The following is a 72,089-nucleotide window of genomic DNA, read 5'->3' on the forward strand; positions in this document are numbered from 1 at the left end:
ACATGTTGTAATAGTGATTTGTCATTTTGTCTATTGCAGATGTCACAATGTTGTTTACTCTATAAATGAGAGTGGACAATGTGTTCATACCATTAACAACAACGGCTAATGCTTTCTCTAATATTTGTCTGGACTATTTTCCTTAAACGAGAAGAAGCTTCCGTTTGTGAAAGCTTCTATATTTCATTGTATATTGCATACAAGAATCTTATGGAGCATGGTTTCTTAGGACGGAACAAGATGTCTTGCAAATCTATGGGGGTCATTCTGACTTTGACGGGCGGCGGAGGCCGCCCGCCAAAGTCCCGCCGGCAGAATACCGCTGCGCGGTCAAAAGACCGCCGCGGTAATTCTGAGTTTCCCGCTGGGCTGGCTGGCGACCGCCAGAAGGCCGCCCGCCAGCCCAGCGGGAAACCCCTTCCATGAGGATGCCGGCTCCGAATGGAGCCGGCGGAGTGGAAGGGGTGCTTGGCAGACACTGAAAATCTTGGTGGGGCCCTGTTAGGGGGCCCCTGCAGTGCCCATGCCATTGGCATGGGCACTGCAGGGCCCCCCAGGGGCCCCACGACACCCGTTACCGCCAGCCAGGTTCTGGCGGTCAAAACCGTCAGAACCAGGCTGGCGGTAAGGGGGTCGGAATCCCCATGGCGGCGCTGCTTGCAGCACCGCCATGGAGGATTCCCTTGGGCAGCGGGAAACCGGCGGGACACCGCCGGTTTCCCGTTTCTGTCAGAATGCCCATGGGAGCACCGCCAGCCTATTGGCGGTGCTCCCGCGGTCGTTGGCCCTGGCGGTCCATGACCGCCAGGGTCAGAATGACACCCTATGTCCTTGAATAGGAGAGAGAAGTGTTCCTTAACAGCTGTCAAAGTGGAGTGTTGCAACGATTGCTGACATCATTTTATCACACTGTGGCCCTCATTATTACATTGGCGGTCAGCAGACCACCTTCCCGGCAACGGCGGTAGTACCGTCACCAGGCTGGCGGTGAGGACCGCCAAATTATGACCATGGCGGTAATACCTCCCATAGACAGCCAATGTACCACCCGAACCGCCAGTGTGGTCCCTCTACTGATCACGGTGGTAGCCATCTTTAAGCAGGCGGAAGACAACAACCAACCCACCATATTATGACATAGCATTCTGCCAAGATTTCTGGGCCGGGACCACCGCTACCAAAAACCTGGCAGAAACACATCACATAAAAGGAGACACTCATCTCCAGGGACACAGAGGAGACCGCGGCTGCCATGGAACCCGAACTGGTTGTCCTGCCAATACTGTACCACGCAATGGTAGTCCAGGAACACCAACGCTGATGAAGACGACAACAGTGAGTACAGCTGCCTAGCACACAATGGAGGAAGGGGAGAGTGACACACCCAAATGCACAACACACACCAAACACACATACCACACACCCAGAATAATCTGCAGAGTGAATCAACATAACCCAGGAGCAAAAAAAGCTAGGAAACATACCTCTGGTCCAACCACTGTAATAATGTGTGAACAGCGACCTCAATTTAAAATTAATACATAGATACATATGTACAAATATACAGCAAGGGCCATACTCAATTAATGAGCACAGGGCAACGTCCAAGGCCCAACTTGACTCCTGACAGCCCAGTCACTCCACTGGGCAGGGGCATCATGATGATGTGAGGCAGGCACCTCAGGGGGTAGGGGGTAGAGGGTTGGAGGGGTTTCTTCTTGGGAGGGTGGTCCTTGGGTTTGGGTTTGGGAGAGGGCAGGTCTTTACTCTTCTGTTTAGGGGCAGAGGAGTGGGCTTGGGGTGGGCGGAGTGCCACTCTTGTGCCCCTTAGTGGCAGGTGTAGTTTTAGGGGAAGGAACAGGAGTTGACTGGAGCTGGTTGTACTGGGCTGGTGGGAAGGGATCTTTCTCTTATGGGCAGGATGGAGGGGGAGGGAAGAGGTCAAGGCGAGAAAGGAAAAGCTTCTTAGGTCCCATGGGGTGGGTTGTGGGAGGAGGTTTGGGAGTGGAGGTAGAGGGAGTGGTTGTAGGAGGAGTAGGTATGCTGGACTTGGGTGCAGGTGCATGAACAGTGTGCATGTGTGAGGTGGATGGCTGTTGAGTGTCTGAGTGTGAGCGTTTATGTGTTATTGGGGGGCAGACAGGGTGGGAGAGGACAAACAGGACGTGTCTATGTATTTTATTGTGGTGTCTGCAAGTGAGGTGGGTGTGCTGCATGAGGTTGTGTTGGTGGTGACTGTACATGTAGTGTGTGGGGTGCATGTCTGTGTGTCCGTTGTTGTGGTGACTGTTGGCAAGCCTGTACAGGTGGCAGGATCTGGGACTGACGATACAGTGCATGCAGGTGTGAGTGTTGATGTGACTGTGAGGGAGGAGGAGGAGGGGGAGACAGTGGTGGCAGTGGCTGTTGTAGTATGTGCATCTGCGTGTTCGCTGTGTGTGTGCTTGTGGAGTGAAGTGTGCTGCCTGTGTTTGTGCGAGTCCTGTCTGTTGTTTTGGGCGCATGCTTGTCAGATTCTGTGAGAGGGCTTTGGGACTGGGAACAGGTAATTGGAGGGGGGACAGAAGAACGAGGGACACTGGCTGCCGTCAGAGGGCGGGCCAGAGCCTGAAACGATCTCTGTAGGGCAGCCAAGCCACCATGAATGCCCTCCAGGTAGGCATTGCATTGCTGCATCTGGGATGCCAGCCCCTGGATGGCATTCGCTATGGTTGACTGCCCTACAGAGATGGATCTCAAGAGATCAATAACCTCCTCACTGAGGGTGTGCAGGGCTGACTGGGGCAGGGCCTGAGGTGTCTGGGGCGAAGGAGATGCCCACCCACGTGGGTGAGTGGGCACGGGCAACTGGGTGGGGGGTTACTGGGAGGGCACTGCTCCTACGGGGGTGGCAGAAGATTTTGTAGCTGGGGTGGTCTCAGAGAGGTCCGCCACCACCAGGGAGCTTCCATAGGAGGAGGATCTGAGTCTGTAGAGTAGATCCTGTCTCCCCTGTGGTGCTCCTACCATCTTCCAACCCACTAGTCCCCTTGGCGTCTGTGCTCTCTGCATCCTGGTCCCAGGGGCTGCAGCTCCCCCAATAGCCGGTGCCCCTTCTCCTTCGTCAGATAATGCTAATGCACACAAGGACAGAATGAGAAAAGGAGAGAGGGTGGAGAAGAAAGAAAGGGAACACAGGGTCAATCACAGCAACAACAGCACATATGGCATACACATCACAATCACTCACTGGAACCAACACTGTGCAGTATGGACCACAATGACAAACCATTACCTGGGTAAAACAGCAGTAAATAATCCAAACACTTCCATCTGCAGACCTATTGGGACTCCTGAAGCCTCGTCTACCATGATATGCTAGCTACTTACCAATACCAAATATACATACCACCCTACATAGCTAAGCAGGACCACACAGGAAAAGCTACACCAGCATATTGGGGCATCCACTGACTAGAACCTTGTACCCAAACCCCATGGCATGAAACAAATTAAGAATACCACACAGTCTGTGCTCACCCCTTTGTGGCTGCTGTGCTGCCCTCAAGCAAACATCCAACTCAGGATTGGCTACCACCAGTATGTGGGCCATTAGGGGTGGTCAGGCTCTAATGGGCACCCCTCCCTTGATGGGTGGCTGCCGCCAGCTGGGCCTCTGCGGTCTTCCGGGCCCAGCATCTCATGTCCTCCCACCGTTTCCTGCAGTGGGTGCTCTGCTGGCTATGGACCCCCCGGGTCGGCACGTCCTTGGCAATGGCACACCACAACACTTTCTTTTGATGGGCGCTGACCTGAAGAGGAGACACAGACAGAAGGGCACAATGAACTCAGCAATCCATTCTGTGAAACAAATGGGTTACATACTGCATATGACCCACATTAAGCACACACATGACCCATATCTCTGCATACACGTTGCATGTACCCAAACCCCCCCAACAGACACACTGCCAGCACACACATACATCTTCATGCAGCCATGTCTCTTCCGACTTACCCATGATGTTCTGAACTGTTGGTCTGGAGGCCCATAGAACTGGCCATATACGGGTAGGGGACCCCATCCACAAGCTTCTCCAACTCTTCGGATGTGAAGGCTGGGGCTCTTTCCCCTGTAGCACAGGCCATCGCAGGTTCCAGACACAGGTCACAGCAGCACACGCAGTGGACATGTTGAACAGTAGAGAGTCAGGAATCAAGTGAAGTGGGACAAAGAAAATGGCGGTCACATCCGCAGTGGTGAACACTGTCACTGCCGGGATTGATCATCATTGGTTCCTGTACTCCAGAGAGCTCTATGTTAGCCAATGAGGAGTTTCACAGTGGTGCAGACCGCCTTCCGCCATGATGCCAAACGCTGGCTGAGTTCAGTCACTTCCACCTGTCCCTGCATACAGGACAGGCGGTTGCCATTTCCTAATGCTAGTACTCATGTTGGACAAATTTATGTGCATCATTGGTATCCATTGTACACACGTAGACAATTCCAGTCTTCTACATACATACATGCTCTGTGTACTGTGATATTGTGTGTCCATACTTCCCATAGTCACACACATTTAATTTTTGGCTCACTTAGATACCAACCACTGTGGAGGAGGATCAGTAGGAGGAGAAGGCAAGCACCCCTATACAGACCCCTAGTGGACTTGGCTACACTGGAGAACCAGCACATTATACTCATCTATCGTCTGGACAGGGTCACAATTACTGAGCTGTGTCAACAATTAGAGCCAGATCTAATTCCTGCTATCCGTAGCACTACCACAATTCTCCCTGAAGTACATGTACTCTCGGTGCTCCATTTCCTGGTAAGTGGTTCATGTCAGGAATCCCCAAGGTGCCTCCTGCGTTATCTGTCAGCATCCCCAGGAATTAGGGTTAAATAATATCTTGTTCCTGGTTAAATCTTCATGTCTCTAAGTAAACATAATGTGCTGTGTTACAAAATTGGTTTTATCAATTCTTGTTTTACCAATGCTTGTTTGCTAATGTGAGCAGGTGTAGACATGTGCTTTTAATTGGGTGTGGTGTAGACGTGTGCTTCTAATTGGGTGTGGTGACTCATCCACATGTGGAGACTCAACTGCTTTCTTGATTGGCTATAAATAGCAGAGTGAAGCATGCCTCCCTGCTCTGCTTGGTTTTGCTTCCTGATCTCAGCATCTGATTTGGCAGTCCAGCCCCTGCTGTCATCATCATATTCAGGACTTTTGGGCAATTCTTTTATTCGTTCCTGTACCAGCTGACACCAGGCATTCCTCCAGCACCCCGGAAAAGACTGCAGCTCAGTGACTAGCATTCTCCAGGGTGTTTGTTCTTTGAGCGCCGTGCTTTTCTAGAACAGCTGGTGTATTTCAGACCTCATATTTTGGCAGAGTCCTTATCTTGAAGAGACAAATGCATTTCTGAACATTCTACATTATTATTGTAGATACTTGCCTAAATGTGCTTCAGGGAATCTGCTTGAGCTCAAAAAGTGACAGTGCAATTTTAAAAGAGCACTTACATCACTTTTCTTTCTCTAATAGCATGACTCTTGGATTTAAATTGTGTCATTCATGCCTGTGTTTCAGGTTTGAGGAATTTGCTTTTGAAGGGTTTTTCACACACACAGTGAAACCAAACCAAACTGTGCCACCCTAACTGTTTAAACCCAGAGTGGACATTTCTATTTCTTGAATTGTTTTTGTTCCTTTTAGTTTAACCCTATGCCTGCATGAAAGTTATATGTGATATTATTAATGTCCTTCTTTGTCTTTCTTGTGCATGATAAGTGCAACCACAGTTCTAATTGTAGAGTGCAACAGTGAATCTCTGTGAAGCCAGCCCTAGTGTTGCAGTACTTATTGTTTGGGTTTTTGGTAATGCAGTGTTAGTAATTGTGCGAACAGTTATTATTTAAAAAAAGTGCTGGAGCATCCTGGTGTTCTTCTACCGCTCACGTGCCCATATTAAAAAGAGAGATTCAGTTTCAAGGAAGTTGAGTGCACTAACTCTACTATCACTCTGTCAACAACAACCTGCCCCCCGAAGATACAGGGTGCCTGGCTGGACCGGCAAGACGTGGCAGTGTTTTGTCTCTTTCTCTTCCACTCCCCGTTTCCTTTTGGGACACCTGCCGGGGTTTCTGTGTCCACCAGGAAGTGCCGAGAGGTGTTCCAGGAGGTCCGGGAGCATACCATCGCCCCTGCAGACATTCTGCTTTTTAGGTGAGTGGCCCGTCTCAACAGTTCATTCCAGGTGACAGTGGACTTGGCTGCTGGAATGTCACAGCCAATGGTTTCGATAGTGCTTGGAAGGGTTTTGGCTGCCTTGCTCAAACACATGAGCAGCTACATCTCATTCCCAGCTACACATGAGCAGCTACATCTCATTTCGATAGTGCTTGGAAGGGTTGTGGCTGCCTTGCTCAAACACATTAGCAGCTACATCTCATTCCCCCAGAGTGAACTCTGGGAGAGTACTCCCGGTGCTCCACATGAACTCTGAGAGAGTACTCTTGTGCTCCACTTCCTGGCAAGTGGCTCATTCCAGGTGACAGTGGGCCTGGCTGCAGGAATGTCACAGACAATGTTTTCGATAGTGCTTGGAAGGGTTTTGGCTGCCTTGCTCAAACACATGAGCAGCTACATCTCATTCCCCCAGAGTGAACATTTGCCCACTGTGAAGGCTGGATTCTATGCCAGAGGACACATACCACCTCATGTGATGGGGGCCATTGACGGAACCCATATTGCCTTGGTCCCTCCCAGGGCAAATGAGCAGGTCTACAGGAATAGGAAGAGTTTCCACTCCATAAATGCCCAGATGGTGTACCCTGCTGATCAATACATCTCACACGTTGCTGCCAAGTTTTCTGGATCTGTGCATGATGCCTATATATTTAGGAATAACAGCATCCCAGAGGTGATGGCACGACTACAGCGGCACAGAGTGTGGCTCATAGGTGAACTTGAGTCTTCACACAATGTGTGTCAGTGTGATAACTGGAATTGCACTCCATGCCATTGTACATGGGTAATGTGTGTCCCTCACTACTTCCAGGTGACTCTGGCTACCCAAACCGGCTGTCCTGGCTGTTGACCCGTTAGGAATCCAAGAACATGGTCTGAAAATCAGTACAATGAGGGACATGGCCATACATGGAGGGTTGTAGAATGCATATTTGGTTTATTGAAAGCCAGGTTCAGGTGCCTTCAATCTACCAGGTAGGCCCCTATGCTACGCTCCTAAGAAGGTCTGCCACATTATGGTGGCCTGCTGCATGCAGTACAATTTAGTCCTCAGACACCATGTGCCCTACCTGCAGGAGGAGGGGGAGATGATGCACCTGTGGCAGCACTGGACACTGAAGACAGTGAGGAGGAGGAGGATGTGGACAGCAGGACACATTTCATACATCAGTACTTCCAATGACACTCAGGTAAGACTGTAGATCTGATCATATCTCAATTTAAGTTCAGCGCTGTGTGTCAGCTGTGTTTTGCCAATCACTGCCTCTACATTTTAATTGACTGTCACTTAGGCCTTGCCTTTTTGCAGATTTGGTGTGGTCACAACTGTGTACTAATGTGATGCCTACAGACTGCTTAAACACATTTGTTGGATGGATTCACACATTACAGGACATTTGCACAGGATAATACAGTTCACTACATTGCACATTTAGTTAGTTAGTTAGTTTTAAAGATTTATAAAGCGCATGGCGACCCGAAGGCATCCCAGCGCTAAAAGCAACAAAGCACGAATAGGAGGGGGAAAGAATTCTAATTACATAATAAAAAAGTTTTGAGCTTTTTCCTAAAGAGGTGCTCGGAGGGTTCATAGCGGAGCTCCAAAGGAAGGGTATTCCAAATGTGGGAGTCCTTACTGGAAAAGGAATTGTTGCCCCAGGCTCTCTTAGATCGAAAAATGTGTACATACCTAAGAGAGGAGGAACGTAAGGTCCTAGGAGGAGTATGCAAGGAAATGCGTTTCCTTAGAGAGATGGGACCTTTACCATGTAGGGCCCTATGGACAATGCAGAGAGATTTAAAATGGATCCGTTCTTTGATGGGGAGCCAGTGGAGGGTGGAGATAGCCAATTTGGCGGATGAATATTTTCATCATTTCACATTTCTGCCTGATAAAGCACTGTTATCCCAGTTGTGTTCAAGGGTGTTTATTGAAGTGACAATAATGAAGGGATAGTGCAATAGAGTGGGGTGATGGTTGAGGAAAACTTCAGTGTAATGGCCCAGTTGGTTTGTAGCACAGGTCCAGTGTCCATGGGGCCATAGGAAGAGGAGCAATGGCAGTCCAAAGTGAACAAGGTGACTCAGTGGCACACAAGGGGGACATTCTGGAGGGGCTAATTTCCTGGCAGTGGTCTTGGTTTTGGCAACAGTCTGTGGTGTCTGTATGGGTCACAGGAAACGTTTGCAGGGTGGTTTTTCTGTTGCAGAGGGAGGGGTGCTGGTGGCCTGTGGGTCTTGTGGCAGGTCCTTCTGTCCAATGGCTGCAGCAGATGTTGACAATTGGTAAGTGGACTGGCTAGTGGAAGTGGGCCTGCTGGTCTCCTCTGTTCTCCTGCATGGTGTTGGCCATGTCACCAAGCACCCCTACAATGGAGGCCATGTTGACGTTCAGGCCGTGCAACTGCTGCATGACCTCCTGGTGGTGTACCCCCTGCAGCCGCTTGGTTCTCCTGCATGATGGTGACCGCTTGGCCCATCCTGTCCTTGGGATTTTGGGTATGCCCCCAGGACATGTGTGAATGCCTCCTGGGCAGACAGATCCCTGGGCCTAACCTACTCCTGGTGCACAGCTGATTTCCCACTGTCCCTGACCTCCTGTGCCTGTGTCCCCTGAACGGTGTGCCTGCTCCCACTTACACCAGGACTGTCACCGTCTTGCGTGTGTGGTGTCGACTCGAGTCCCTGTACAGGTGGGCACACTATTGATCGAAGTGTCCTGGGGGCAGGTGTCTGGGAACGTTGAGTCGCTGCTGTGGTGTTGGGTCGGAGAGGGGCCCTGTGGTGGACTGACTGTGGGATGTGGAAGCCGACTAACATGTGGCCTCAGATGGGTCAGGGAGTTCATCCAGCTCAGGACCTCCAGGACTGCTGTCATCACTGAGGGCATCTTCTGGTGGAGAACTGGGTTGCCATGGCACCTTTTCGCCACTGACATTGGCTGGGGCACCTGTGGGGATGTAAGTGATTTGTTAGGGTCATTGTCTATCACATTGTTTGCATTTCTACCTTTCACTATGTGTTTCGTGTTGTCCTCCCACCTTTGGTAGTGTATGGTGATGGATTGTGGGATTGGTAGTTCTGCATGCTGTCCATGCATTGCTGGTGGTTGTGCATGCAATGCTGGGAGGGATGGGCTTGGAGTGGGTAGGGCATGCAGGGGTACAAATTTAAGTGTGGTCATTGAGATGGTATCCTCTGTGGGATGGAGTGGATTGTAGGGAGTCGGGGTGAGGGGGTTAGATGCCATGCTGGTGGAGCTAGGTTAGTAATGGTGACTTACCAGTGTCCAGCACTCCAGTGACTCCAGTGAGGCCCTCAGGATGGAGGATTGCAATACTTGCTCCTCCCACGCTGTGAACTGTGGCGGAGGAGGTTGGGGTCCACCGCCAGTCCTTATGATGGAGACCTTCTGCCTTGATGCAATGGATGTACCTTACCCCATAGGCCATTCAACCTTTTTCAGATGTCGTCCCTTGTGCATGGATATTGTCCCACAGAGGTCACCCGGTCCTCCGCCATAGCTTCACCTTCCTGGCAATGGAGATCGGCTGGACCTGTGCACCAAACAGCTGTGGTTCTCCTCCACCATCACCCACAACTTCTCATCTGTGAAACCGGGGTGCTTTTGTGGGGAAATGCCTATTGTGTGTTGTGTGTGTTATGCAGAGGGTATTCAGTGTTATGGTATGATGTGTGGTGTGTGATGGATGTATAGGTAGATGTGGTGTGTGTGAGCAGTTCTGTAAGGGATTGGCCTGGCAAGGTATAGCAGTCTTTTCGTGTTTGCAAATGACTGAGGGTTACGTGGGGGTGTGTTATATAGTGCTGTTGGCGGGTGTGTAGGGTGTTTGTATATGTGTTCGGTGTTGGTTTTTTGGTCTGGTAAATGTTGGCTACAAGAGGTGTTGGGTGCCCAATTCCACCGCTGCTGTGTGCACTGCCAATCGATGACTGCTGTTGAATGTCCGCTGTGGTGATTCGTGGGTCATAATTTGGAGGGCGGTGTATTGCTCACGTAGCTGTGAGGGTGGTGGGTCTGACGTTTTTTTACCTTCGTGGGTCTGGCAGCCTTGTTGTTGTGGCTGGTTTCTGTCGGTTTTGTGTTTGTGTGTCATTATCTGGTGGGTGGATTACTGACTCCGCAGTGGTCTGTTGATACCCGTCACCATGGCGGTCTTTGGAATAGACCGCCAATGTCATATTGACCATCTATATGTGGTGACTATACCTGTATGTTGTGTGGTGACATAACGAAGACCTGGTCTGCTTGCTTTAAAATCCTGTGCATGCATGACAACCATTTGTGTCCACTGGCCACAATAGCCACCCATTGGGACCAGAAAGAGTAGAATTAAATGTACCATTCTTAACCAAACCATTGGGCTGTTCTTCTGTTATCTTCACAACATTTTGCCAATTTTCAAATTTTGCTATTTAGGGAATACCGGGCACATTCATATCTTTGACATTTGCTCAACCCAGTCAAGTTGTTTGTTGAACAGATTTGTTCAGGAAGGTCATTTATAATGGTATGAACCATGCTTTGAATAAGGCATCTATATATGAAAAACTGTATGTGGTGTACTAGGCTTTTGTAGGTAAACTGTCCATCATAATGAAAACAGAAAGTTTTGCCATAGTTTGTAGAGTTTATGTTTATATCTTCACTCTTGAATACAGTGCAATATTCAACTTCAGAGAGCATAGAATCAACTATTTTTACATCCAAGTCATCAGACACAATGGGGTCATTCTGACCTCGGCGGTAAAAGGCGCTTAGCGACAGTCAGAAGACCACCATAACACCGCCGCGGGCGTGGGAAACCGCCACGGTCATTCTGACCCGCAACAGGCAAACCGCCAAAAACCCGCCATCCACAAAAGTCCGCCACACCAACGGCCAGCGAAAAACTGTCGATGACCAAACCTCCACCGTCACGCCAACAGAAATACACCCACTCCATTCCGACCCACGAATCCACGCGGCGGTCTTTCAACCGCGGTATTCCATTGGCGGTACACACCGCCGCAGTCAAAATACACACACAGCTCCAAAACACGGCCACATTGGACATTTTGAAATACACACACCTGATACACATACAAACACCACTCCCACACACCCAACACAATATAAAACACACACCCACATCCCCCACAAACCCCTACGACCACCATTTATTGACTAAGGCCAGAGAGAGACACCACCAGCTAGTACAGAGCATTCACAGGCACATTACACCATCACCCACACAACATCCACGCACAAAACACCACACACCACCACACTCACCACACTCATCACCACAAACACCACCCCACACCTCATCCACACCACCCCATGGCACCCCAAAGACACCCCAGGTTTTCAGACGCTGAACTCAGGGTCATGGTGGAGGAAATAGTTCGGGTAGAGCCCCAGCTCTTCGGGACACAGGTGCAGCACACCACCATTGCCAGGAAGATGGAGCTATGGCAAAGAATAGTGGACAGGGTCAACGCTGTGGGTCAGCATCCATGAAATCGGGACGGCATCAGGAAGCGGTGGAACGACCTACGGGGGAAGGTGCGTTCCATTGTATTCAGACACAACATCGCGGTGCAGAAGACTGGCGGCGGACCCCCACCTCAACCCCCAGAATTTACAACATGGGAGGAACAGGTCTTGGTGATCCTTCATCCTGAGGGCCTCGCAGGAGTAGACGGAGGAATGGACTCTGGTAAGTCTAATCTCAACTACTTCATCCCCCCACACCCACAGGCATGCCAAATTATACCCCCACCCTCCCCCCCACCCCCAGCACACATCCTCCTTGCTAATGTCTCACCATCACAAACCACCCATCCCAACACCAAGCCCTGCATGCGACCACAAACCATGGACACCCATCACCTAAGCATGCCCACTGCACATACCCATCCCCCCCCAAACCACCGTCACAACAGCCCCCACAAGGGAATGCCAGCACTGGGGTACACGGGCACCCACCCATTGCACGCCATGGCACACACAGAAGCAATAACCATACTCTTATACCCCTGCAGGACCCGAACGCCACGACACTGCCCAGGAGGGACCAGAAATGTCCATTCCACCCCCAGAAGAGGCACACAGTGATGACAGCAGCTCTGTCTCCCTGGACCCAGATGACCAGCCCGGCCCATCGGGGACCTCGGGACAGTCGGTTCCCCTCAGACAGCCACAGACCACAGCAGACCTACCCCCCTCTGGGAACACCAGCACAGCACCCACCCAGCGGGCCCATGCCTCTGTCTCCAGGACACGTCAATCAGTGGTGTGTCCACCACTACAGGACACCCAGGGTAACCCACCACCCCAACAACAACAGGGACCTGGGGGCAGTGGTAGTGGGCACACGGTCCAGAGGACAGAGGCCCAGGGAAACAGGGGAACTGGGAAGGCTACTGTGCGACAGGGGGGGGACAGGCCCAGGGAACCCACTCTCCACGAGGCCCTATCCTCCATCATGGGAGCATACCACCACTCCCAGGAGACGATGGCGACGGTCCTGGCCAGGTTCCAGGAGATCCAGGTACTGTAGGAGGAACAGTTTATGGGGTTCAGGGAAGAACTCAGAAACATCAGTTCCGCAATGGGCACCATCGTTGTGGCTCTCAATCAGATTGTCAGCACATTGCGGGACCATGTGGCACCACAAAGGGCCCCTGTCACTAGCATGGACCAAGAACAGGCTACCACCTCCGCCGGCGCTAGTGGACAGGAGGCCCCGACACAAGAACAACAGGCCACCAGAACCCCACCCCCTGCAGAAGGAAAACCACCCCGCAAGCGGTGCCTGAGATCTAGGAAGAAGACAGAGTAGGATGCCAAGACCCCCGCCAGGAAAGGATACCCCCTGATTGTCATCCCACTGTCCCACATTGTCACCCTGTCCAACCTTAAACTGCCCCTGCTCCACCTTCAACAGGCATATGGACAATGCACCTGTGAGACTGAAAATCTGGACTCTGCCATGGACATTTCTCCACCATCACCCATCACCGAATTGCAACCATTACCCAAAATTGAGCACTTTAATAAACACACTTATTGCACAAAAATAATCTGGAGTCTGCCTGTATTTTTGAACAAATGTATTACACAGAACCGTGCCAAAATGTCCAGTTACATTGTGATGACAGCATACCACTGTCACACAGCTGTAGTCCATGGGGAAACAAAGCAGAGGTCACGGAGTGGGGCCCACATCTCTGAAATTGGAAGGGAAAGTCACAACTCAGTTAACATACACTGGGGGGAAACTCAGACAGTAGAGAGGCAGGAGACTTTAAGTAAATGTAAAATGCCGGTGTTGATTCTTACCTGTATGTCATTGAAAATACTGCTGTATTACTGTGTACCTGTTGTCTGTGTCGTCCTCTTCGTCTTCCTCCTCTTCACTCTCCGCAGGCTCCACAGCTGCCACAACACCACCATCTGGACCATCCTCCTGCAGGAAAGGCACCTGGTGTCGCAAAGCCAGGTTGTGAAGCGTACAGCAGGCCACGATGATATGGCACACCTTCTTTGGTGAGTACATTAGGGATCCACCTGTCATATGGAGGCACCTAAACCTGGCCTTCAGGAGGCCGAAGGTCCGCTCAATCACCTTCCTAGTACGCCCATGGGCCTCATTGTACCGTTCCTCTTCCCTTGTCCTGGGATTTCTCACTGGGGTCAGTAGACATGACAGGTTGGGGTAACCAGACTCACCAATTAGCCACACACGGTGTCTCTGAAGTAGTTCCATCACGTAAGGGATGCTGCTATTTCGCATGATGTACGCGTCATGCACTGACCCAGGGAACTTGGCATTTACATGGGAGATGTACTGGTCAGCCAAACAGACCACCTGGACATTCATGGAATGATAACTTTTTCTGTTCCTGTACACCTGTTCACTCGTGCTGGGGGGGACCAAAGCATCATGTGTCCCATCAATTGCACCAATGATGTTGGGAATATGTCCAAGCGCATAGAAATCACCCTTCACTGTAGCCAAATCGCCCACCTCAGGGAAAACAATGTAGCTCTGCATGTATTTCAGCAGGGCAGACAACACTCTGGACAACACCTTGGAAAACATAGGCTGAGACATCCCTGATGAAATGGCCACTGTTGTTTGAAATGACCCACTTGCCAAAACATGGAGTACTGACAGAACCTGCACTAGAGGGGGGATCCCTGTGGGTTGGCGAATGGGTGACATCAGGTCTGGCTCCAGCTGGGCACACAGTTCCTGTATAGTGGCTCTGTCAAGCCTGTATGTCAGTATGACATGTCTTTCTTCCATTGTCGACAGGTCCACCAGCGGTCTGGTCTGTACACGGGAAGATTCCTCCATCTCCTCGCAAGTCCCAGCGGACGGTGCCTAGGAAGGACAACATGGAGCACAGAGTCAATCAACCCACAGGTACGTTCCCACTGCTTGCACAGTACACGATTCTAAATGCATTGAATGGCTTGAATGAGTGTTGATGCAAGGCCTAGGCATGTGTGACGCAGTAGAAATTAAGATATGGGGGCCCTTGAAATGGCGGCTGCCTGACCTGTGAAGTGCGACAGTGGGATGTGAGGTCAATGCGCTGGCGTTGCACACCGTGGCGGTCGAAGACCGCGGCGCAAAGCCGCATTGGTTAACATTGAACCCTATGGGTTTCAGGAGCCAATGACGATGTGCGCCGGCGGTCGCGGTACGCCCCGCCGCGGTACGCACCGCTGCGGGCGTGACCGCCATTTTCTATCTGCTTAATCACTCGATACCTGATCATCCACAGGAGAGGACCTATACTGCAAGTGCTGCTGTGACCTCGGTCTGGAAGAGACAATGGCTGCTGCGACTGGGGAAAGGGCCCCTGCCTTCACTTCTGAAGAATTGGAGAAACCCGTGGATGGGGTCCTCCCCCAGTATGCGCTACTCTACGGTCCTCCAGACCAACAGGTAAGTACACTGGGACCATGCTTTGTGGCAAATGCCTGGGTTGAGTGGGGTGTAGGAAAGATGGTGGGGAGGGGAGCGAATGAGGCATGCATCAAATGACAGATGAGAGCATGTGCCACATGGCAAGGGTGGGGATGGGGGGCCACTCACATCGAGCATGCAGAAGGTGATGATTTTTTATTTTCTCCCCCTGTACATGTCACATAGGTCAGCGCCCATCAGAAAATCGACATTTGGCGTGCCATCGCCAAGGATGCCCGGACCCTGGGGGTCCACAACAGACGGGGCACCCACTGCCGGAAGAGGTGGGAGGACATCCGCCGCGGGAGCAGGAAGACCGCAGAGGCTCTGCTGGGGATGGCCTCCCAACGTAGGAGGGGTGCCAGTCGTACCTTGACCCCCCTGATGTCCCGAATCCTGGCGGTGGCCTACCCCAATTTGGATGGGCGCGTGAGGACATCACAGCAGACACAAGGGGGTGAGTACAAGCACATTCTGCTGATTTTGCGCACATTGGAGGTGTCTGGGTGGGGGAGGAGGGCTGTGGGTATCCCTAGGCCAGGGCGATTTCTGTAGGCTAGGCCCCTCCGTTAGGCATGGCCCTGTGCCCCCACCCCCCACCTCTGTAGGTTGCCTAGTACAGCTATTCATGGCCCTGTGTCACCTATGTGTGGGGTTGTCGTCCATAGGCTTGTAGGCCATGTCCCACGGATTGAGTAGTGTACCCCAAGTGCGCGGCATAGTGCAGGGGGCTTCTGTGTCTGTCCTCTCCGCCAACGGTGTCACCAATGCATGCACTCAACATGTCTTTGTTTCTCCACCGACACCTTTTTTGGTGGTCTTCCTGTTCATGTGTGCATTAGCATCATCAGGCGGAGGAGAAGTGGCATTGGAGGACGAGGGAGCTGCATTTCACATGGTCATGGAGGGCCATGCAACTGAGTTGGATTTCACCAGTGAGACGGAGGGCGAGGGGAGCTCCACAGCGGGGACACGTGGTGACACCAGCGACACAGACACGTCTTCGGAAGGGAGCTCCATTGTGGTGGCGGCAATATCCGTGCCCACCGCAACAACAGGTACAGCCGCCACCCAGCGCACCAGCTCCGCCCTCCCAGCAGCCCCTCAGCCTTCGCCCCGTGCCCGCTCACCCAGGAAGGTGGGCATCTCCTTCGCCCCAAGCACCTCAGGCCCTGCCCCAGTTACCCCTGCTGCCCTCAGTGAGGAGGTCATTGACCTCCTGAGGACGCTCATTGTTGGGCAGTCTACCCTTTTGAATGCCATCCAGGGTGTAGAAAGGGAGGTGCACCGGAGTAATGCATACCTGGAGAGAATTCATTCGGGTCAGGCTGCCCATCAGCGATTGTTCAACGCTCTGGCCTCAGTACTGACGGCAGCCATTGTCCCTGTCTCCTGCCTCCCTCCTCCAACTTCCTCAACCCAGTCCCACTCCCCTGTACCTCTGCCTATCCCAGACACACCTACAGACCAGCCTGCACACACCTCAACACCCAAGGGAAGCTCATCCTGGCATAAGCACCACACATCACACAAGCATTCACACAAGCAACATCCACATGCAGACATGCCAACAGCCACTGCCTCCTCTGTGTCCCCCTCCTCCTCGTCTCCCTCCTCCCTCCCTGTGACGTCTCCACTCACACTTGCATGCACAACATCTTCAGCCACTACGTCCATCACCAGCACACCCACCAGAACACTCCGCACACGTGCAGTCACCACCCCCACTACCATTTACACGTCCCCTGTATCCTCTCCCAGTGTGTCTGTCACCCCCTCTTCCAAACCACACAAACGCAGGCAGTCACCAACCCAACAGCCATCCACCTCACGACAGCCTCCAGCACAAGCACCTGCACCCAAAGACACCAGACTTCACTCTCCTACAACCACATCCTCTTCCTCCACTCCCATACCCACTACAACTACCCGTCCCTGTCTTTCTAAATTGATTTTCCTTTCCAACCTTGACCTCTTTCCAACAACTGACCCACCCCCTCCATCTCATAAGACTCCAATCAGCACCTCAGCCACCACAAAACCTGGACCTACAAAGACAATAGTCCAAGGATTTTGGAGTCCACCACCTTCAAGGCCAGCTACTTCGGCTAGGAGTAAAGAGACAGCCACCACCCCCTGAAAAAAAAGCCAAGAAAGCCAGTGCCCGGCGCGAGAGGCCAAAGACAGCAGGCTCCAAAAGCACTACCCTGGCACCGTCAGGGAGTGGGGTGCCACCTGGCACACCGCCAAAGGGAGGAAAGGGCCACAGACGAGCAGGGAAGGGTGGCAAGGGCAGCACGCCCGACAAGTCCGTCAGCAGGCGAGCTGCCCAGGAGGGCCCCACCAGCCCCATTCCAGGTGTGCAGGAGGACACCCACGGGTCCGGGACGGCAGCACAGGAGGGCCCCGCAAGCGAGAAGACAGATGTGCACGTAGGGCCCGGCAGCCACATGTCAGGTGGCGAGTGAAATCCATGTAATGGCCGGATCTGGTGACCTGGACACACATGTCAAGCACCGCTGAACAGGGCCCTTCATGTCAAGCACCGCTGAACAGGGCCCTTCAAGCCAAGCACCGCTGAACAGGGACCTTCAAGTCAAGAACCGCTGAACAGGGCACCGCCGTCTCAAGACCGCTGAACAGGGCCCTTCAAGTCAAGAACCGCTGAACAGGGCACTTCAAGTCAAGAACCGCTGAACAGGGCACCGCCGTCTCAAGACCGCTGAACAGGGCCCTTCAAGTCAAGAACCGCTGAACAGGGCACCGCCGTCTCAAGACCGCTGAACAGGGCCCTTCAAGCCAAGCACCGCTGAACAGGGCCCTTCAAGCCAAGCACCGCTGAACAGGGCCCTTCAAGTCAAGAACCGCTGAACAGGGCACCGCCGTCTCAAGACCGCTGAACAGGGCCCTTCAAGTCAAGCACCGCTGAACAGGGCCCTTCAAGTCAAGAATCGCTGAACAGGGCCCTTCAAGTCAAGCACCGCTGAACAGGGCCCTTCAAGTCAAGCACCGCTGAACAGGGCACCGCCGTCTCAAGACCGCTGAACAGGGCCCTTCAAGTCAAGAACCGCTCCGCTGGGCACCGCCGTCTCTGCACCGCTCCGCTGGGCCCTTCATCTCAAGCACCGCTCCGCTGGGCACTGCCGTCTCTGCACCGCTCCGCTGGGCCCTTCATCTCAAGCACCGCTCCGCTGGGCACCGCCGTCTCTGCACCGCTCCGCTGGGCCCTTCATCTCAAGCACCGCGACGCTGGGCACTGCCGTCTCTGCACCGCCGTCTCTGCACCGCTCCGCTGGGCCCTTCAACTCAAGCACTGCTCCGCTGGGCACCGCCGTCTCAAGCACCGCTGGCCCATTGGCAGAAGGGGCAGGCCCGCATCTGTGTCGGGCAGGGCTGCACGAAGCACTCTGGGCACCATGCCTCCTCCAGAACCAGTGGAGTCTGTAATCCACTTGTGAGACTGTGGCTTTGCACTCCCCAGGATGGCACAGTGGGCAATCCACCCACTGTAGAGACTCGTGAGACTGTGGCTTTGCACTCCCCAGGATGGCACAGTGGGCAATCCACCCACTGTAGAGACTCGTGAGACTGTGGCTTTGCACTCCCCAGGATGGCACAGTGGGCAATCCACCCACTGTAGAGACTCGTGAGACTGTGGCTTTGCACTCCCCAGGATGGCACAGTGGGCAATCCACCCACTGTAGAGACTTGTGAGACTGTGGCTTTGCACTCCCCAGGATTGAACAGTGGCCATGGAGGCCCCTCGTGGATCTGGCGTCGTGGACTCATCTGGCTGAGGTGCCCCCCCTTCCCTTCCCCCTGAGGTGCCTGTAGTTTTGCTATCTGATGCCCCTGCAGTGTTCTCTCCATTGGAGTCGGGTATCCTGTGTGGGCTTTGCCCATGTGTTTAGGCCCATTGGCCCACGAACAATGACTGATACCCAATTTGGACAGGACAATTTACATATGTATATATAGTTATAGATGTTTGATATATTTTTTAACTTAGCCGTACAATATACTTCAAATTTCATGGTCATTTTATTTTGTCTTTGCATTCTTCTGGGGGGTTTGGGGGTGTCACTCTGAGTTGTTGCTCTGCATTGATGTGTATGTAGTTGTGGGTGAGGGTGGATGTGTCGCGTATGTGTGTCCTCGTAATGACAATCATATAAAAAAAAAAGGTTATACAGCTATAAATATTGAAACAGTGATGGTATTTCACTAATATGTATGTAGATATCTAATTGGAACAGCCTTAAGGAATATGGGGGAACGCATTATAACAACTTGATAATTTTGGAAGGTATGTATAGTTGGAGTCTAATTGGTGAGATTTGGAGTTGGTTTAAGATACATCTTTTATAATAATACTTCACAAACACAAGGTGATATTTGTATGGGATGTGCATTTCCCTGACGTATTATGTTAAGGGGTGTATTTACATTAATGGGAATTAATCACTGTCTGCACATATTGGAATTGGGAATTTGAAGTGATGCAGTAATTATTGACTTGTCACAATTAGTGTTATGGTGCACAAATAGATTCTCACCACCAAGCATGTTATGTTATTTTAATATAATAATTTGGGAAGCACTTCAATTACATAATATTTTACTATATGAAATTATATACGTAATGCTATTATAGAAAGTCCTGATGAAGTCCTGGGGTACTCCCTGGATGAAACACGTGTTGACAAAGACAAAGGGACAAAAGACAAAGGGAGAAAAGAGGAAGCTGCTGGATGAAACTGTGAATTTCGAAATTAATCACACAAGGATATAAATTGGACAAAGGGACAAAAGACAAAGGGAGAAAAGGGGAAGCTGTTGAATGGAACTGTTAATTTCGAAATTAATTACACAAGGATATAAATTGGCAACTTTGGAACCAAACCAAATAAGGATACATATATTGGACTGATGGACATTAATTTTGGGACTGTGGATAGGACAAAAATATTGTGATTGTTGTGAAACCTAGGTAATAGGGTAGCATTTTGATGGATGTCTAAATTGCATTACTTTGATTTGCTCTTGTATAATTTTGTACATAATATAATTTGATTACTGTATTGAAACTAGGTTTCTTTTTGTATTATTGTCACGTGTGCAATTGAATTTATTTCATGCTCCGTTGGGGCCTTCATCTCAAGCACCGCTCCGCTGGGCACCGCCGTCTCTGCACCGCTCCGCTGGGCCCTTCATCTCAAGCACCGCTCCGCTGGGCACCGCCGTCTCTGCACCGCTCCGCTGGGCCCTTCATCTCAAACACCGCTCCGCTGGGCACCGCCGTCTCTGCACCGCTCCGCTGGGCCCTTCAACTCAAGCACCGCTCCGCTGGGCACCGCCGTCTCAAGCACCGCTGGCCCATTGGCAGAAGGGGCAGGCCCGCATCTGTGTCGGGCAGGGCTGCACGAAGCACTCTGGGCACCATGCCTCCTCCAGAACCAGTGGAGTCTGTAATCCACTTGTGAGACTGTGGCTTTGCACTCCCCAGGATGGCACAGTGGGCAATCCACCCACTGTAGAGACTCGTGAGACTGTGGCTTTGCACTCCCCAGGATGGCACAGTGGGCAATCCACCCACTGTAGAGACTCGTGAGACTGTGGCTTTGCACTCCCCAGGATGGCACAGTGGGCAATCCACCCACTGTATAGACTCGTGAGACTGTGGCTTTGCACTCCCCAGGATTGAACAGTGGCCATGGAGGCCCCTCGTGGATCTGGCGTCGTGGACTCATCTGGCTGAGGTGCCCCCCCTTCCCTTCCCCCTGAGGTGCCTGTAGTTTTGCTATCTGATGCCCCTGCAGTGTTCTCTCCATTGGAGTCGGGTATCCTGTGTGGGCTTTGCCCATGTGTTTAGGCCCATTGGCCCACGAACAATGACTGATACCCAATTTGGACAGGACAATTTACATATGTATATATAGTTATAGATGTTTGATATATTTTTTAACTTAGCCGTACAATATACTTCAAATTTCATGGTCATTTTATTTTGTCTTTGCATTCTTCTGGGGGGTTTGGGGGTGTCACTCTGAGCTGTTGCTCTGCATTGATGTGTATGTAGTTGTGGGTGAGGGTGAGGGTGGGTGTGTCACGTATGTGTGTCCCCGTAATTTTTTGCCTCCCCCCTCCCCTCTGTCGTAGGTGCAGTACTCACCGTTGTCTTCTGCGCCGGCATTCGTGCTCCTGGTAGAGGAGCAGGAAGACAATAGCTGGTAGGATGTGTAGTTCGGGTTCCATGCTGTCCAGATTCCTCGTGGAGTGTGTAGAGGTGAGCGTTTTCCGTTCGTAATGTCTGTTTCCGCCGTGTTTTTATCAGCGGGGCTACCGCCCCGGAAAAGGTGGCGGATTGGTGGGTTGTGATAGGGTGGGCGGTACATTGTCTCCCGCCTGTCTGTTGGCGGTCACCGCCGCGCTGTTTGTTTGTCCCACCGTGGCGGTCGGAGTGTTAAAGTGGCGGTCTCTGTTGGCGGTTTCCGCCAGGGTCAGAATTCCATTTTTTTTACCGCCTGCCTGTTTGCGGGTTGGCCGCCGCTTTAACACCGACCGCCAGGGTTGGAATGACCCCCAATATCACGTATAATGAGATAATTCATGGAAATTATAAAGACATACGTAATTCGAATAGCTCCAGTAGGGCCAATAAATATCAAATGGAACTTTATCCAAAACAATCTCATCAGGAACTGGAACAGCAGAAATGTTCACTAGGGACAAGTTTATTTGCACTTTGTGGGGAAACAAATAAGGGTTTAAAACCTTATCTACCTGTTCAACAGTAGAGTGTTCAGGAAAGTAATGTCCATGTATTAGCAAGAAGGCAACAATGACAAATCCAATCTGCAGGAAAAATCCAAGCAATGCTAATGTAATTGTTAGACCTGGCATCCTTGGTGTGGTTTCCCCTGACTTTATGTCTTCTGACCTCCTGTTGTTCTAACTTCATTGTTGCTGGCTTTAGGATTCTGTACACTTTACCACTGCTAACCAGTGCTAAAGTGCAGGTGCGCTGTACCCTAAAACATGGTGATACTGGCTTATCCACAATTAACATATTTAATTTACTTGTAAGTCCTAGTGAAGTGCACTATATATGTCCAGGGCCTGTAAATTAAATGTTACTAGTGGTCCTGCAGCACTGATTATGATACTCACTGCAGTAGCCCCTTAAACATTTCAGCAACATTTCTCATGCCCACACAGAGCCTGTGGGTGCAGTTTTAAATTGATATTTTGACCTGGCAGGTGCACCCACTTGCCAGGCCAAAATGTTCCTTTTTATTACATATGTCACCCCCTAAGGTAGGCCTTGGATTTCCCCAAGGGCAGGGTGCAGTGTATTTAAAACATTGTACATGTACTATAACATTTATCATGTCTTGGTAGAGAAACTATTACATTCCTTTTTCACTACTGCAGGGCTTATCTCTCCCACAGGTTAATACTGGGGTTACCTTGAAGCAGCCTTTAAGTGTAACTTCTGAATGGGGAAAGATAGACATTTGGAGTTTGATGTCTCTTGATTAACAATTGAAATCACAATGTATGGTGCAGTCTGATTTTAAATTGTAAGTCTGAAAATGCCACATTTAGAAAGTTAGCATTTTCTTACTTAAACCATTCTATGCCTCTGCCTGTCTCTGAATACATGTCAGTTGGGCTTCCTGCACTGCAGGGATACTTAAAGTATAACCTGGGGGCCACATGTGTCCCTCCTGACCTTTAATTGTGACCCAACTAGTGAAAAGCAGCACTTTGCTGCTGCTCACCTTACTGTTCAGAAACATTCAGAAAGCTGTGACACAAACCAGCATTCTTTATTTGCATGTTAACTAAAGTAAAGGTAAAGAAGGAAAGGTGTACTAGGCAACTTATCTTTAGGAACTCCTTTAGTTTTAATGATAATCATGAAAACGTGATAAACTCTCTGCAAACATTTAAAAAAGTGAATTTTATTAACATGTATGAACGCTTTATTTTAGTAGATCAGATTATTTCACTGCATTGAGTGGCATTTATTAGCAGTGCTAGCTTTTAAACATTCTCTTGGAAACATCCATGTCACCCCTATTCGGAAAACAAATTAATTGTTGAACCAAGAGGCAAGTCATTTGTCAGGTCACCTTGTATGTAGTCTTGGTTCTTGGGTCTCAGGCATGCCATAGACAGTACTTTGTGACTCCTTGGGAAATGTTTGCAAGTGCCCATGCTCTAGGGAGTATCACACAAAAGGAGCTGGGATGTGACATTACATACTGATGGCCCATCTTCAAGCTAATAGGCTTTCTTGGGCTAGATGGCAGGGAAGACCTGACACTTACACATGAATAAGACTGTGCCTGCCCCCACACAAAGAGCTGCATAACCCCCTGGAAAGTGTCTGGAGCCAGGAAGAGAAGGGTAGGGTCCTTGTGCAATTCAGCGGCCTCTCTTTGAAGTCGAAGGCTCAACTAGGTATTAGTACTGGACCCCAAATCCCACTAGATCAGTACACTTTTGGATCTGAGGACATTCGGCCAGGATGACTCCTGTGCTGCAAGGAGGGACTGACACTCTGCTGAGCTGCTTTGTTGTATTGGCCTGCTGCCTCTTCCTTGGCAGTGAGAAGGACTGGACTTAACTCCCTACATATGCACAAGACCAAGTGACTCCAAGGACTTGATGGTTTGCCTCCTGTTCTGAAGCCTCAGGGCCATCAGAGACTGTCCCCAACTCTGCTATTGCTGCTGGACTCTGCCAGCTGCGAGTCTTGTGCTACCAAGAGTTGCCAGTCCAGTCCTCGGCCTTGCAAAGTGACTCTGCAGCTGTTTTTTAACAAAAATCCATGCATCGACACAGTTATACTGATCAGAACCGTTGCATCCTCCCTCAATGCCTATGCATCCTTGCTGCCACCGAGGTGGAGGTCTCCGCATTGCCTTCGCTGCATGGCTCAGTGACGATGCATCAACATCTTCGCAGAGGGTTTGATGCAGCACTTGCAGGACTCTGCTTCAATGGTTGTGTGGCCTGATGATGACACATTCCCCAGACTGTGTGGCTTGACAACAATGCATCTCCCGGACTGCGCAGAATGAAACCGATTCATCACCTCCTTGACATTATTGGAGCCATCCTCCAAGGTACTTTTCAGCGGGCCCTGTGTGAGCCCTGTACCAGCCTGCCTTTTATCACAATAAGCCTGAACTTTGGATTTACCTCAGTCTAGCACAACCTCAAGAAATCTTTTAGTGCTATTGATTTCGGGGTGCTGTATTGTAGTTTATTCTTTAACAATTTGTATCTTGAGTGCTACCTATTTGTTTTGACATTGTAGTCTTGTTTTATTAAGATAAATACTCTCCGTTTTTCTGAACTGTTGTGGAGTATTTTCAGGTTGTTTTCACTGTGTTACTGTCATTTAAGTGTCGCACAAATATTTTACACATTGGCTCTTAAGTTAAAGCTTGACTGTTCTGTTCCAATCTACCAGAGGGTGAGCACAGGTTAATTTAAGGTATATCTGACTTACCCTGACTAGGACTGTGGTCCCTGCTTGGATAGGGTACATACCTCTGCAAACTATATACCCAATTCCTCACAGCAAGACCATTTCATACCTGATAGGTGTGATGAAGCCAGTTGAAAAGCTTACTTAGAAAATGTACAGAAGTGGTCATTGAAGTTGAAGAAAAGCTGTTTATGTCGCCAGAAGCAGGTTGTGCAAAAACTGGGTCTGGTGCAGGCAAAAAGGAACTGGTCCTTGCCTCTACTAGTGATTCATCAAAAACAACCCCATTGGTTTGTGATATAGTAGAGGTTTGCAAATTTATGTCTGTGACATATTTTGTGCATGAGCGATAACTGGAAACAATAAGAGTTTATTCACCACCCTCCCAAACCAAGGGGAAATAATTTCAGTATTGTTTAACACTTGAAGGGGTATCTCCTGTATGATAGCGAGAAGGGAAAGCGGACTACACAGGAATCCTCAAAGGTCTACTGTGCACTATTGGCCACATGATTCAACTTGATTTGTTCAATGGAGACAAAACATTTGCCTTTACAACCAGCAAGCGGTGGTAGAATCACAGTTCTGATACTTTGTATCCTCTGAACAGGCATTGGTGCTTGGTAAGATGGGCTGAACTCCTTTTTCACAGTGATCTTCTCACAAACCAGATACCCTGCTTTTGGAATCCAGCTTGTAGAAGTTGGTGAAATCCTCATTCCCAAAGTTGGGTTGTGTGTAGTAGAACGTTCATCTCAGAACTGCTCCAAGTCCTGGAAGATAGTGAAACATTCACTTATGTCGAATGGAGTTTCTGCCACCACTGCGCCAGGACCACTAAGATATGGTACAAACATCAGAATGCAAACAGAGCCTTGCACGGGATATGCCTCCCAAAGATCATCCAAGCAGGTTATTTAATGCTCTCTGGACCAAATATAGGTGATGGATCCTACTACTACCTGACCTAATACTCTAGCTATTAAGGATTGCTTTAAGTCCTGCTTTTTCTTTTCCACTATTGAATTTCTCTCAGGATGATAGGGGAAATTAAAATACACTGCTACACCCAACATTAGCCTTGGAGGCAAAAGCAGGGCCCTGGTCCAAATTGAATGCGGAACTGCATATGTCCGATAATGACTTGCAAATCTTTAATAATTGTGTGAGCATCAGCTGATCATTGTGGTCTTACCCAAAGGACCTGCTCTGATTAGTTCTATCCTGCGATCTTGCTTGGGGATAACACAATCACTCATCCATAGAATTGCTACATATGGAATGTTTTGGAGTCTCAAATGGTAGAAATATTTTGTTGGGTATGCTTTTGGTAAAGGTGTGCCATCAGACAAAGAGTTCACGGCAGCCAGAATGTCACCATCCACCCTTGTGTCAGAACAAGTTAACAAAGCCACAGTTGTCCTAACAGCTGCAGAATTGGCAGCTTCCTCAACCAAAAAATTCCCTACAATATGTATTCCAACACGTTGATGGCTCAATGTATGTATTACATGAGCCCGTGGCAGTCTGTCTATGAGCTCTGCCACCTTCCCCTAAAGAATTTTATGCTTGATGGTTTTTCTGTTGGAATCTCTGGAACCGTTAATGCACCAATAGTGTAGGGTTTTACTGAAAGACTGGACGCAATAATTCGGATCACACACGATCAGTGTGGGGAACTCAGGATTTGCATGTTACAATACTAGAATCAATGCTTTCAGTTCAGAAATCCCCAGGGACTGCTTAAATGTTGGTTGATGGTGGAATTCTCCATCCCTCATCACTCCAAAAATAGCTGCGCAGGCCACAGAGTATTGATGTTTGGTATCTCCAGCAAGTTGATCTGAGCCATCAGTGTAAATGATAAATTTAAACTGATCTAGAGTGATGACATTAGTGGGCATGGGGCATTCAAATTTGTATTGGAGAAATTTCTGAGTTTACAGTTTGGGATCAAACAGGTACTCAACATCAGTGGCATGTAAGAAGGTGGCTCACTGTATTCATCGTGGATATAGAGCTTTTGCATTCAGAAATCTAGATTTTGTGACAGCCTCTAGAGCTGTGACTGGAGTTATGACAAAAATGTGTTTTCGCTTGGTCAGTGGTCTCTCCTAAAATACAGCCATCTGAACTGCAGTCATTAGTTTTTCAGTGGATGCAAAATGCATTTCTGCATTGGGAAATAGATGTGATTTATATGCTATCGGGACTGTGTCACGTTCATTGAATGTGACATAGGTAAAGCTAATAGCACCCAGAATTATCCGGATGACTAGATTTTTTTTTTTTTCACATGTATGCATATGTTTAGCTTCGAGTATGTCTGTTTGTAATGTTCTCTGTATTTGTGTAATTTGTGGTGTCCAATGTTTGATTGAAAGATCTGGTCATAATAAAGCATAAAGTGGTTTCATGCATTGTGCATAACCTTGTATGCATGTTCTGCTAAAGTTAAAGAATGTTAACAAGGATTGCAGTTTTTGATGGTAATTGTTGGTTGTAGCTGTGTTCACTTTTAAAGGAAGTGTAGTGCCAGACTCTTCACCTCATTTGAAAGCTCATATCCAATAGACAGGACACTGAAGATTGCAATTTTTGTTTTCTTAAAGTTGAATTTGAAGCCATGTTCAGCAAATCCCAGTACAGTGAAGTCTACACTGGCCTGATGTGTATTTAAGTAATTCTCCATCATATAGATGTCATCTACATACAACAACGTGTCAGTATCCCTTGATATATTGATGTTATAGCGGTGGAGAACTGTACCGAACTGTTCTTTTACCCTTCATGGAGTTGACAAAACTGCATTGAGAACCAAGCATGGAAAAAGCGATAAGTTACCTGCTCTCAGTCGCTATATTTTGGCAGAAAAAAGCATTGTAAATGTTCAGGGTTCTTTGGCATTTTTTCCAGACAATGTTATTTATCAGTGCTATGCTGTGAGAATTTTGAATTGCAAATGTATGTGTGTGACTGTTTAAGTGTATGTAATCCAAGACTATTCTATAGGAACAATCCGGATAAACTTTGGTGAAAAAAGGGATTGTTCATTGGAGATACACAGGGTTCAATTACTCCCTGGTACTCAAGTTCTGAGAGGATTTCCCTCTCAGGGGCTTGTTCAGCAGTGGTTGAACTTGGGGGCTAGAGAGTATAGGTATAACATGGTAAAGAGAATCCTAATCCCAGCCGGTGTGATTGCAGTACAGCGCTTGTGCCTGTACTAGAGGCCATTCAGCAGTAAGGGCTTGTTCTACTTGCCCTAGAACTAGGACTAATTTTTTTTTTTTTTTAAATGGCATTGTGTCCCTGTGGTAGGGTTTAATTTATAAACACGGTCTGGAAGAGTGACTCACCTGTCCAGGGATTCGACTTCTATATAGCCGTCAGCTGCACTCACATCCAGAAACTCTTGAAGATTGTGGTGAACCTCTGCCACACTGTCTAGCATAGTCACTGCCCACATCCTGTTCTTCAATAATGTTCTCAATATGTGTGGCACATGTTGCCAAAATTCCTGCCACTACCTTCTTTTTGAACTAGGGTTTTTGTTGGGGAAGTTTATTTTCCTTTTGTTATTATTGAATCAGATGAGGGTTGTGAGTCCTTTTTTAGTTTCTTGTACTCTTCTTGCCTGCGCTGTAACATCCCACCTCTCTCAGACCGTTTATTGGATCAGTCCTAAAAGAAATCAGAAGCATGTAAATCAGTATACTGATACTTGACAGGTTGTTTCAAATTATACGGTTACGCAAATTGTTAGGTTTCTTAGAGGTCTTCGAATGCAATGCTGAGATTTTGCCTGTGACTTTACTCTGCCTTTAGTTTATTTTTGTTTATCCCAGTGTTTTTAGAAGACTTGTGTGCTTGCTTGGTGTTATCTTTTTTGGAATTACCTTTAAGCTGAGACTTATTTGATACGGCCCTCAAATTATTCCTACCTATACTAGTATAAGTATCAGAAACTATTTTTGATATTTTGTGTTCCGGATCTATTGTTGGAACTTTTGTAAGCCGTTGGCATACCACCAATGCCACTCCTGCTTCATCTTCAATAGTTCCTACAATAATTTGGGATGTTTTGGCAAAGTTGCCTATCAATTTTATCCCCAAGTCCAGGGCAGGGGCAGCCCTGTGTTCATTTTGAATTTGTTTTAACACCTCTGGAAGAACAGAAAGAGATGGAGTACCATGCTTTATATATAACATCTCCACCCCATTAGGTAGCCAATTTGTTGTGTGACAGCATATCTAAAAGTTACTGGAATAACTTTTGGATTCACCATTGAAAGATTTGAATTGAGAAATAGAAACACCAAGTGGGGTATTGTGTTAAGAGTTCAAGCTTGTACAACCTAAATATTGATTTAAGTGCTACCTAGACAGCAGAGGAGGATTTTTGCTAACACCATGGACAGCTCCGTAAAGGTGAATAGGTTACCTTAGGCATACAAGGGAGAACTACTCAGTAGTGCCTGACCTTGATACACTAGTGACGTCATGTTACGTGGTTCCGACTTAGGTAACAGGACTGCATGTTTAGGATGGCAGCACTGCTGATTGTGGGAGACTAAGTGCAACCCACACTGTTAATAGCTGTTAGCCTAACTCCTGGCTAGCTCACAATGCTTCACCTAAAACCTCCAAACTATCATGGTAAAAGGTGATTATTGCAACCTGAACATAACACTCCAACTCCCTAGGGAACCCATGGAAACAGATCGTACACCTTTTGCCCAGTTATTCATGCATGCCAAGGCAAGACACCAGATGCAATATAGCTTTACAACACATGTATTGAAACAATTACAATCTGATTTGAAAAGCATGTGCTGTCATAATTAGGCAGATGAAGCAAAGCAAAGTAACCAAGATTACGATTGGGGTGAAGAAGATAAACAACCCCACCATGTGTGGTGCTATATGTTCTAGAAGTTCTAGAGGTTCCTACCTAACCCTTTGTCTACATCTGAGAGCCTAGTGGTTGTAACCCTCTCTCTGGCGCGATCCAAGAGATTAGCCCCAGCCCTATACCTCGATACTAGTTCAGGATCAACCTGTCATGTAGCTGACTTTTTTCTGAATGCCTTCTGGTACACAACCTGTGGTGCGTCACTGTCCTACATGGCAACCTTAGGCATACCTGTATATTTAAGCAAATGCTACAGTACTTGCATAGCCATACAACTGAATTCGTCACTCCATCAAAGCAAGAACAGGAACCAAATACCTAGCACTAGAACACTCCTCTAACAGTCCTGGGCCTTCATATAACAAATTAATGCATTATGGGATCTGCAGTCTTAATTTGATCTATTGAAAGAGTTGTACTTAAATACCAGATGATAAGGAGTTGTAAAAAAAAACGGCCTTAAGGTGAAATGCAGCGTGCCGATGAATTGGAGTTATATGGTCACCCTACGCTCACCGGTGCAGCATCATCCTGTGGGGGCTCCTTCCTGAAGTAGACCATCTGTTAAGCTCATACTAACTCCTCAATACATTGTTTTTGTCTGACCATAAGCCCTAGACCTGAGGTTCTCTATTTATGATTTGACCTTCACATCCAGATCATGCACATGAGGAGGTCCACCTCGAATGCCCCTTCAGGTTCCTCGTTTACATTTGTGGGAAATGATGGGTGAAAGATGCTTCAGGAGCTGAAGTGTGGGGTATGGACTTGTTGGAAAATGTTGTTATGGGGGTTATGCTTACTGTTTCCCCTCTTTTTTGCTTTGTTCATTCCCATTGGCACCTGTTCCTCCCAGCTGTGCCCCAGGTGGCCGATTCACCTGATAACTTTTGCGTACTCGCACTGTCCCCAAATGGAGTTTCATCTAATTTCATATTTCATGGAACATTAATGGTCTTCAAGACTGCATCAAGCACACTACCGTCCTTAGGGTCCTCCATCTCCACTAGTCTGGTGCGGCTTTCCTACAGGCGACGCATCTCTTGGACACCCTCTGTCCCGTCCTGTGTATGTTCGGGTATGACAAAGTTTACCATTCTGGCCTCACTAGGGGATCTGAAGTGGCGGCGATTCTTTTCCATAAGTATTTTCCCTTAGTGGTCCATCAGGTCTTCCATAATCCCCAGGGTAGATATGTGGGGATGGGTTCACTGGAGGGAAACACCACACAATAAGTATTTACATTCCTCCTCAGCTAAAGACCCAAGCCCTTAGTGACCTGCTGACTTTGATACCTACCCCCCATATGGGAGCTGCTCCTTGAGGGGGGGGATTTCAATGCTGTAATCATTCCTTACTTAGATGTCTCAGGCCCCATTACACAAGACCACCAGGCTCTCTTCAGGTGTCTTACTGCCTGGGCTAATTCCCTTGGTCTCTGTAATGCCTGGAGGATATGGAATCCACAGACATGCACATACACATACATAGGCATCTACTAAGCATATGTCCGGCATTGACTACCTCTTCCTCCTGACTGTTGACATTATGAGCATGATAGGGGCTGTCATACTCTCCCGGGGTATCTGGAATCATTTTCCACTATGTGGCATCTGGTTTTTGCTGGATGAAGGGTTGGTGGACCACTTACCAGAGGAGCTCAGCTCCAACTCTGACAATAATGTGCAGAAGGTTGGAACACTCTGGGCTGCAAGAAAACCAATGATGCAAGGAATTGCTAAGCCACACCTCAAAAGTATAGCTCAAACCAAACAGTGGGATATAGTTGACCTTGAAACCTGCATACTGCGGTCCAAGCAACAGAGGTGCTGACTCAGCCTACGCCAAGGGGTATTTCAAGAGGCTCACCAGTGTTGGTATACCACTTGTCAGCAGATCTACAAACAAGGGGACAATAATAGAGTGCGCCTCTATTGATTGGCAAACACAAATGTCAGTTCAAGGCTTGTGCCCGCCCTTACGGATGGCAATGAGTCCCTGGTCAACACAGCTGATAAAATTGCAGCCATGTTTGCTGAATAATATAGACGTCTCCAAGCACCTCAGCAGCAAACCCCCCTGAACATGCTCTTTTGCTATTACTCAACATCCCTCTCCCCTGTCTGACATGGCTCTGATACGGCTCCAACATAAAACCCTGGAGGAACTGATAACTAACAGCCATCTAGGACTTCAAAGCTGGGAAACCCCAGGCCCGATGGCTTTCCTCTCAAATACTACTCCAAATCACAGGATGTCGTGACCCCCATCTTCTCTGGTTTTACTTAGAGGCTGTGAAACAGGGACCATTCCCTTCAGAACTTGATCTGGCAACTATTGTCGCTCTCCCTAAGACCAATCAACCATCATCATCCTATTGGCCCAGTTCTTTATTTGATACAGATGTTAATATATATTTCTACCGACCAGACTTCAGTCAGTCCTCAGTTCTTTAATCCACCCCAATATGGCTTCATGCCTCGCTGCAGTATTAGACATTATATCCGGCAACTGCACGTGTCAAAGATCAAAGAGGCAGCAGCCCTGCTGCTTGTCAACATGGAAAAGCATTTGATATGGTTGGCAGGGACAATCTTGGGTCAGTGCTGAGTCAGATGGGTTTTGGTTCCCGATATTGGCACATAATGGCATTATTGGAGCCCAGGTCATGGTTAATGAAGTATTGTCCTTAAATTCCTAATTGGCTGTAATACCCTTTAGAGATTTATCCTGTCTCTGTTCCTCTTTGCCCTTGCTATTGACTCTTTGGTCCGCTTAATCTGTTGTGATGCACAGATGTGTGGCTGGAGATAAAATAGAGCCATTAAAAATAGCATTGCCTTATATGCAGACAATGTCCTCCTGATCCTTTTGAATCCAGTAAGTTCTGGTACACAGGCCCTCATGATCCTCTGGCTCTTTGAGGATGCCTTGTACCTCTGGGTAAACAAGCAGAAGTTTTTTCTCACCCCATTTTAGGGAGAATGTATCGGTCTATTGCCGGCTTGGGATTCCCATCCGTTGCCTCAGTTTTAAATATCTTGGGCACATATTTCTACATTGCGAGACTTCACATGTCCACTTAACCTCACTCCCCTTTTAAAGGGGACCAGAACTAGTCTGACAGTACAGTAACACCTCCCTCTTAATGTTTTGGGTAGGGTTGTGTTGATAAAAAATATGATTTTGCCCTGTTTCACAATCTTTTCTCCTCCAAATTCCTATTGCGTGGTTTATTGAAGTGGCAGCAGTGCTTCGCTCCTTTCTCTGGTCTGACCGTCATCAGCCAGACCAAGTGTCACCGCTTGGTGTAGGATGGTGGAATCCGGGCAGTAGATGTCCATCAACAGTACTGAACCTCTCAGTTACTAGTCCTAAATGACTGGCTGACAGGTGGTTGGGATGACCCAGCATATCAACTGGAACTCTCTATCTGTGGTCTAGATGGGTTGTGCACAATTTGTATGTCCGTCCGATCATTCTTGACCTTCCAGAGATTACCAGAGTGGTCTTTTTGGCATGGAGGAGAGCCACGAGGTTCACCGGCTATGACAGACATCTGACACTTCAGACTACCCTATGGATTTAACTGCTCGGACTCCATCAGCATTGTAGTACTGGGAGACGTGTGGCAGGGTTCCACCATGTACTCCTTCACAGACCTCCGAGATCAATTAGCTCTTTCTGCACTCAGTTCCACAAGTACTTACAGCTGCATCATGCCCTGAGTTACTATGGCACTCAGCTACAGAAGGTGCTGGAGTTTAGCCCCCTTGAGGCTTGATTGTTTGGCGATTGGGCAAGGGGGGTATTTTCCAGTTGTACCAAGTCCTCATATGCAATGCCCTGAAGACACTAGACCCACTGAAGCAGAAATAGGATGTATAGGTGAGCGAGATGGAGGAGACTGAATGGCGGGATGCCTGCCTGGCTCCTAGGGAACTGGCGATCTCTGCATGGCTCCACCTGTACCAGCTACATTACCTCAACCAAACCTACATGACTCTCCATCGGCTCGGACATGCTGGTATTCTCTGCATCAATCTTTGCAGGCAGCCTTCTACCACATAGTCTGACAGTATCCCATGCTTATACACTACTGAACACATGTGGGTACCCTCCTATCTCTGGTTCTAGGTACTCCATTTGCACGAACACCAAAGCTGGCCCTGTTTGGGATACTGGATGACTTTGGGGATGAACATGAAGACTGGGCTTTCATAGAACTGGCTACCCTGGTGGCTAAAATAGATATTGCAAGGTCCTGTAAGTGGCCAAACCAACTGACCCTGAAGTTATGTTGTGTCAGCAAGGATTGGTGTGCCAAACAGGAAGAACCGGTCCATGTGGCTCGAGAACGTCCGCAGAAATTCATTAAGATACTTTTCATCCCACTGCAAAGGCACAGTGGTTACTCTTGGTGACACAGTAGAAAGACCCACAGACCATTACCACTCTGCCTCTGCAAAGAAGATTGAAGTAAGGGAAACATAACACTTTAATTAATATATATAATTTAAATGTAGAAAAATACACTTAAAATATTATTTAAAAAACTACACTTAGCTGTATTAACATATACTTACCATTATGAGTGGTAAATGTGGCAAAGATGTGTAGTAAAGGCCTATGTGTGGTAATGACATCCATAGTAGAGACTATGTGGTATTGTCAATTCATGAAAAAATCTGCATTGACAAGTATTGCCCAGATTTAGAAAAAAATGGCGCAACACAGTGCTGCAACAGAATTTGTAGCGCCACGCTGTGCCACTTTTGAAATGCAGGGATGCACCATATTTACAAAAAATATGACGCACTTGTGTTTTTCCCCCTGCACCAGCGCTAAATTTAGCTGCCTAGGCAGGCTTCCTTGCACCATAGTGCAAGGGTGTCTGCGTTGAGGGGATTGATTGCTTATGTGCAGGAAGGTGTCCATTCCTGCACATAAACAATCTACAATGGCAATTTGCACAAAGCAGCACACATAGAAGTACCAAATCATCATTTTTGAATGATTGTTTATGTAGAGGACAGGACACCTTCCCGCACATAAACAATAATTCATGGCCTTTTGCTCTTTCTATGTGTGCTGCACTGTGCAGCACACAAAGAAAAAGCAATAATGAGAAGAAAGTATTTCTCCTCGTTGTGCCATACTAACGTGACACCTGGGGTGGCTTTCATTTTTGGTGCTGCCACAGATTTACAATTTTTCATAATTCCGGAGCAGCATCAAAAGCAATGGGTGCTGCGGTGGAACTCCCACAGCAATATCTATTGCATGCCCCTCTGCTGCAGAAAACTGTGTCGGAGGGACCCATATTTACATGGAGGTGTTAAGCCATAAAAAGTGGATTAACACATCCTTGTAAATATGGTGCAGTGAATAGCACAAACAGACAGTGAGTAAAAGTGAAGCTCTGATGGCGCTAGGGTCTTGTAAATTTGGCTATATGTTTTATGTGCTCGACTCATGCCAGGTCTGAGATAAAGTACATTTACTAATGTTTTGGCTCCTTTGTGGCTTTTGTAAATTTAGTAGTGCAGTTTGTGACTGAAAATGAGCTTACTCTTCCAGGTGGGTGTCTGTCCCTCCCTAAACCACTCCTTGGCCGTCTTAAATGGCTGTCTGACAGAACCATGCATGCCAAAACAACACATGCCTCATCAAAGCGGTCAGAATCACAACCGCATAATTTCCATCCATGCCTTTACCACGCATGCCTTTACAATGAATTTCCTAGTAAAGGCATATGTGGAAACGGCATAATGGTTCTGTCATACAACCTCCCGACCTGCCCTGAGGCCCAAAACTACCCCCACCCCTGATAGCAAAACTACCTTGACCACCTACCCACCCCAGCCCTAAAAAAAAAAACTACCTTGCCCCTCCTCCCTGCCCCTAAAAACGTAACTACCCAGACACCTCCACCCGCCCGAGCCCTAAAACCTTCCACCATCCCTAATAACTAAACTACCCTGACACTCCACCCACCCCAACCCACCCTAAGCCCTAAAAAAAAACTACCTGACCCCCTAAAACCTAAACTACTCCAACATCACTCACCTGCCCTGAACCCTAAAAACTACCACTGAACCCTGCCCCAGCCGCACTTACCTCGCAGCATTCTCTCCTGCTCTCTGCCTTTTTCAGTGCCTTAACCATGCATTTGCGTAGTTTGGCACATGCGTGTTAAGGCACAGGAAAAGGCAGTGGTTGTTCCGGCATAGTTACGTTTGCATGGGAAACTTGTGTGTTGTTTACAATGCGTGTGTAAGGACGTTTCCTTTTAAACCCCTCTTCATTCCTCCCTAAACCCCTCTATTTCAGTTGTAAGCGTTATCCTTTTTCAATTCACACACCCTGGTCTTTCCCACCTTTACTACTAAGCAACAAACTTACTTGTGCAAGGCTGTCCCCATAGAAAAATTAGGTAAACACTAGTTTACTTCCTAAAAAAATGCAGCTTGCGGACTGGGCACAGAGTCTCCTGGAAGCAATCCTCAGTGAATATTGTGGCGGGCCCCCCTTATATAAATGTTTAAATTACAAGGTAAATACTTCAGTATTATCCATGGATGGAATGAGAGTCGGTCCTTGGAGTCAAACATTTGTGCGTCGCTTTGTCTCAACTGTGCTGAAAAAAACACTGTATTTTCCCCATGTCTGTAATGGCTCCATTTTAAAATTGCAAACACACTTTCAGCCTTTCTTCATGTACAACGAGTTAAGAGACAATGTTTCAGCCGCTAGATTCCTTGAGGAGTGGCCGATGGATTCATATGAAATCTAGTGGTCAATGCTCTACCTAATTGTTCTAAATTTAAATAGTCAGCTTTTGACTTGCTCTTTATAACTGAGTCTTACATCAGAAGGTTTCTCCAGGTTGCCTTGCCTGCTTTCCAGTTAGTCTGTGCTGAAGGCAAAAATGTCTCATATTCCTCTTTCAATATACAAACATGTGACCTTAGAAATTCTTTCACCTCCGGGAGCTTGCAGTTGCCTGCTTGCATCCTCTACCACCCTGGTGGACAGGACGAGTGGCACTGATCAAGATGCAACTGAGTAGGGAAATATTCTGAAATGACACTCTCTAAAGAGATGCAAAATGAGATTTAGGATGAAGGAGAATATGTACGAGAAAAAAATGTATATGTGAGGATGTGCAAAGCGCAGGACAGAAAAGATTAACACTCTTTTCTTGTGGATGAGGCAGGCACTAGATATCAATAAATTAATGATAACGTAATAAATCAGGGTTCTGGCATTGCTACTACAAGCAGTGCTTAATTTCAGCCAGTGGTTGCTGGTGAGGGCCACTGTTACTTAATTTTGGTGACCGGTACTAATGTTTTCCCATTAGATATTTACCGAGTGCAAGGAAGGGAAAAACAGGCAGATTGGAAAGATGGAGGCATGGAAAGAGGGAAACTCATCACAAAAGGAGAAAGCTGGAATATAAAAGAGTGAGATAAAGGGTCAGGGAGTGTCTGGTAGAGGATTAAAGAGTATGAGGGGGTTTTAAGACTACCAACCTTCGTATTTGACTAGCCAAATTTTAATTAAACTGGCTTTTGAGCAAAACGTCGGATACTGACACCCTTTCGTTCACAAATTAAGCACTGACTGCTTCTTCTGCTTTGGCCTATCCTGCTGATAACAGGGTGTAGAGCCATGTTCCAATCATCCTCCACAATATTGCACGTGCTATTAAATTCAGGAAGAAACCTAGATAATTCACAGACAAATGTTCTTTTACATGAGTTTGCAGCCTATACAGACCCAACAATTGCCACCATTTTTTTGTTTCGTTAAGTAATATATACCATCCTGATCTATGCATGAACGGACTAGTTTTTAGGGTAATGATTTATCTCTTAATATTGCTAAGCACATTTCTTTGAACATTTGGTAGACATGGGCAGAGTGACATGGGTTGAGTGTTATTTAGCAGATGATCATAAGCAGATACTGCTAATTACTTGTTCCATCCGACCGTGCTTGAGCTTCTCTGCCTCTTTTATGAAAGAGCATCATTCTTGCATGAGCTATACGTCCGGGTGTTGATTGCTGAGGCAATGGAAAACATTCGAGCCATTGATAAAATGCAATAGCCCATTCTATTCTGGAAACTTTATACATAGGTGTGCAGTCGCGGTTAATGCTAAGCTGAAGGAGCAGGGCGGCACGCATGGGGGTGGGAAGAATTAAATTTAATAAAAAATCATTTTTAAAAAACCAAACACTTACCTCCTCTGTCGCGCGCTTCTCCTCTTTCTGTCCCTCGTCGACTACAGACACAGGCTTCCAACCTGCCCTGCGGTCAATCCTGACGCTGCTCAAAGCAGCATCAGGATTGGCTGGGAGCACCCAGCCAGGGTGCTCCCAGGCTGACTGGGAGCCTGTGCAGGCTCTCTCCAGCCCAGCAACTGTGTTGCTGGAGAGAGCCCTGTGCGCATGTGTGTTTGACCGTCCCAAGAGGGACGGCCAAACACACATGTGCTCTGAGGGGGAGTGCACAACACTCCCCTCAGTGCATGTCACCCCCAGTGCCCAGCCCCTTTTTGGGAAAAGGTTTACAGCTGCCGCTGCTGGCAGGGGTCAAATTTTCCTCGGCCCTTATGGACGAGCTGCCCCTGAAGGTGTGTCAGGTAAGCTGGACAATTAAATTGGTATTTTGGAGGAGTCAGTAGGAGTAATGGAAGCAATTGGAAAACAATGGGGTTTGAACTGATGGAGGAGTTGGGATCTATTTGATCTTTAGTAGTATTCAAAAGCAGGGAGGATATTCAACAAGCATACAGTAAGAGGATAAATGCTCTCTCTGTCTAAAGTGGGCATTGATCAGAGAGGAAAGTAATACCTGACATATTTGAACTAGATGGGAGAAAAATGGCGCAGTATTGGAAGGAACAGTAAACTTCCTCAGACTATGAAGATCACAGAACAAGGGGACTAGGTACCATATTTGGGTTTCTAGAAGGAAAGGAAGCATTGAACGATCTGTGAAAAACAAACCTATTGCAGTGAAGATGGTTGCCTGCATGCTGGATTCAGGTTCAACTGGCCAACAGTCAATGGGACGTGAGGGTACTTCTAAAAACTGTGGTCCTATTTCCAAAGAGTTCACACAATGCAGCACAGCAAGTGAATTTGCTACACTGCATGAAAAAGCAGAACTGTACCATGCCTTCAAAAAAGGGTGAAGTTCTTCTCTCCCCATGCACTGGCATACTAGTGACTGCCTAGCGCCAACTCAGGCACCCTTGCACCATAGTGCTAGGATAACCATTTTAAGGTCAGGATACTTTTAATACAGGAAGGGGTAGCTTTAAGGCTATTTTCTAATTGTATGCGTGCTACAGAATGCAACAGACACGCAAAGAGGAAATCAAAAAGAGAAATAGATATTTCTCCTCATTACACCAGGGCAAATCTCTGTCTACAAAGGTTTGCTATATATAGATTTGATATAGATGTTGCATTAAAATCCATGGCTGGATCCACAGGAACACCCATGCACCACCAATAGAATGTCTACCTGATGCAATGTAACACAAAGCAGTGAAGTGCGCTGCAACATGTTATTTCTAAGCAACACAAATAACCAATTGTGTTGCTTTGTAAATACCACAAGGGGGATATACACAGGATCTGCATCAAAAGAGTGATGTAAAACTGTCACAAAATGTTTGAAAATCTGGCCCTAACTCCGGGGAGTGATCATTCTCAAGAGGATCAAAGGGAATGGATGTGCCAAAGATGGGTGAGATGAAAATATTAGGCATTATTTTCAACCGTGCTCGCATTAATGGCAGTACAGAGCACCATTACTAGGATGTGAAAGTGAGAGTTCAAAAGGGAACATAATGACATGGACTACAGGTCAATTTGAAACAATAGTGGGCATGATGGTCTTTGTTCACTTGTTGAGCCCAATTGATACTTTGTAGTTCTTATAGAATAAAACAGTAATATTGAATGCTATTAGCAATGTCCCTATCGTATTCCAGTAAATTAGAACAAAGCGCTATCATGACGTGTCTCGTCTGTGCCCCTTTCCTCAAGGTTTGCTCTGGTTAAATCCAGACACCTTCTCCCTTTGTGTCCTGCTCCATTATCCCTGATTCAGCATCCTAGTAACTTGAATATTCCAGTGGTATGTTTCCCAATATTACAATGCTTCACCCACCTTTTATATGTTTTGTGGTAAACGGTCAGTCCTTTGTCCTGTTTCTCCTGAGATCCATTGTCAACTAAATGATCTCACATGGTGACACTCAACATGGCAGCCATCTTGAGCATGGCGATATTTAAACTATACCCAATCCAATAGCCAATTATTTGGCTTTAGGGTTCTTTGCACTACAAACCCATTTTTCTAGATACAGCTTGAACTTCCCTGATTATTCATTCTAGATCTCAGTTGGATGGACAAAATCATCGTCTTTAGCCTCCCGCTGCTATTCAGAAAATCTGCCTGGTTTACAGAAGACTTGTCACCAACCAATCTGGAAAAGGCATGGAAAGGCAAAATGATATTACTTTGCACATTCGTCAGAAACAGGTTAGTGCGCTAAACCTTATGCAAAAGCAAGTTTCATGTGACATAAAACAAAAGGCAATCATTCAGAATTTGGCAACTTTTTCAAAGTTCAAGAATTGGTTTGTCCACTGTTTAAGGTTTATTTTGTTTGAAAGGAGGCCAGGGGTTACTCTATACTCTGAACAAGATGGAACCCAAAGTAGAGTGAAGAAACAACTCTGAAGAGAGTACAATGATTTTAGCACCTGCAGAGTTGGTGAAAATACAGAAACTAAATACAAGGAAAACTTGGTAAGAAATCAGCCAGATTTTATAAGACAGCGGAAGCAGTGCAGTGGGGGAATGGGGACTTAGGTGGTCATTACAATCCTGGCGGTTGGTGTTAAAGCGGCGGTAAAACCGCCAACAGGCCGGCGGTAAAAAAAATGGAATCACGACCGTGACGGAAACTGCCAACATAGACAGCCACGTTAACACTCCGACCGCCACGGCGGTACAAACAAACACTGCAACCGCTAACAGACAGGTGGAAGACAAGGTTCCGCCCACCGTATTACAACAGTCCAATCCGCCACCTTTTCTGGGGCAGATTACCCACGAACAAAAACACAGCGGAAACAGGACTTGGAAGGGAAAACGCTCACCTCTACACACCCCACGAGGAATCAGGACGCCATGGAACCCGAGCTCCAGATACTGCCAGCCTTTATCTTCCTGCTTCTCTACCAGGAACAGCAAAGACGGCTTCGAAGACCACAGTGAGTGCTGCTCCTAAGACACAGGGGAGGGGGGAGGGAAAAAAGAGTGACACACACACGCAACACGCAACACTCCCACCCTCACCCACTACAACACGCACACAAGTACATGTTGATACATTACATTAACAACCCCACAACTCCCCCTGGAAGAATGCAAGGACAAAAGGAAATTAGCCGAACATTTGTAATCTATTCAAAAACAGTAATCAAAAATATATACATTTGTATATATATATATATATATATATATATATATATATATATATATACACTAGAAACAAATATATACACCAAGAATACAAGTCCAAGGTATTCCACCATCATAGTCTGTGGACCACTGGGCCCAAAATGCATGGGCGAGGCCCACACTCAATACCCGATCAAAACGGAGAGAACACTGCTGGGGCATCAGATAGAAATACAACAGGCACCTCAGGGGGAAGGGAAGGGGGGGCACCTCAGCCGGATGAGTGCACGACGCCAGATCCACGAGGGGGATCCATGCCCATTGATGTATCCTGGGGAGTGCAAAGCCACAGTTTCTCAAGTCTCTCCAGTGGGTGGTTTGCCAACTGCTGCATCATGGGGAGTGCAAAGCCACAGTCTCTCAAGTCTCTCAAGTGGGTGGGTTGCCCACTGCTGCATCCTGAGGAGTGCAAAGCCACAGTCTCTCAAGTCTCTCAAGTGGGTGGGTTGCCCACTGCTGCATCCTGGGGAGTGCTAAGCCACAGTCTCTCAAGTCTCTCAAGTGGGTGGTTTAACCACTGCTTTATCCTGGGGAGTGCAAAGCCACAGTCTCTCAAGTCTCTCCAGTGGGTGGTTTGCCCACTGCTTCATCCGGGGAGTGCAAAGCCACAGTCTCTCAAGTCTCTCAAGTGGGTGGTTTGCCCACTGCTTCATCCTGGGGAGTGCAAAGCCACAGTCTCTCAAGTCTCTCCAGTGGGTGGTTTGCCCACTGCTTTATCCTGGGGAGTGCAAAGCCACAGTCTCTCAAGTCTCTCCAGTGGGTGGTTTGCCCACTGCTTTATCCTGGGGAGTGCAAAGCCACAGTCTCTCAAGTGGATGCCTTTCTCCACTGGTTCTGTAGGGGGCTTTGTGCCCAGAGAGCTTCATCCTGCCAAGCCTGAGGTAGTGGATGTGAATCTCCAATGGTTCTGGAGGAGGCTTTGTGCCCAAAGTGCTTCATCCTGCTGATGGCGGCCTCAGTAGCGTCGGGATCTTTGGCACTCACTGGCCTGCGGTGCTTGTTGCGGCGGTGTCCTGTTTAGCGGTGCTGGTGGGGGCAGTGTCCTGTTCAGCGGTGCTGGTGGCGGCGGTGTCCTGTTCAGCAGTGCTTGTGGCGGCGGTGTCCTTGGCAGCGGTGCTGGTGGCGGTGGTGCCCTGGGCAGTGGTGCTGGTGGGAGCGGTGTCCTGGGCAGCGGTTCTGGTGGGAGCGGTCTCCTGGGCAGCGGTGCTGGTGGCTGCGGTGTCCTGGGCAGCGGTGCTGGTAGCGGTGGTGCCCTGGGAAGCGCTGCTGGTGGTGGTGGTGTCCATGGCAGCGGTGCTTGTGATGGGGGTGTCCTGTTCAGCTGTGCTTGTGGCGGCGCGGTCCTTGGCAGCGGTGCTGGCAGAGGCGGTTTCCTGGGCAGCGGTGCTGGTGGGAGCGGTGTCCTGGGCAGCGGTGCTGGTAGCGGCGGTGTCCTGGGAAGCGGTGCTGGTGCCGGCTGTGTCCTTGGCAGCGGTGCTGGTGGTGGCAGTGTCCTGGGCAGCAGTGCTGGTGGGAGCAGTGTCCTGGGCAGCGGTGCTGGTGGTGGCAGTGTCCCGGGCAGCAGTGCTTGTGGCGGCGGTGTCCTTGGCAGCGATGCTGGTGGCGGTGGTGCCCTGGGCAGCGGTGCTGGTGGGAGCAGTGTCCTGGGCAGCGGTGCTGGTGGCGGCGATGTCCTGGGAAGCAGTGCTGGTGGTGGCGGTGTCCTGGGAAGCGGAGCTGGTGGCGGCGGTGTCCTTGGCAGCGATGCTGGTGGCGGCGGTGTCCTTGGCAGCGGTGCTGGTTGTGGCGGCGTCCTTGGCAGCGGTGCTTGTGGCGGCGGTGTCCTGTTCAGCGGTGCTTGTGGCAGCAGTGTCCTTGGCAGCGGTGCTGGTGGTGGTGGTGTCCTGGCCAGCGGTGCTGGTGGGAGCAGTGTCCTGGGCAGCGGTGCTGGTGGCGGCAGTGTCCTGGGCAGCGGTGCTGGCGGCGGCGGTGTCCTGGGAAATGGTGCTGGTGGCGGCGGTGTCCTGGGAAGCGGTCGGGTGGCGGCAGTGTCCTTGCCAGCGGTGCTTGCGGTGGCGGTGTCCTTGGCAGCGGTGCTTGTGGCGGTCTTGTCCATCGTGCAGGTTTTCCCAGACTTGCCTGTTTTAATGTTCCCCTTCCCCAACTTGGATGGTGGCGCAGCTGTCTCAACACTCCTAACTGTACCCTTGGGAGAGGCTTTGGTGGAAGATTTTTTTCCTCTCTCCCGCCGGGCACTAGCCAACTTTTTGTGCTTTTGAGGTGGGCGACTGTCCGTGCTCTGGCTCCTTGGCATACTGGCTGCCCTTCTGTCTGGCGCATTCCAGAAGCTGGTTACTACTGGCACCACTGTTCCCGCTGATGTTGTGGCTGAGGCGCTCGGTTGGGACCTGGAGAGGCGGGCCATAGGAGGCTGAAGGGGTAGGGGAGGTGAGGGGAATACGTCAACATTTGATAGTAAACAAAATTGGACATAATGGGACGGGTAGATGGAGGGGGTTTGGGAGTGGAGGAAGAGGTAGTGGTTGTAGGAGGTGTACGTTTGGTGACTTTGGGTGAAGGTGCATGGGCTGGAGGCTGTCGTTCGGTGGATGGCTGTTGGGTGGGTGTCTGGCTGCTTTTGTGTACCTTGGGAGGTGGGCTCACAGACACACTGGGAGAGGACAGAGGGGATATGAGAATGGTAGTGGGGGTGGTGACTGAACGTGAGCGGGGTGTGGTGGTGGGTGTGCTGGTGATGGAGGTAGTGGCTGACGATGTAATGCATGCAGGTGTGAGTGGAGACAAGACTGGGAGGGAGGAGGGAGACGAGGAGGAGGGGGACACAGTGAAGGCAGTGGCTGTTGGTATGTCTGCATGTGTATGATGCTTGCGTGAGTGCCTGTGGGATGTGTGGTGCTTATGTTTGCCTGAGCTTCCCTTATGTGTTGACGTGTATGCATGCTGGTCTGAAGGTGTTCTTGGGATAGGTTGAGGTACAGGGGTTTGGGTCTGGGTGGAGGAAGTTGGAGGGGGGGAGGCTAGAGACAGGGACAATGGCTGCCATCCGTGCTGAGGCCAGAGTCTGAAAAGCTCGCTGATGGGCTGCCTGACCGGAATGAATGCCCTCCAGGTATGCATTGGTCTGTTGCAACTGCCTCTCTACACCCTGGATGGCATTCAAAATGGTAGACTGCCCAACAGTGAGGAACCTGAGGAGGTCAATGGCCTCCTCACTGAGGGCAGCAGGGCTGACTGGGGCAGGGCCTGAGGTGCCTGGGGCGAAGGAGATGCCCACCCTCCTGGGTGAGCGGCCAATGGGAAAAAGCTGAGGGGCTGCTGGGAGGGCGGTGCTGGTAGGGGGGTGGCGGCTGTACCTGTAGATGCGGGGGGCACTGAGGGGCCCGCGACCGCAAGGGAGCTCCCATCGGAGGAGGAGTCCGTGTCGCTGGTCTCAGCTCCTGTCCCCGCCATGGGGCTCCCCTCGCCCTCCGTCCCACTGGTGAATTCTGACTCCGTTGTGTCGCCCTCCAGGGCCATGTGGGATGCAGCTCCCTCCTGCTCCGGTGCCACTGCTCCTCCGCCGCCTGATGATGCTAATGCACACAAGCACAGGGAGACCACAAAAAGGGGGGGGATAGACAGAAGAAAGACATGTTGAGTGCATCCAATACCGCTACTGTTGGCGGACACTACAGACACAGAAGCCCCCTGCACTATGCCATGCACTTGGAGTTCCCTAATCAATCACAGGGACATGGGTTACAAGGCTATGCCCGATTGCTGCACACATGGAGTCACAGGAGCCTGACTAGGTGTAGTTGGCTCTGTACACGGGTGAGGTGGGGTGCCACAGGGCCTGCCTTAAGAAGGGACTTTGCCTACTAAACTCGCCCTGGCCTAGGGGAACCCACAGCCCACCTCCCCCACCCAGACACCTACAATGTGCGCTGAATCAGCTGAATGAGAGTGTAATGCTGCTGTGATGCCCTCAAGCGCCCATCCAACTCCGGGTACGCCATTGCCAGGATCCGGAACATCAGGGGGTCATGGTGCGACGGGCACCCCTCCCACGTTGGGAGGCCATCCTCAGCTGGGCCTCCGCCGTCTTCTTGCTACAGCGGCGAATGTCCTCCCATCTTTTCCGGCAGTGGGTGCTCCTCTGTGGTAGACCCCCAGGGTCCGGACTTCCTTGGCGATGGCACGACAAAAATCCTTCTTCTGGTGGGTGCTGACCTAGAAGAATAGTACAGGGGAAAAGGAGAAGATATAACCATCTGCACCGTCACAGTCATTGGCCCGCATCTCTACCCTTGCCATGACGCACATGCACTCACCATTGTTTCATGCACGCCTCATTCTCCCCCCCATCTTTCATCCACACCACTCCAAACAGGCATTGCCCATACAGCATGCTCACAGTGTACTCACCTGTTTGTCTGGAGGACCGTAGAGTAGCGTGTACTGGGGGAGGACCCCATCCACTAGTTTATCCAACTCCTCCGTGCTGAAGGAAGGGGCCCTTTCCCCAGACACACGAGCCATTGTCTCTTCCAGACTGAGGTCACAGCAGCACTTGCAGTGTAGGTCCTCTCCTGTCGAAGATCAGGTATCAAGTGATTGAACAGACAGAAAATGGCGGTGACGTCCGCGGCGGTGTGTACCGTCACCACCGGCGTACATCTTCATTGGCTCCTGGGACCCATAGGGTCCAATGTTAACCAATGCAGGATTGCGCCGCGGTCTTCGACCGCCTACCGCAATGGTGTACAACGCCAGCGCAGTTACCTCATATCCCCTTGTCCCACATTACAGGTCAGGCAGCCGCCATTACAGGGGGCCAAATGGCATTATTTTTGACTGCGTCACACATATCTAGGCCTTGCTTAAACACTAATACAGCCATATGTCAATTTTAAAACATTTTCCGATTAAGTTGTGTTTACCTACCTCAGTGTTGGCTGACTCTGTGCTCACTCTTCTCATCCATAGGGCACGTCCGCTGGGGCAGGTGAGGAGATGGCGGCATCCTCCTGTGTACAGACCGCTGGTGGACATGTCGACAATGGAGGAGCGACATGTAATTATCACCTACAGACTTGATCGTACCACAATCCTGGAACTAGGTGCCCAGTTGGAGCCAGACCTGATGTCAGATATCCGCCATCCCACAGGAATCCCCCCTCTAGTGCAGGTGCTGTCAGTACTCCATTTCCTGGCAAGTGGGTCTTTTCAGACGACAGTGGCCATAGCATCAGGGATGTCCCAGCCTATGTTCTCCAACGTGTTGTCCAGAGTGTTGTCTGCCCTGCTGAAACACATGCGCAGCTACATCGTTTTCACTAAGGTGGAGGATTTGCCTACAGTGAAAGGTGACTTCTATGCCCTGGGACATATCCCCAACATCATAGGTGCCATTGATGGGACACATGTGGCCTTGGTACCCCCCACAGGAGTGAACAGGTGTATCAAAACCGGAAGAGTTACCATTCTATGAATGTGCAGATGGTGTGTTTGGCAGACCAGTACATCTCCCATGTGAATGCCAAATTTCCTGGCTCAGTGCATGACGCTTACATTCTGCTGAATAGCAGCATCCCTTATGTGATGGGGCAACTCCAGAGGCACCGTGTGTGGCTATTAGGTGAGGACATGGACCCAATACAGTGTGACTATGTGTCTGGCTCTGGGGATGTCCCTAAGAGTTAGTGTGTGTCTAACAGTTGTCCCTCAACATTTGCAGGTGACTCTGGTTACCCCAACCTGTCATGGCTACTGACCCCAGTGAGGAATCCCAGGACAAGGGCAGAGGAACGCTACAATGAGGCCCATGGGTGGACTAGGTCGTACCACAATCCTGGAACTATGTGCCCAGTTGGAGCCAGACCTGATGTCAGCTATCCACCATCCCACAGGAATCCCCCCTCTAGTGCAGGTGCTGTCAGAACTCCATTTCCTGGCAAGTGGGTTTTTTCAGACGACAGTGGCCATAACATCAGGGATGTCCCAGCCTATGTTCTCCAACGTGTTGTCCAGAGTGTTGTCTGCCCTGCTGAAACACATGCGCAGCTACATCGTTTTCACTAAGGTGGAGGATTTGCCTACAGTGAAAGGTGACTTCTATGCCCTGGGACATATCCCCAACATCATAGGTGCCATTGATGGGACACATGTGACCTTGGTACCCCCCACAGGAGTGAACAGGTGTAGAAAAACCGGAAGAGTTACCATTCTATGAATGTGCAGATGGTGTGTTTGGCAGACCATTACATCTCCCATGTGAATGCCAAATTTCCTGGCTCAGTGCATGACGCTTACATCCTGCGGAATAGCAGCATCCCTTATGTGATGGGGCAACTCCAGAGGCACTGTGTGTGGCTATTAGGTGAGGACATGGACCCAATACAGTGTGACTATGTGTCTGGGTCTGGGGATGTCCCTAAGAGTTAGTGTGTGTCTAAAAGTTGTCCCTCAACATTTGCAGGTGACTCTGGTTACCCCAACCTGTCATGGCTACTGACCCCAGTGAGGAATCCCAGGACATGGGCAGAGGAACGCTACAATGAGGCCCATGGGTGGACTAGGAGGATTAAAGAGCGGACCTTCGGCCTCCTGAAGGCCAGGTTCCGGTGCCTCCATATGACAAGTGGTTCCCTATTCTACTCACCAAAGAAGGTGTGCCAGATCATCGTGGCCTGCTGTATGCTTCACAACTTGGCTTTGCAAAGACAGGTGCCTTTTCTGCAGGAGGATGGTCCAAATGGAGGTGTTGTGGCAGGTGTGGAGCCTGTGGACAGTCAAGACGAGGAAGCAGTAGAAGAGGACATAGACAACAGGAACACGGTGATCCAGCAATACTTCCAATAAAACACAGGTAAGAAGACAACACTGCCTGCTTCATCTGATTTAATTCTTCTACCTCTCATCTGTCTGTCATTTTCACCCAGTGTATTGACCATGAGTTGTCACGTTCCCTTTCCATTTCACAGATGTGGGTTCCACTGTGTGACCTCTGTTTTGTTTCCGCATGGACTAGAGCTGTGTGACATAGGTATGTTGACATTACATTGGCTATACCATTTTGCCACAGTTATTGCTAATACACATTTTTGAAAGCACAGACTGACTCCAGATTGTTTTGTGATTTAAGGGTGTTTATTTAAGTGCAAAATAGTGGAGGGGGTTGTAAAATGGTCAGGGGTGATGGTGGAGGAATGTCCATGACAGAGTCCAGTCTATTAGTCTCACAGGTGCATTGTCCAAAGGGGCATAGGAAGTTGAGCTGGGGCAGTTGATGGATGGACAGGGTGACAAAGTGGGACAGAAGGATGACAATCAGGGTAGTCTCATTTCTTGGCGGGGGTCTTGACATTGTTCTCTGTCTTTGTCCTGGATCTCAGGGACCACTTGCGGGGTGGTTCTCCATCTGCAGGGGGTGGGGTGCTGGTGTTGTGGTCCTGTGGCGGTGCCTCCTGTCCACTAGCGCCAGTGGAGGTGGTGGGTAGTTCATCGTCCAGGCTAGTGTCGGGGCCCCTTGTTGTGCCACAGTGTCCCTCCTGGTGTTGACCAGTTCCTTCAGCACCCCTAAAACGGTGCCCAGGGTGGAATTGATGGATTTGAGTTCCTCCCTGAACCCCAAATACTGTTCCTCCTGCAGCCGCTGGGTCTCCTGAAACTTGGCCAGTACCGTTGCCATTGTCTCCTGGGAATGGTGGTAGGCTCCCATGATGTTGGAGAGGGCCTCGTGGAGAGTGGGTTCCCTGGGCCTGTCCTCCCCCTGTTGCACAGCAGCCCTCCCAGTTCCTCTGTTTCCCTGGGCCTCTGTCACCTGAACTGTGTGCCCACTACCACTGCCCCCAGGTCCCTGTTGTTGTTGGGGTGGTGGGTTAGCCTGGGTTCCCTGTAGTGGTGGACACACTGCTGCTTGACGTGTCCTGGGGACAGAGGTATGGGCCCGCTGGGTGGGTGCTGTGCTGGTGTTTCCAGAGGGGGGATGCTCTGTTGTGGCTTGTGCCAGTGTGAGGGGAACCGACTGTCCCGAGGTCCCAGATGGGCCGGGCTGGTCATCTAGATCCAGTTGGACAGAGCTGCTGTCATCACTGTGGGCCTCTTCTGTGGGTCGAGAGGACATGTCTGGACCCTCCTGTCCGGTGACATTGGGTAGGGGTCCTGCAGGGGTGTAAAAGCATGATTATTGCATCTGTGTGTGCCATGGTGTGCAATGGGTGGGTGACCCTGTAGCCCAGTGCTTGCATTCTTGTGTGGGGCCTTGTGTGATAATGGTTTAGGGGGGTGTATGGGTATGTGCAGTGGACATGCTTTGCTGATGGGTGTCCATGTTTTGGTGTTACATGCAGGGCTTGGGTTTGGGATGTGTGGTTTGTGATATTGGGACATATGTGAGGCGTTGGAGTGATGGGGGTGAGGGTGAGGGTGGGGGTATGTGATAGCATGCAGGTAGGGTAGGGGATATGGTAGTTCAAGGTTTGACTTACCAGAATCCATTGAGTCAAACTAAGGGGGTCATTATGAACCCAGGCGGTTCAGACCGCCATGCCGACGGCGGGTGCAAAGACCGCCACCAGCATGACAGTCTGAACTGCCATATTATAAACACAGTGAGGGCCGCCATAGGCGGCCCTCCACCACCACCAGACTGCCGCCAAGAGGCAGCCTGACGGTAGAGGGAATCATTTTCTGACAGGGCAGCGCTGCAGGCAGCGCTGCCCCTCGGATAATGATCCCTTCTGCCACAAGCCTTTCCCTGGCAGAGAAACATTGGCGGCGGCTCCATTTGGAGCTGCTGTCAATGTTACAGCCCTTTTCCCTGCTGTGCCGGTGGGCAGAAACACTGTTTCCACCTGCCGGCCCTGCGGGGAAAACATTATACAGCCGGCCGAGGGGTAGTCGCGCTGGCGGTCATCTTTTGACCGCCAGCACGGAAAACTGCAGAGATCATAATGAGGGCCTAAATCTCTTGAGGCATTCAATAATGGACAATCATTCAAGATTTGGCAAATATTGTTGTAGTTAAATGTTCTTGAATCATTACCTCCTCATCTTCTCTTCCTCGCCCCACTCCAAACTATGTGGAGTGAGTGTGCCCATTCACTCTTGTCACGTCCTGCTACACCTGTTTCTTCTCTTTCTGTGAAAGGGAAAGGTCAAAGACTATATAGTATCTCCTCTTCCTGCAGAAAATTGTGTTTTTCTTCTTTGTGTGCAACAAAACTTTCTGTTGGGCTGTGAAAGGCTTGGAGTTCTCTTTCAAGTAATGTGTTCTTCATTTGTTCAGTGAAGCATGTTTAATTGTTTGACCGCATGGCTCCTGGGGCGCCACTGTTATTCTCTTGCATTATGGTTGTGAGCACCTTGTGTTGATGCAGGCTACTAAGGCACTTCATCTTCTCCTATGGTGAGCAGCTGTGAGGGTGGTCACTTAGCAGTCTGCGTATATTTTTGTGACCGCTACACTCCCTTTTTTTTTTGTGTCTGCGGGGGTGCTGCCTTCTGCCTCAATGCCTCATTCTTAGTGGCTGCAGTGTTTCCTTGGTAGCACTTGGCACCATTGGATCGGGCAGCACATAAATCCAATACACATTGTGTCACTAGGGCAGCTGCAGGGACTGCAACATGTGCATGTCTGGTGAGCAAGGGCTCTTTCATTCACTATGGTAGGGGAAGCTGAAGTGACAGAGGCCCAAGCACTGCGTTTTTGCTTTGTGATGTTCCCTGTAGGCTGCTGCTGTCTCATGGGGGTTTACCCTGCTGCTGCCCCAATCCTTTTTACAGGGGCCTATTTACAATTGCATGGGGGAAATATGTCTTAGGCCCCACTTACCTGGACGGTTGATGAGGGCGCTGCTGGGTTGTGCGTTGGATGGCCTTGTCTTCTTCCTCAGGCTTGTATATTATTGCAGAGGATCCTTCTACCTCTCTTTTAACCTCCCTCAGGGTGGCTGTTCGCTGCCTAAGTGTCCTTTGCCTCTCTTTTCAGTTTTTTGACTGTTGTTCCTTGGGTCCATTTTGGTTAAATATGCTCTTCTGCTCCTTCAGGGGCATATTCTTAGCCTGCTTGAGCATGGGGAAGCATATTCAGAAGAGCTGCCATATTTCACCTGATAGGCCTCCTCTGGAGAGGGTTCATGAGAGGGGTGTTAGACATAGTTCCCCTCCTGTGTTTGAAGTGCATCTCCAGGATATATTTGGAAGTTGTCTGGGGCCTATAATAAGCATCATTGAAAGTCATTGTTATTGTCTCCTGCCTCTTCCTCAGGTTATGCCTGGTCTTTTTTTTCTCCTTCTTCTGTTTTATCCTGGCCTTCTCCAGATTATGATGAGGAGCATCAATGTTTTTCAGCTGGTGCTTCTTCTAGGGGGAATTATATTTTAAAGGAGTCCTTGGAAACTGGAGTATCTTATTTGTTTGCCTACCTTCAGCTTCCTGCAGATTTGGACCAGTTCAGCACTAGTTGGGAATGATTCTATCAGTTTCAGCACCCTTCCATTCCTAAGCTTCCAATCATTCCTGATATTCGTTCATTGTCGCAGTGTGAATGAGAGATCCTGATAGAGTCACAGTGCTGTGCTTCATGTGATGGCTCTATCCTTTGTCTCCAGGGAGACTGCAATTTCTCAAGTTCTCGCTGTGGAGCCTTTGATTACCAGTCTCGCGGGGAAGCCTTCTTTGTAGTCTGGGGATGTAAGGTTGAGTGACCCAGTGGATAAGAAGGTGGAGGCTCCTCTGAATAGATCTCATACTGGCCTCAGTCTTTCCTTGCAGTCTGAGATTAATGGGGTTTATGCCTCTCAATCCTTAGCCAAGGCTTTCCAATCCCTTTCTGCTACTCTTCAGATAGGAGAGGATTTTTCTGGCTTAGTGGGCCGTATGGAGGTGCAGGCTAAGTTTCTTTCCAACATAGCCTTTGATTCTCTTCAGGCTTTGGTGATGGCGACAGCCAGTTCAGTTTCCAAAAGGCTTCATCTTCATTAAAGATGTTGGAAGGTCGACTCCTCTCAAAAGAATTGTTTATTGCATATGCGTTTTAAGGGTAGTAAACTTTTGGAGAGGAACTTGAGGAAGTCCTCAGAAAGTATTTCAAAAGTCAAAAGCATGTCCAGCCTTTCTATCACATGCTGAAATATTGGGAAGGCAGTAGAAGGACTGATTTCAACCAGAATCGCTACAGGTTTCAGCCTATGGGGTTCCCTTTCTGGAGGTGCCTCCTGTCTGTCCACTACTAAAGGGGGTCCTAAACAGCCTTCCTGACTAGTCCACCCCCCCTTTCTATCCAGTAGGGGCAAGCCTGATTCAGTTCTTTGGAGTTTGGAAAACTTGCATTTCTCACAGTTGGGTTCTTCAGGTTGTGTCACAGAGTGTTCCCCTGTGTGTTTCCCCAGAATTTCCAGAACCCCACTTCTTTCTCACCGCCTGGACTCCTGTGAAAAAGTGAAATAAAGTAGTGCCTCTGTTGCCCTGAAGCAAGCCCTCATAGAAGTACCTCCTCAGGAGCGAGGTTTCAGTTGTTATTACTGTGTCTTCCTGGTCAGGGACGGCTATCTTCTGATGCTGCACTAAAGGATGAACACATTGCAGCAGGTGATTCCTCTGATTTCTCCAGGAGATTACCTATCAAGATTGATCTTCAGGATGCATATCTCCCTGTTTCGGTGGCTCCTGCCTCCGAGGTTTGCCGTGGGTTCCCAGCACTGGCAGTCTTGGTGCAAGTTTGAACGCAATGAACCCTAGAAAAAGTATAAAGATTTCTTGCACCTTGGGACTTACTGAAAATACAGAAAGTAAGTACAAGGAAATTAAGCACAAACTGCAAAGACTCAGTAGGAAATAATTGTTTTAATATTTGACAAGCTGTGCCAGGAAATCTGTTATTGATAAGCCGGCTAATGGTATTCTGTATTGTTAATTTGGAGAATCTGCAGTGGTAATTCAAAAGACTGAACCAAATTGAGAAGAACTCCAGTTCTTCATTGTAGAGATCCATTTGAGTGTCTCTCCTCTTTACCTACCCCCAATTCCCTGGTGGACTACTATCATCAGTTGGATTGTGTAAGGCTTTAGGAGAAGTGCAGTGAGCAATTGGGGTCTTCACGGTACTCCTGCAGGCATCAAGATATTTGGCCAGCGGAACTTGATAAGCAAAATCTACAGTGCAGAATATAATATCAATGGCAGTCCTTTATGAGAAAGTTCAGCTAGTGGACCCCATAATAAAGGGTAATATGAAGCAGATGAGATAGTTAAGTCCAGTTTTAGGGAGAGAAGGATTTATAAGTGTCTCTTGCCATGGACTCAACAATCTGATGTAGTCCTTCTTCATGTAATAATCTTTGTGATGCTTCAGATCTCAGAACGAAATTGGGAGGGTTCGCAGAGCCTTCACTTCCCTATATATACAAATTAGTTTTGTCTTAAATTTTTCAAAAACTACTGCCGGATTAACACCAAATAAGAAAAAGGTCGTTTCTGGACCAAGAGCTACCTTTCTGTCAAATTTGGTGTCATTCTGTCCGGTGGTTCAGGCGCTAATCCTGTTCAAAATCCCTATGGAAAAATAAATGGGGACCAACGTTTTTTGGGACCCCTTTTTCTCAGGCCACACTTGAAAGAGCACCCCAAAACTTTCCAGACAGATGCTGATGTGAATCTCGTGTCGTTTTGGCAAATATTGTGAGAATTCATCAAACAGCGCCAAAGTTATTAGCATAACAAAATCGCTTTCCCTATGGAAACTAGGCCCTAACTATAACTACCTAGTTATATACATGGAGCCAAAAAATGCAAATGTCATGAAATTAATCAGTGAGCAAAATCAAACAAAATTGAGCCAGGAGCCAAAAAAGGATGATGCTTCCTATATGATTTAAAGACGTTCCTCTCCTCCGAATTTTCCATTGCAGTGAAGTGACTGCTGTGTGGCCTAGACAAGTTTTGCCTTTAGACTTGCAGATGTGCTATGCTGTATTGCAATGGTGGGCTTTTCTTAAGCACAGAAAGACAAAATTAGACTGACTTTAATTTTTACTGTTTTATTTTTTTTATCCCAAAGACAACCATTTTAATGCCAGAATCCCTTGTCCAAGTGAAAACAAAGGGGGTTATTCTAACTTTGGAGGATGTGTTAATCCGTCCCAAAAGTGACGGAAAAGTGACGGATTTACCACCAGCCGTATTACGAGTCCATTATATCCTATGGAACTCGTAATACGGCTGGTGGTATATCCGTCACTTTACCGTCACTTTTGGGACGGATTAACACTCCTCCAAAGTTAGAATAACCCCCAATGTGTGGTTTGTGCAACAGCATTGTTCCACCTAGGGGTGTGGTCCATATCTTCAGAACAACTGATGATTTCATGTCCCAAAGGGCATTATTGTTAGCAGGAAGCTTAGAAGGAATTCTCCACAAGCTATTGCTGAAATGTGTATTAACTTGCAGGACAAAAATGCACGATGCAGCTCCAAACCTGTCCCCTTGCTTCAGCAGTTCCAGACTCGAAACAAGAATAACAGTGAGGCATTATCTTTGAATAAAATATATTTTACTGTAGTTCACGGTAGCCAACATCTGACATATACAATTGTTTTATGCATTGTTTAATTATGTTCAGCAAGGATTCACATTATGTTGTTGTTGTTGCTGTCCCTTAACATCATACTTTACTTGTGTGCCGATGATCAGTGGATTAGGCACCACGTCTTAAATAGTATAAAACAGAGGCCACCTTGTTCACCCACTGCTAGGCCCATGTGCCACTTCTCTTTTATATTTTGATTTTTTTAGTCACGTGTAAAATAAATAGTAGAGAACAGCTGACATCTATATAACGTCTAGTGAATGGTTACAATCAAAAGATTACAATGAGAATAATGAGTATAAAGTACTGAAATCCCTGAAGAAAATAAATCCCATAAAGGACATAGGGCCCCATTTAGAGTCCAGCAGATGGGTTATGCCCTCACACATGTAATTGATATCCTGTCTACTGAATTACAAGCGCATAATACATACTCAGGGGTATATTTATAATCTGTTTGCGCCGAATGTGCGTCAAAATTTTTGACGCACATTTGGCGCAAACACTGCCCCATATTTATACTTTGACGTCCGACCCCGCGGGCGTCAAAGTTCCACCATGTGCGTCATTTTTTAGAAGGGGGAACCAGCCTTGCGTTAATTATATGAAAGGTAGGCGTTCCCTTCAAAAAAATGACTTTAAGGCCTGTGCCCCATATTTATACTCTGACGTCATTTTGACGCACAGGAGGGGCAGGCCTTAAAAAACGGCGCCCAGCCTGATGGGCGCCGTTTTTTAACGCCTGGGTCAGGGCAGGCGTTAAGGGACCTGTGGGCTCAGAAGGAGCCCAGAGGTGCCCTCCCATGCCCCCAGGGACACCCCCTGCCACCCTTGCCCACCCCAGGAGGACACCCAAGGATGCAGGGACCCATCCCAGGGAAGTAGAGGTATGTTGGGGTAAGTATTTTTTTTCGTTTTTTTTTGTGGCATAGGGGGGCCTGATTTGTGCCCTCCTACATGCCACTATGCCCAATGACCATGCCCAGGGGACATAAGTCCCCTGGGCATGGCCATTGGGCAAGGGGGCATGACTCCTGTCTTTGCTAAGACAGGAGTCAATTCAATGGGGGTTGGGTGTAAAAAAAAATGGCGCAAATTGGGGTGAGGCCAAAATTTTATCTCAGACCTGACTTGCCCCATTTTTTTTACGCCAAAGCTCCGTTTTCCCCTACGCCGGCGCCGCCTGGTGTGAGTCATTTTTTTTGACGCACACCAGTCCGCAGCGCCGGCTAACGTCATTCAATAAATAGGGCGCCCGCATGGCGCTTTGGAATGGCGTTAGCCGGCGTTGGCGCAGTTGTGCGTCAAAAAGTATAAATATGGGCCTCAGACTTTACAGCCATGGCCAGTTACTAGACCTAGGCCTCAAAGCACTGTGTGGGTTGGTAAAAAAAATCAGGATACCAGATGTTCCTCAACTAGATTCATTTAAGGGAGCTGTGCAATTCTGTACTCCATTGCAGGGGACATTCCCATCCCAACACAGGGTCTAAATAAGACCTGTAGTGATTCAAAAATATGACTGATGCACAGTAGCTCGTGAGAGATCTTATCCATTAGCAAAATCACAAAGGAGAGAATAATAAAGCAAAAAGCATTAGAAACAAAGCAACATTCACCAAATACTTCAGTTTCAGTGTATTTATTATTCATGAACAAGCACTTAAAATCATCACATGATAAACCATGCAAACCCCTAAATTACAAGCACCAAAAATGCTAAAATTCTAAAAAGCGATATTATAGTAAAACACATTAAAAGTAAGGAAACACAATTTCATAAATGACCACACAGACCTTAAATACCGGGACATGAGCACACCAACAGATTATTCTACATATGGTAAGTAAACAGAATTAATTACGTTAAAAAGATACATAGGTTAATGAGTGTGAGGAGTGAATTTGTAAATAAAGACTTAGGGGCATACTTGAAAGTGGGGTTGCTCACTCTTGCAACAGGCAATGTGTTGCATGCATGGAACAAACACCCAAAATGTGACTTATGAAGGCCAGCAAGGCCACCTTCCATGTCCCTGAGTGGCTTCATAAATCTAGAGTAAAGCAATGCACCACAAATCGCTGTTCTGCATTACTCTGCCCCATGGAGGTGTTCCATGGCTGAGGTATGGGTGCTCCCATGCAACATCCATAGATTTTGATGCATTTGTAAATTTACCGGAAGTGGTAGACCTAGGAATGTGCCAAATTGCTACGCCTTCCCAGGTGAGTTATAATGAGGAGAAATATATATTTTTCCATTCTGCAGCACACATATAAAGAGCAAAATGCCTCAGGGGATTGCTTTTGTGAAGGGAGGTGCCTCTTCCTGCACAAAACAATCCTCCTTACAACATAGGCACCATTGCATCATGGTGTCTGCATTAGAGCTAGGCAGCAAAAAGAGTGTTAGCACAGGAACAAAAGTAGGAATCTGTTGTATTATTTTAAGTACAGAGAATTACTGCCCTTTCCGGGTCATGCAACACAGTGAGGTGACTTGACATAAATATAGGCACCAGTTTCTTATTTCATGAAATAACTGGCCATTCATGCAGTTAGCTTTTTTTCCTACCAACATTAGAAACTTTACAAAACAAGAGCCAAACGTATAACTATTTGATACTGCGCACAGCAGCAAGACAACTTGGAGAACAGGAATGTGCCATATTTACTAAGATATGGTGCTTTCCTCACTTGCAATGTGCTAGTGCACTGTGTGCTGCCTGGCACCAGTACAGAAACCCTTGTGCCATGGTGCACAACACCTTCCTATTCATAAACAATTCTTATGAAGAGGAAACAGCGAGGAGAATTAAAGATATTTCTCCGTGTTGTGCCTCCATAAGGAAGGTGTACAATTGTAATGCAATCCTGGGTTTATTTGTCTTGGTAAATCAGGGACTGTACCAATATATGGGTGGATATGTGGGAACACCCTCACTCCATCCTTGTGATGCCTTCCCAGGGCAGAGTAACAAAAGGCAGAGACTCGTGCTGCCTTGCATTACTCCAGATTTGCCAAACCATGCTGGGCCGTACAAGGACGCAAGGGCAACGGCAAAGGCAGTGCAATCCTCTGATGCATCTAGAACCCGATGTTTAAGATCGGATCCTTTGAGTTAAATGAGCTAATAATATCCTGTCAGCATGTTCTCATGTGCCTTGTATTGAACACTTTTCAAAGCAGCTTTCCTCTCTCTATCTAACAGATGTGCTGGACATATACAAACTACATGAATTAATCATTTCGCTGCTAAGACTTTTCCTCCTTAAATGTTAAGATGTTTTTGGCTATTTGAGGTAGTTCACACTAAAGCCTTAACTTTTTTTCCTATAAGGTATCAATGCCAAATTGCATATTTTTTCCAACATCGTAGGAATTCCAAAGGTACCCATGGTTTGTGGATTTCCCTGGAGGTGACTTAGAAAATAGCCAAAATAAAGCCCAATTTTGATTTTTTGGGGGACAAATAGGAAAAACGTGCTCCACAAAAAGACTTTAGTGTTTCTTTTCTAAAAATGTAATCAATGAAATGTTTGCTGTGCTAAAGTAACAATTTTTGGACTTTCAGGAACATGCAGTGCTGCATGAAAAACTATTTTTTTACAACAGTATTGGAATTTTTCAGAGAGGTGCCCATTTTCCTTAATTTTTGTGCTTTCAACCTACTTCCAGTTTCTAAAGGAAACCAGGATGAAACCCATGGGTGATATGAGAAAGAAAAAGATTTCTGAAAAGAAGGCAATGTTCTAAATTTAGCAAAGGGTCATTTGTGTATGTCCCTCAAGAATTTCCCAAAGAAACTAAAATATTGAAAAATGACAATCTGTGACAACATGTCCATTTGTAACGTCTTGTCACAATGGCCGATTTACAAATCAGTTTATCATTTCATTTAATCTGCTAGACCCTTCTGGTTATGGGGATATATAGGGTTTGTAAGTGCTTCAAGAACTCCAGGTACCCGGAGCTAAACAACTGAACTGAACCTTGCAATGGTTTCATTGTGTACCAGTTCTAAAGCTATTCATAACGTAAACAATAAAGAATGAAAAATGTGTATCTAAGAAACCTGTGTATTTCTGAAATATATACCAGATACTGAGTTTATAAACAGTGGTTATTTGTACCTCTATGAATTTGTGGGTATCCATACTACCATTTGATTCAGAGGGCATTTATCAAAATGTCTTCTTTCTTACACATTGCCTCACATTTGGAAGGCACAAATGCAGTGAAATATGATTGGTAATAACAAATGTTCTACTATTCTGTATTCATAAATAAAAATGATACCTCACTTGTGTGGGTAGGCCTAGTTCCTACAACAAAAAAGGGCCCTAAACACAATAAGGACACCATATGTTTAGCACCCCCCTGCTTTTTTTTGCAATATGTCTAACTGTGGATTTTGGGCCCTATTTCAGTCGGCACTTAGGGAAATCTAGAAAACCTGTACATTTGTGAACACTAGAGACCCAGGAGACCCCAGGAAGGGATAACTTGCATGGCTCTCACCAGCATCTCCTACCCAGCAGCCCCTACAAACCTCAAACTTTGACTAAAAAAATTTTTTTCCTCACACTAAGATGATGGAAAGTTCTGGAATCAGCAGAGAGCCACAAATGTTCTACAACCTATCATTCCCCTATATTTCCCAATAAAAATGGTTCCTACTTGTGTGGGTAGGCCTACAGGAAAGACCCCAAAATACAATGTAGAGACATCAACATTTCCAGTCATAAAAATGATCTGATTTGGCAATGGGTTGGCAGAGTTATTGTGGCCAGGGATTGACCCCACCCAGAGAAACCTACCAAACTCAGACATTTCTGAAAACTAGACACCTAGGGGAGTCCATGGCGGTATCCCTCCCAGGGATCCTCCAAAGATTTCTTACCCACAAGGCCCTGCAACCCCCAAACTTTGCCTAAAATTTGACATTTTCATTGCATTTCTGAGATGTAAAATTCCAGTACCACCAGAAACCTACAAAATTCCTACCACTCAGCCTTCTCCCACTTATCATGATAAAAATGCTGCCTTACTTGTGTGGCTGGGCCTGGTGCACATGGCAGTCACACATAAAACCAGGGTCAATGAGAGTCTTGTGGATGAAAACACCTCCTATCTGCCCACAGACGGGGGTCAGAAAGACTGCTGGGGATTACTTTGGAGATCAGCTGCCAGGTCCTGCACTCAGCTGATGGCTCCACTCAGCTGGGGTTGACTATGCATGACTAGCTGGTAAAACATGTCTGTGCATAAACATGGGTGCAAGAATATACTTCCACCTATTATTTCAACTGTGTTTCTTGTCACATATCAAACCTGTGACATTAGCAGTCTGCTTTTTTCAACAGTTTGAATTAAGAAAAACATCAACACTATCAACTCACGTTGGCATTTTGAGATGTTCTGTCAAGAAAAAGGGTAAACCACAGTAAAAAACTGCAGTGTCCTTTGCTGCAGAACTATCTAATGAAGGCTCCAAAGAACTGTGAGTGTTTAAAAATACATTCTCAGGAACCAATTAAACTTTCCCAATGGACCATACAGATTTGCAAACTTCAGTGAACCTGGCAAAATAGGCATGTTATATGATACCAGTAACTGTCGCCACAAACATTTCAAAACGTAAAATTGCTGAAAAACATTGGAAGTTTGTTTCTATGTACATTATACTTTTGTTGAAACAAGTAAAAATAATATGTTTTCCTAACAAACTCAAATTTTAAAAAATGTATGGGGTGTGCAGTGCTGGTTTTAGCATTGCTGTACTCAAAATGGAAGTTCAGCCTTTGCGATTACATAAGAGCTGCGATTCCAACATCCAGCACCCAAACATTTTTCACCTTAAAAAGTGCCAAAATTGGAAACAAACTGTACATCTATGTTTTATGCTGTTTTTCCAGAATGCTCTTTTCTTTCAAACTCCTCCTGGATCATGATACTCTCTCCTCTGGCATTAATAAAAGGAACCACAAAGCCTCTAGGAATCTAGAGCAGCAAAAAAAAAAGACAAATGGATCTGGTTGGCTCTAAGTGAAACAAGGTGCTGCATCTCAACAAACTTGGACCTCTCCCTTTTGGAGTCACCTTTTTGAATTGCATTCAAAGAGCTGAATGTGTTCAGCTTATCTACCTTAACTGAGATGCAAAAAGGCAGCAAGCTGCAGCATAAAGCTCCACCAGGTGTTTAAGAAGAAGATACTTCCTTGAAATTCGTTCAACTCAGAAGGCCCCTGAAAAGTCAGCCAGTGTCACTCTCTCTTTAACCCCTTGGGTGCCCGGGACATAATGGTTACGTCCTCGGCTGCACCGCTCGGGTGCAGAGAACGTAACTGTTACGTCCTGCACCCGGCCCTTGGGGGGAGGGCTAGCGCTCCACCTGTGGGCCTCCCACCCCCTCTCCTGGGCAGGCATGGAAGGGGAATCAGTTCCCCTTCCACCCCTGACCCCCCAGTGACGTCTGATGATGTCAGCACACAATTGCACGCTGACCTCATCAGAGGTCGCCCCCATCATGCTGGAAGCTCAGCTTCCAGTACGATTGAAAGAGAAATGCTTGCATTTCTCTTCCAATTGGGGGTGGGAGAGGTCAGAGAGACATGAAAGGAAAGGAAAGGACTTTCCTTTCCTCTCATGACTTTCTGAGCATTCCTGCAGCCCGATTGATTAGCGATCGGTCTGCAGGAATGGCCAGTAGACACCAGGGATTTTTGTTTACTTTTGTAAATGAATATGTGGCGCGCCCCCTTGAGCAAGGGCTGCTCCCCGAGGGGGCGTTTTTCTATTAGACCTTTTCTGTCTACCCTGGGGGCAGATCGGCTATTTTAATTAGGCCGATCTTCACCCAGGGGGGTGGAAGCCACTAGGCACCAGGGACAATTTAATAAAAACATTTTTTTACAGGTAGGGAGTGACTCATTAGGCAAGGGTCGCTCCCCTGGGGGGCAAATTTATTTTAGACCATTTCTGCCCCCCTTTGTGGCTGATCGGCCTTTTTAATTAGGCTGATCTGCCAACAAGGGGGGCAGAAACCACTAGGCACCAGGGATTTATTTATTTATTTTTTTACAGATGGGGAGCGACCCCTTAAGCAAGGATCACTCTGTTGGGGGGCAATTTTATTTTAGGCCATTTCTGTCCACCTTGGGGGAAGATCGGCCTATTTTCTTAGTCCAATCAGCTCCCAACAGGGGCAGAAACCACTAGACACCAGGGATTTTTTTTTGCACCAACTGCATGCAAGGGGAGCGACCCCTTAGGCAAGGGTCGCTCCCCCGGGGGACAAATTTATTTAAGCCATTTATGCCCCCTTTGGGGGCAGATCATACCTATTTTAATTAGGCTGACCAGCCCCCAAGGGGGGCAGAAGCCACTAGGCACGAGGGATTTTTTGATTTTTTACAGATGGGAAGTGACCCCTTAGACAAGGGTCGCTCCCTTGGGGGCACATTTATTTTAGGCCATTTCTGCCCCCCCTTGGGGGCACATGGGCCTATTTCTGTTAGGCTGCTCTGCCCCTGGGAGGGCAGAAACCACTTAGGTACCAGGGATTGGGTTGTGAGTGTGTTTTGTTTGGGGAGGGCAGCCCCTTGGGCAAGGGTCGCTCCTCATAGAGGTACATTACTGTTGGCCATTTCTGCCCCCATTGGGGGCAGATCAGCCTATTTTTGTAAGGCCAATCTGTCCCCAAGGGGCACAGGAAAGCCCTCCAGAAACCGGGGAAGATTTTTTTACCAAAAAAGAGGGTGCGGGTATGGCCATACCCCCACCCCAAATAAATGGGGACAAAGTTGTTCTGCCCACCATTGGGCAGATGGGGCAATTACCCCCAATCCACTCCCCAGGGGGGCATAAAGCCTACTAGATGCAAGGGAATTACAAAAAAAAAAAAAAGTGGGATGGTGGCTACCAACCAGCATGGGCATGGTTATGCCCCCACCTCAACTGAAGTGGGTAACAGTCTTTCATCTCTCCCCCCGCACACTAAAAGATCTTCTCCCAATGGGAAGGCCATGAGAGCTTGTCTAACTCTCAAAATCGTCCCACTTGGAATGGTGAGGGCTGCACTTTTTGGACATTTTTTTTACGCTGCCTTGTATAGAAATCTACGAGACCTAGACACAGCTGAAAACTAAACATCTGAGTGAGTCCAGGTTGGCGTGCTTCACATGCACCCTGCACGATTTCTTACCCACACTGCCCTGCAAACCTCCAACTTTGCTTGAAAGCACACATTTTTCCCTCATTTCTGTGATGGAACCTTCCGGAATCTGCAGGAAACCAAAATATTCCTACCACCCAGCATTGTCGCATTTATACTGATAACAATTCTGCCCCACTTGTCAGGCTAAAAATGTTTGTTTTCAAACTGCCTTTTTGGACCCTCTTTGGTTGCCCCTCAATTTTGACATGCTTTTGGCTCTTTCCTGTCACAGGCCCCCAACACAAGTGAGGTATAATTTTTATCGGGAGACTGAGGGGAAGGTTGGCTGGTAGGAAATTTGACCCAGTGCGGTGATTGCACACAGAAATGCAGGGAAAATGTTATTTTTTTCAGCTAAATTTGCGGTTTGGTGAGGATTCTGGGTAGAAAAACACTGGGGGATCAATGCATGTCACACCTCCCTGGACTCCCTCGGGTGTCTAGTTTTCAGAAATGTCTGGGTTTGGTCGGTTGGATGTGTCCACGTAGTGTTTTGGGGTATTTCTTGTTGCGGGCATTAGGCCTATCCACACAAATGAGGTACCTTTTTTATCGGAAGATGTGGGGGAATGCTGAGTTTGTGGCTCCCCCCAGATTCCAGAACTTCAAAGAACCGAAATGTGAGGAAAAAGTGTTTTTTTGCCAAATTTTGAGGTTTGCTAAGAATTCTTGATAACAGAACCTGGTGAGAGTGCCACAAGTTATCATATCCTGTGTTTCCCTAGGTGTCTAGTTTTCAGAACTGTCCAGATTTGCTAGGTTTTCCTAGGTGCTGGATTAGCAAGAGGCTCCCAGTCAACAAGAGAATCATCTTCAAACTCCTCACCCACGCTCACAAAGCACTGCACAACACCAGACCAGAATTCCTAAACAGACGACTCTCCTTCTACACCCCGCCCTGGCATCTCCACTCCACTGACCTCGCCCTCACAACCATCCCACTCATCCACAGAACTACAGCCGGCAGTAGATCATTCTGGCAACTCGCCGCCAAAACGTGGAACACTCTTCCCACCCACCTGCGCCAGACCAAAGACGTCCTTACCTTCAGGAAACTTCTCAAGACCTGGCTGTTCGAGCAGTAGCAGCACCTCCCCCACGTTCTCCCCCCTCCCCTCCTCAGCGCCTTGAGACCCTCATGGGTGAGAAGTGAGGTTTACAAATCCCTGATTGATTGATTGACAAATCCCTGATTGAACCTGATGTTCAATTCATGGGATGAGAACTTCATGAGAGTTGCCAACTTGAACTATGCAAGGAAGATGGAAAACTACTGGTGTTGATGGCGCAGGCTTCTCGAACATTGGGTTTAACTGATATTCACTTACTTAGACAAGGGCAGGTTCCTTTTAGCCTCTGTCAAAAGCAGATTACCGTTGAGACTTGGAGGGATATTGACCTCTCTACTCCTTATCCCATTTTGTGCCTTTATGCTACGCAACACCTCTCTATATCAGAACTTCTACTAATATTTCTGCTATGCTGGCAGTTTACTATATTTCCTGAGAGATAAATAAGGCTATCTTTACCTTAGTTTAGGGTACTTGGATTGATTTAGGTCCCCCAATGATTAGCCAAGAGACCATAATTTATATACTGATCACCAGCTCTTGTTTCTTATTTTTTGGATTACTGCAACTGTAATTCATGTATGCCTTATGCTTGTACGATTTAACCCTTATTAAACACTTTACTTCACCTTAGGAGAGTCTGTACTTATATAGTATGTTTTGGGGATTTATTTACATACATTTGGCACCTAATTTGTAATAAACTTTTGAATTTTAAATCTGTCTCTCGGATGTAAGTGTGACTAAATAGGTTGCACTGTTAATTGATTTAGTGCCAGATGTGCGACCGGTAGAATTAGAGACTTACAGTTTGCGAAAAATAGCATCTCACAAATTACGAGTCGCTAAATCTAATGTGCCTACAAAACTGGCCACCAAATACCGACTCCCAACTGAGTTGCATCAGTATTACCAATTTTGCCAGAATTTCAGTTGATAACCAGTTTCTAATTGTGACTGCGGTAATCACAAACTGTGACTGCGGTCGCAGCTAGCGACCACAGCTTTGAAAATCCCTAATTCACTTCCTGAGACAGCTGATGGACCCCAAAACAGGAACTGATGTCCCTGGAGAATCCCACTTCACAATCAGAGTACATTGGAATACCCTGCAGCACAGACCAACAGTGAATCCAGACTCCAAACAAAATGCTGCAACGGCCAGACGACAGAGTGAAAAGGCAGTGAGGGAGCACCGCTGCAAACTAAAGTTTTCTGAGAGGAAATTGAATATCCTCACAGACGAATGTGCAAAAACATCACAAGGAGCTATTTTGGTTCATTTTGAGGCTGACCAAGAGTCTGAGAAGAGAACAATATGGAGAGAGATGCAGTTGGGAATCAATGCCCTGGATGTGGCTGACGGGTCCATACATGAGTTTAAAAAAGGTAGTATGACCTGCACTCTTGGGCCAAGGCTGCGGGATGCCCAAGGAAATGGAGGAGGTCCATCTAATATCCCCCCACACTCATCTGCAGAGGCAATGGTGAAAACAATACTGGAGCCAGAGACAGTGTGAGGCTTTAGGTCCCTCGACACATCTGCACCCCACCAGCCACTGGTAAGTGCAATACTTCTACTATTCCAACATTCCTGCCCAAAACCCTGCTGTTCACATGCATGCAACACACCCACCCATAAATAACTGGATGGTGCATGTAGATGATCACAATTGCACACATGGTGCATTATGGGACTTTCGGTAAATGAATAGTGTTCTTACTCTGAGACATAAGCTAAATAACACAGTACAACCAATGGGCCAGTGTTTCGCAAGTGCATTTTATTCACCTCACCATTTACCACAAAGATACACCTGGTGAATGACAAGAAAGGTTTGATGATGAGGGATGAACTAGGACCAAACCCAGGTGGAGGAAGGGCTGGGTGAGTTGCCCCTGAGTCTACTGAGTACTTCTCATGCCCAGGCTGGTGCTGTTTAAGTCCCCAGAGCAGGCTGCATTTGAGGTCCTGGAAGTCCAACAGCCAGACACTCCTTAACACTTTCCTGTCACCATGGTCCGGCTGCTGCGCCCAACTGAGCAGGCATGTAGGCACCAGCAGGCTAGGCAGGCCTCTCACTCCCAGGCAGAATCCAGCAACCAGGTGGAGTTTGGCAGCCTAGAATAGGCCATGCTTCAAGATCAGCACCTACAGCAGAAACAGAACATGTTGTTAAATCGCAAACTAACACAGGGACATTCCAACATTACCCAGCAGATGTCTGATAACCAGGCATGCCTGAATGCTAAATTTGATGCTCTCCACAGAGCTGTCAGAGGACTGATGCCAACAAAGGTGCCAGGAGTATAGCAGAGCGATCAGGTTGGAGGCAATGGCCAGGGCAGTTCGGAGGCTAGCGCAGGCTACCACTCAGCACACCAGATATACCCTGTCCCTGCAGGTAGAAATGGGCCACAATGCCTGCAACAGATAACTGCATCCATGAAGGCAACCAGACAGACAGCTTTGCGTATGGGGCAACTGGTGAAGCATCAGACAGTGAGGTGTCAAGCCTGAGTAGTGTTTCTGCTGCAGATGCATGTGTGCTGCATAGAAGCAGCATCTGTCAACCTGCACCTTTGACTGGCAGCTTCCCCCATGCCAGACGTACATCATGAAAGTACCTGCACACTGACAGTGTGGCGGTGTGATGGTTTTGTTTGTTTTTGTGATGGAGTAACAGCACAACATGTGTAATAATTTAAAAAATGTTTCTTATGATGGACAGGGTCTCCATCAATGTTATTGTGAACCCTGACATTAAAAGGTTACCCATTTTTTGAAAATCTATTTATGGAGAGTATTGTGTACATGGAGATTTCTTACCATGCACAGTAATACCTTGCTATATGGTCCCTGCACCTTATCCCCTCTGCTGCTCTGCTTTCCTCGATTGGCTGTTGGGCAGGTAGAGAAGGGTCATCATTCCCTGAGTCTGATCCGGATACCTCTCAGTGTATGCCTGACCTGCAGGCAATGTTGTAGAATATTGCAAAGGTTTCCACAGTCTTGCATATAGTCTCAGGAGCATACTCCAAGACTCCCCCAAACATTTGAAGGCACCAGAAGCTTGATTTCAGGACGCCAATCGTATGTTCCATCGCAGACCTGGTGCACCACTGTGCAATGTTGTAACACCTTTCATGGGGGTTGCTGTGGGATAAATAGGGTCTCAAGATCCATGGCCGCATGGCAAACACACTTTCACCTGGTAAGACACACATAAGGGTGAGACAACATACAGAGAGAAATTATTGTGCCACAACATTTTACTGTGAACATTACACCCCTGTACCTAACAGGTATCCTTCATCAAATTCCCCTTTTTCTAGTTGCTGGTATATACCACTGTGCCTGAATACATGGGTCATGTGTGTTCCCTGCATATTTGGCCACAATGTCTGTAATGATGTTCTGTGTACCTCAGATGACTTGAATGTTCATGGAATGGGTGTTTTTTTTCTTCTTTTTCTGGAATATGTATTTCAGGTGGGATTGGAGACATATGGGCATATGGGTCCCGTCCATGCACCCGATGACCTGTGGGAATCTGGCTAGCTGGAAGAATTGCGTTTTTCTATTCTGCATTTCCAAATTGTCCCTGGGCAGGTAGAGGTGTTGTTGTATGTGGTAAAGCATGGGCTCTAGGAAATTGTGGAAAAAAGTGACAGCACACTCTGCGACACACCTCCAGCCACTGCTATGACAGGTTGGGAGCTATGACCAGCCAACAGTTGGAGGGAGCACAAGACCTGTGCATGGGTGGGGATTCCACTGCTGCACTGTGTACTGCTCTCAAGGTTTGGCTTTTAGGTGGCTATTTACTCCAGGATAATATTGCCAGTCAGTTTGTATCGTTCAAAATTCTCCTCTGTCTTCTCAAACAGGGCTAGCCTGACTCTGAATAGCCTCTCCTGTCTCGACCTCCTCTGCTGAGCAGCCAGTATCCACACCCTCCTCACTATCAGGAACAGGGCAGTCACTGTGTAAGTCCCTGATGCATTCTGGCCTGTTTTTTATAGGTTGTATGATAAATTGGGTTGTTGGTTGACTGGGGACTGAGCCCTGGTCAAGAAACAGCCACAAACCTTTGAAAGGTGAAACACAAAATTAACCTGTGCTTCACCCTGGGTAACTAGGCACAAAAAGCTGTGAGGCTAAACTTAGAGGCAATCTGTTAAGTATTTATGCAGCAACACAGTAAAACCACAACACAATAAAAATTCCAAATCAATTTAAATAAATGTAGCACATTTTAATAAATCATTCGAGACCAAAACCATCAAAATCATATTAGTAATACAGGAGGTTGCATTTTTAAAGTTTAAGATTCAAAATAGCAAAGTCTTCAGTTTCAGAAAATGACCACCTGGGCACCTTTAGAACCACAACCAAGGGCCCAGGAGTGGGTAGAGATCTCTTTGGGGTGCAAGACTCACTCAGGCTGGTTGAAGGTACAGGTTTAAGATGGTGGGAGCCTGTTCTGTCCCTGTGCTCAAAACAGGAGACCTGCTGAACTAACCCTTGCAGCCACTTATGAAGTCCTGGGTATAGGTGGTGATGTAGGGCTCTGCAGCAGGCTGGTCTCTGAAGTTCCCAAACAGGATCCAGAGAGCAGTCCTTCCAGGTTCATCAGCAGATTTGCATGGTGCAGAGCAGCTCACAACAGCAGGCAGTCCTCTGAGAGTTCTACAGGTCCAGTAGTGAACTGGCTAGCAGGCCAGAGAGTCCCAATTTTGTACCCTGGTACCTTTGCCCCTAAAAGTTGGGAATAGTTTTCAGAAGAGTCCTCTAAATTCCAGGAATTCCCTGCCTCTCCTGCCCTGGCTGGCTGTGCTAACAATGCAGGATCTTTAAGCCTATTGTGTGGTGGCAGAGCCCAGCCTATTCAGCTGCAAGTGGGGATGTGCTTAGCTCTGCCCCCCCATCAAGTCAGTTAGTAGCCCATTCAGACTCTGACAATCCCCCTTTTGTGTGACTCTCTGGGTGAATTCACATAGTCCCAACTGTCAGTTACACCCAGTCATGTGGCCTTAGACAGGTTATAGGCACAGAGGGCTAAGGGAGGGGCAACACCAACTTTGTAGGGTCGAGCCTGCGTCACATGCGCTTGCACATGTGTTTCGCTTGCGAGACCCTTTAGGAATTAGAAAAGGGCTCGGAGCCCCATTGACCGCACGTCAGTGCCTTTCATTGGTTCGTGGGCTTGCCTGTTAAAATCTGCTTGCTTTCATTAGTGGAAGGCACGCATACGTCATGTCTTTTCCATGGTTAGCCCTCCTTGAGCGCAGCGAGCAAGTACTGGAAACATGCGAGGCTCGCTGTTTGCCATCAGGTTTGTGGACTACTTTCTATCTTGTTTGCAGCGTGATCTCGCTTGGCAGAAGTCAAGCGCTTTGTATAACATTGACCCTGTTAAAGTTCACTCGTAATGAAACCTATAAGCAAAAGTACAATTAAAGTGAACTGTAGCAGCGATTGCGCTGTTTTTTTCTTTCAATTTGGAAAGAAAAATCCGGTTGGGAGTTTACAACTGCTAATAGCTGTAACTCAGAGAAATGCGAGACCCTAATGCATTGCAAATGCTTGTTAAAAGTTGCATTTTCAAACTTGTAATGATAAATCTGACTTCACCATTAAAGAGGATTTATCATTACAAGTTCATAGGTACCAAACATGATATTTCTACCACCTCTGGTTTGGGAATTACAGCTTATTATTTTTAATTGGGAATCCACAATGGTACTCTATGGGAGGGGTGTTTTGCTATACTTCAGACACACATGACAAAATGAAAGGATTGACGTCAATTCAGCTATCTTAGTCTGAGTAATACATTTATTAAGGTACTTTTCAAGGTTCGTATTGGGAAAGTGTGCAGGTCAAATGCAGCAACACAAGTACACCTCTGAAAATAATCACAGCAGTAGAAGTGTTATGATCATAGAAACAAACAATAAAAATACACTGCTTCAATCATGGATAATTTATCTACATATATGATTATATATTCATAACAATGCAAAGCTAAAAATAAGAATTAAAGATGCATCACCATGGGGCTTGATATGGACATCATCTCATTGTTAACTTCAAGTCGGGAACCCAGGCAACTGGCGAAAGAGAGAAACACCCTCAATGGGAATGAACCGGGCAAAGGCGTCCCCTTCCCGGAATTAGTTTGATCTAACCCCATTCGTCAAGCTTCCCTCTTAAATACCTTAAGCAAGCTGGAGAGGAAGATTCTAGAAACCTCCCTTCCATACTGTAAGTTGTTGTTCAAATGCTGGCTGTACCAGTCCGTGTTGAAAGAGCATGTTAGAGATTAGCCACATCCCAAAGTGCGCTTGTGCCCAGCTTTAACAAGTGAAGCGTTCAAGAGAGAGAAGGAAAAGAAGGACAAGAAAGCAAAGTATGTAAAGCAAAAAGAGGCAGATGATATGAGTGAGATCAGTGACAGTAATTTCAGGAATAGCTTATGAGATATGTGATTGTCAGAACGACCACCTCTGTATAAAGAGACCCGAGTGGAGGCAGTAGAAAAACGAATGGTGGACGAAACTTTGGATAAGCGACTGCCCCAATAAAGGTGAATCCTGGTTCAGCAGGGGTTACTCCAGTGAATGTGCTTCATGAACCAATGAGAGACGATTCAAGAATATGTATTCCTGCTAACCCTACTATTCCAATTACTGCAGATGCTCTAACTGTCCCAATGACAAATGACCCTGTGGTCCCCATGTATACACCTGATTTCCCAGGAAAGACAACTTCTAATTTGGCTATCACCAGTGCAGCAGGTGCTTCAGGTAATGCTGCTGTAAGTCCAGATACCAGAGAATTCATTCCTCTAGGCCCAACAACCACCATCTCTCCATGTGTGGTGCAGTTCCATGAGTACAGAGAATGCCAGCTTCTGGCACACCTGTATGGAAGCTGTGTTTAAATTCCCATGGGCGTGGGAATAGGTCTAAGGTCCTGTGATGTCATGAAGTCTTAGGCCCTCATTCCAACTCTGGCGGGCGGCCATGCGGCCAAAATACCGCTTCCCGCATTCGGACATTCCTGCTGGGCCGGCCGGCGCTAACCAAGTTAGCGCCGGCTGGCCCAGCGTGAATGGGGGCCGCAACACAGGAGCCGGCTTCGAATGGAGCCGGCGGTGTTGCGGCGGTGCGACGGGTGCAGTTGCACCCGTCACGCTTTTCACTGTCTGCTAAGCAGACAGTGAAAAGCCGCCCTGGGCCCTGTTAGGGGACCCCGGCACTGCCCATGCCAGTGGCATGGGCAGTGCCGGGGTCCCCAGGGGCCCCAGGACACCCGTTCCCGCCAGCCTCTTTCTGGCGGTGAAAACCGCCAGAAACAGGCTGGCGGGAAGGGGGTCAGAATCCCCAAGGCAGCGCTGCTTGCAGCGCTGCCCTGGCGGATTCGCCCAGCCGGGGGTAAACCGGCGGGAAACCGCCGGCCCCGGCTTTCTGACCGCGGCTTTACCGCAGCAGTCAGAATGGGCTAGGAAGCACCGCCAGCCTGTTGGCGGTGCTTCCGTCATTCGCGGCCCTGGCGGTCTTTGACCGCCAGGGTCAGAATGACCCCCTTAGTGCTAGAGAAATTGATGAGAGGATAAAGGCTTTTAATGCTAATACTCATTTAAGTGATGACAGGAGTTCCGAGTTGAGTCAGGAAATGATTTAGGGCCTAATTACAACTTTGGAGGAGGGTGTTAATCCGTCCCAATACGACGGATATCCAGCCCACCGTATTACGAGTTCCATAGGATATAATGGACTCGTAATGCGGCAGGTGGTATATCCGTCACATTTGGGACGGGTTAACACCCTCATCCAAAGTTGTAATCAGGCCCTTAGTCACCTGTGAGAGTTGTAACTGGCTGAGATAATTAGCAGAAATATTGAAATTACTTGTTTCGACTATTAGCAAGAAAATGATCTTGTATTAATGTGTAAAGATATTACCAGACATGCAGGACACATATTTGATAAACTGTCTGAGCTGGCTCAAAAATATGA

The sequence above is a fragment of the Pleurodeles waltl genome, chromosome 11 (assembly GCF_031143425.1).
Source record: "Pleurodeles waltl isolate 20211129_DDA chromosome 11, aPleWal1.hap1.20221129, whole genome shotgun sequence".
Taxonomy (NCBI): Eukaryota; Metazoa; Chordata; class Amphibia; order Caudata; family Salamandridae; genus Pleurodeles; species Pleurodeles waltl.